Genomic DNA, 72,089 nt, shown 5'->3' on the forward strand with positions numbered 1-72,089 from the left:
CGAGCGGTCAGTGCTGGTTATTGGCAGCTTACCCATTGGGGGATGGGAATTTGGGCGGGAGAGCATTGAAAGACAGTTTGTACCTCTTAAAGGGGAGGAGCCCTTTAACTGTGCTGCATGTGTCAGAGTTCAAACTTGGAACTAATAACAGTCAATACGAGTTCTACAAGTGCCCCTCGGTTTTCAGGCACTGTCATCCTTGTAGTGGAGGTTAGCCCGAGGAAGAAGATCCTATTTCCAGCTGATGGAAGAAGAATGCATTTCTTCCATTTATATAGCGCCTGGAAATACTCAGCAGGTCAGGCAGAATCTGTGGAGAGAGAAACAGAGCTAACATATCAGGTTGATGACCTTTCATCAAAACTGGAAAAAGTTAGAGATGCGACAGGTTTTAAGCAAGTACAAATATTCAATGGCATTACCGGGAGGCCGGGTTTCCCACAGGCCCTGCCAACTTTACCGGCAGGGCCTAATTTGAATGCGAGGCCTCAGTTTCCTGCCCAGAGCCAGCCAGATTGAGAGGTTGGCTGGCTACGGGCGGGTAGGCCTCAGTTGCGAGGGGTCGGTCCAGGGGAGGGCTTGCGCGAGCTGGGTCAGGGATCGGTGGTGTGGGGGGTGCTCAGGAATCAGCAGGAGGGGGTCGGTAATCGGGAGGGGGGAGAGAGGATTGGCGGGGATCAGGGACTGGCAGGCGATGGGGGATGGTCAGGGATCGCGGGGGGGTCGGCCAGGGATCAGGGGGTGAATGATCGTGGTCAGACTCATCATCATCGTTGGGGGCGGGGGGGGGGTGGGGGAGGGGCGGGGGAGGCCTGGGAATGTGATCGGAGGCTTCATGGTGGGGTCTCCGATCACGGGGGGTGGGTTAGGTAGAGACCCTGGATCCAGGAGGTAGGTATAAAACAACTTACCTCCTGGATGCAGCAGTCCCCACCTCTGATTAACTGCCCGGTTTCATGAATTGTGTGAAATCCATCCCCAGGCAGTTAAATTCAAAATGGAGGGGAAAATAGAGGCTTCCAGCCTCATTACAATATTTAAATAGAGGTAGCGCCCCCCTGGGAGTGGGTTGGTCGCCAGCACCCCCGTCCCCCTGCAGGCAAAACCAGAAGTGGGCAGGTTGGAGGCGGGATCAGGTCGGGAATCTCATTTTTAACTATTTAACTGCCCTATGCTCCAAACCCACCCTTTTTTTTAAATGGGAACATTTTGGCCAATGGCTTCAGTCTTCCCAATAGTTAATTGGAGAAAATTTCTGCTCATCCAGTACTGGGTGTCGGACAAGCAGTCTGACAATTTAACTACAGTGGAGGGGTCAAGAGAAGAGGTAGTGAGGTAGAGCTGGGTGTCGTCAGCGTACATGTGGAAACTGATGCTGTGTTTTTGGATGATGTCGCTGAGGGGCAGCATGTAGATGAGAAATAGGAGGGGCCCAAGGAGTTACCAGAAGTAACGATGTGGGAGCGGGAAGAGAAGCCATTACAGGTGATTCTCTGGCTATGATTAGATAGATAAGAATGGAACCAGACAAGTGCAGTCCCACCCAGCTGGACGGTGGTGGAGAGGAGTTGGAGGAGGGTGGAGTGGTCAACTGTGTCAAAGGCTGCAGATAAGTCAAGAAGGACGAAGAGGGATAGTTTACCTTTGTCACATTCACAAGGAATGTCATTTGTAACTTTGATGAGGGCCGTTTCAGTACTGTGGCAGGGGCGGAAACCTGATTGGAGGGATTCAAACATGGCAGCATGGTGGCATAGTGGTTAGCACTGTTGCCTCACAGCACCAGAGACCCGGGTTCGAATCCGGCCTCGGGCGACTGTCTGTGTGGAGTTTGTACATTCTCCCCGTGTTTGCATGGGTTTTCTCCGGGTGCTCCGGTTTCCTCCCACAGTCCAAAGATGTGCGGGTTAGGTTGATTGGCTATGACAAATTGACCCTTAGTGTTAGGGGGATTAAATACTTGGGGTTACAGGGATAGGGTGGGATATGTGTTGGTGTTGGTGTAGGGGTTACGGGGATCGGGTGGGCTATGTGTCGGTGCAGGCTAGATGGGCCGAAATGGCCTCTATCTGCACTGTGGGGTTTCTGTGATTCTGTGATTCTGTGATGGAGTTCTGGGAAAGATGGGCACGGATTTGGGAGGCGACAACACGTTCAAGGACTTTCACAGAAGTAGTTTTTATTTAAACATTGGCCTGGAATTTGCAGTAATAACCCCTTTGAAACTGACCGCTGTAAAGTCCGTGCCTCAATAATACACGGACTTCGGGAGAACAGTTTAACAGGTACTTTACTGAACAAGAGGCAGCTTGAAACTGAAACTACAGAAGCCTGCTAGGGCCTTTTATACAGGGGTGGTCACTGCTGGTACTGCAGTCTAAGACCAGTTATTCCCTTAAAGGTACATACACAACAATTCCTCCCCTTTTAGATAAACAGTACATAACATTCATTTAATAACTAAATAATAACTAATTACAATTACAATTTCCTCAGTAATATATACATCAACTGAAATAGGCATTTATAAGTTCAGTCTTTGAGGAGGCTTCCTGATCCGGACTGGATAGCGCCTTTCTCGAGTATCCTGTTCTGACGGTGGAGTCAATTCTGGCTCATTGTCATTGGTTAGTTTGTCAGCTTCCAATACCCCTGCTTCTGGGGTAGACGCAATCTGTACTTTGGGCTCATTACCAGGTGCACATGCTTGTGGTACAGGTTTGACTTGTTCCTGTGACTCTAGAATCTGGTCAGCATGGCGTCTCACGATGCTCTCTCCAACGTCCACTGTGTACATTAGTGGTCCCTGCTGTGTGCATATCGTGCCTGGCTGCCATTTTTCTGTTCGGTAGTCATGGGCCAAGACTGGTTGCCCTATCTTGAAGCTCCTGGTTGGCTTCTCATTTATGTGCTGGAATTGCTTATCCTCAACATCTCGTCTTATGTTTGGTTTGAGCAAATCCAAGCGACATCTTAGTCTCCGGTTGAAAAACAGTATGGCTGGAGTTTGGTTGGTTACTGCATGTGTCGCATTCCGGTAAGCAAACAGGAAGTTATCCACCTTGTGTTGCAGTGGTATGTCGTCATTATACATTGACTTTATTGCCTTTTAAAGGGTCTGAACAAACCTCTCAGCCAATCCATTTGTGGCTGGATGATATGGGGCAGATGTGTAATGTTTCACCCCATTATTCTTCAGGAACCTCCGGAAATCCTCAGACACAAACTGTGGGCCATTGTCGGAACAGATCTGTTCTGGCAACCCATTCCTGGCGAAGATGGTCCTTAGGACTGCAATAGTTTTCTCTGTGGTGGTGGAGGACATTTTAATGACCTCTGGCCATTTCGAATGGGCGTCCACAGTGATTGGAAACATTGAGTCCATAAATGGACCAGCGAAATCAATGTGTACCCGTTGCCATGGAGATGAGGGCCACTCCCATGGATGTAGCGGGGCCTGTGGTGGAGCGTTTTGGACCTTCTGGCATCCTGTGCATCTCTTGGTCATATCCTCAATTTCTTTATCGATTCCCGGCCAACACACAAACGCCCTGGCTAGGCTTTTCATTTTTACCCCTCCCAGATGACCCTCGTGAAGCTCATTGAGTACTCTATCTCTCAACTTGGGTGGAATTACCACTCGGGATCCACACATCAAGGTTCCCCGGCACACTGACAGCTGTTCCCTCCTTGGCGAGAATGCTGGCAACAGTGAGTCGCCATATGCTGGCCATCCCTTCACCGTCAAATCATAGACCCGAGAGAGTGTCGGTTCATTTTGGGTTTCCTTCTCAATACGTGCGTTTGTAACAGGCAAACATTCGACTATGGTCGCATGGAATATCTCCACAGGGTCCACTGCAGGTGCTTCTTCCGCCGTAGGCAACGGTAGGCGCGACAGCCCATCAGCGTTTCCATGTTGTTTCGTACCTTTGTACTCTATGTCGTACTGATGCGCCCCTAGAAAAAGTGACCATCTTTGCAGCCGTTGCGCCGTCATCACCGGAACGCCCTTCTTTGGGTTAAAAATTGAGACCAGGGGTTGATGATCAGTCAGTAGGGTGAATTTCTGCCCATGCAGATAGTGATTGAACTTCTTCACCCCCCACACCAGGCTGAGGGCCTCCCTGTCAATCTGGGCGTAGTTACGCTCGGCTGAGGTTAGCGAGCGCGATGCAAAGGCTATTGGCCTCTCTGAACCGTCATGTAATTTGTGTGACAGCACCGCTCCAATGCCGTAAGGTGACGCATCACATGCCAACCGAATCGGTAGTGTTGGGTTGTAGTGGGCCATTACTTCTTTTGAAGTGATTTGGCATTTACATTCCTGAAAGGCACGCTTACACTCATCACTCCATTTCCATGTTACACCAGTTTGAAGGAGGGCGTTCAGTGGGTGCAGAATTGTAGATAAATTCAGCAAGAACATATGGTAGTAGTTCACCAACCCGAGGAATGACCTCAGTTGCGACACATTTTCTGGTGCTGGAGCCTTGACTACAGCCTCAATCTTGTCCGGCGACTTATGCAACCCTTCCTCATCAATCATGTGGCCACAATACGAGATTTGTCTCCTGAAGAACTCGCATTTGGGACGGTTGGCTCGTAGCCCATATTCCTGCAATCTCGTGAGCACCTGTTCCAGGTTGGCAAGGTGTTAATTTCATTTTCGCCCGTAACCAGGATATCGTCCAAATAACACTGGGTCCCCGGGATCCCTTGCAGGACTTGTTCCATTGCCCTCTGCCACATAGCCGGAGCCGATGCTACCCCAAATACCAGTCGATTGTACTGGTAAAGGCCTTTGTGAGTGTTTATCGTGAGGTATTTCCTAGATGCTTCTTCCACCTCCATTTGTAGATACGCTTGAGCCAGGTCAATCTTTGTAAAACGTTTCTCTCCAGATAGTGATGTGAAAATATCTTCTATCCGCGGAAGCGGATACTGTACTGTGTGCAGGACTGGGTTCACAGTCACCTTGAAGTCCCCACAGATGCGAACCTTCCTTGGCTCCCCAGGCGTGTTGCTCAATGCTTTCTTCATTACAGGAACGATGGGTGTGGCCCACTCGCTCCAGTCCACCTTAGACAGCACCCCCGAACGCTCCAGACTCTCCAGTTCAGCTTCCACAGCTGGGCATATCGCGTATGGCATTGGTCTGGCCTTGAAAAATTTTGTGGTTGTGTTATCCTCAATCTTTATGGTTGCCTTTACTCCTTTTAGAGTCCCGAGTCCTTGTTGGAACACCTCTTCCGCGTCAGATAGAATTTGTGACAGACGTCCAGGTGCAATGTCATCATCTTTTTTGTCAGTCACAGTTAGTGCCAGAATGGAATGCCAATCCAATTGTTATCTTCGGATCCATTCACGTCCCAATAATGGTGGTCATCCATCTCGTAGTATATACATGTATATTTTCTGTGTTTCCTTTCCGTTATATTCAACTGGCACCCTTATTTTTCCTCTGGGGTAGACCTTTTGCCCCGTGTATGTCTTCAATACAATGGACGTGTCCTTTAAGGGTATGTGTGAGAATAGCCGCTCATAGTCTCGTCGATTCATGACAGTTAGGGCTGATCCTGTGTCCAATTCCATCTTCACTGGGGATCCTGCTATCATGAGGGTGACCCAAATGGTTCGGTGATCTTCTTTTGCGATCACGTTGTGTAACTTTAAACAACTTAGTCACCTGCTCCCGGAGTCCTTATCACAGAAATCACAGAAACCCCACAGTGCAGATAGAGGCCATTTCGGCCCATCGAGCCTGCACCAACACACATCCCACCCGATCCCCGTAACCCCTACACCAACACATATCCCACCCTATCCCCGTAACCCCATGTATTTAATCCCCCTAACACTAAGGGTCAATTTATCATAGCCAATCAACCTAACCCGCACATCTTTGGACTGTGGGAGGAAACCGGAGCACCCGGAGGAAACCCACGCAAACACGGGGAGAATGTGCAAACTCCACACAAACAGTCACCCGAGGCCAGATTCGAACCCGAGCCCCTGGCGCTGTGAGGCAACAGTGCTAACCACTATGCTGATCACTCTCCTGATCTTCTGAACTACTATCTGTCAGTTTCTTTACTTTCCTGTACTGTTCCTTAGTAGTTCTTGTCGTGTTGGTCTTCTTTCCCGACCTGCAGACTCTTGCTATATGTCCCATCTTCCCGCATTGGCTGCATATTTTGTCTTTAAACCAGCAGTCCTTCTGCTCATGGGTTGTTCTGCCGCAGCGATAGCAGTTTTCGGCTCCATACGCCATTTTGTTAGCGCTGTATTCTTGTGGTTTCTGTTGTATTTCCGCAGCTCCCCGTGCTGCTGCTTCGTAGGATACTGCCACGCTGAAAGCCTGTTCTATCGTCAGGTCCTTTTTTGAAAGTAGTCGTTTCTGGGTTCCTTCACTCTGGAGCCCGCAGACAAACTTATCCCGTAAGGTGTCTGCCAGTCCTGCTCCGAACTGGCAGTGCTTCGATAACTTGCGTAGTTCCGTAAGATAGTCAGCATTGCTCTCATCTTTGTGCTGGTTTCTTTTATGGAACTTGAATCTTTCTGCTATCAGCAGTAGTGTAGGGCTTAGGTGTTCCTGTAAGATATGAACAATCTCCTCAAAACTTTTCTCCATTGGTTTAGCTGGGGTAATTAAATTCCGCAATTGGCCGTACGTATTCGCACCCATCAGATTTAATAATACCGATGCCCTCTTTCCATCGGCCACCTCATTTGCCTTGCAGTACACTTCGATTCTTTCTACATATGTGGTCTAGTCTTCTACCTCATTGTCGAAAGCAGTGATACTGCCACTTTTCGGCATCTTGGGCGATTTAAAATGGCGCCTCCCGCGCTTTTGCTTCTTCCCCAATGGAATAAAATGGCGCCTCCCGCGCTTTTGCTTCTTCCCCAATGGGATAAAATGGCGCCTCCCGCGCTTTTGCTTCTTCCCCTTACTGCCACGCTGCTCCTAGCGTTCTACGGGGTAATGCGGCGACCCGCAGCTTCGGCGCATCTCGCTTTCCTTCGCCCCCGTTTAGTTTCTCTCCGCTGTCCTGTTCTCGAGCACCGACCATGCCCTGTGCGCTCCACCCTCTCTCTCTTGTTTTCTTTTCCCGGCGACGCTGCGCGGCCCGATTTGTAGAGCCGCTCGATCGAGCTTGAGCCCGCCACAGTCCGGAAGGGTCAGCGCGCTACCTGCTACCAGCACGATTCGCTGGAACCACAGTCTCTCCCGCAATTCTCCAAACACCGATGGATTCTTTGGGCGGTTGCCCTCGGTCGACGCCCATTGCTCAGACTACGACCTTCCAGGACCTTCCTTTCAGGTGAGATCCCCGTGAGATGATGCCACACTGCAGGTGGGTTCGAACTTACTCGTCGCCACTGTAAAGTCCGCGCCTCAATAATACACGGACTTCGGGAGAACAGTTTAACAGGTACTTTACTGAACAAGAGGCAGCTTGAAACTGAAACTACAGAAGCCTGCTAGGGCCTTTTATACAGGGGTGGTCACTGCCGGTACTGCAGTCTAAGACCAGTTATTCCCTTAAAGGTACATACACAACAACCGCAACTTCAGGATGTAGCGCATGTGCATCCTAATTGAGGTGCGATGTAATTGTCCTGTAAACCCGTGTGGGTAAGACCTCCTGTGACATACCCTCCTTCACCCTCATCGCTCTCCACTTTTGATTGCTGCTCTTCCTCCTCCTAGTCTTTCAGCCACAATGTGCAGTCCAAGCAGCAAACCTATGTTGTCAGCGGAAGTTGGTGCAAAATCCTCAAGGCAAAAGTTCTCTCCCAGCTCCAAAAAAATAATTTGCCACAGATGTTGAGTCAGCTGTAGCAGAAATAGGCACAAAAGCCAACTTGCAGTTTAAAACAATTAACCAAGCACTTACCGAACTGCAGCTGAGGATCCCTTTAAATAACGCTGGTGGAACACAACTCCTGACTGTTCATGCCCATGATTTGTGAGTAGCTGTTAGAATGATGAATCCAGCACCTAGGAATTGACAAAAGAGTCATTAAACAGGCATAGGATCCTCGTTTACATATATTTATTAGGCATCTACCGATTTCAGAGGCTTGATGCCCATTTTACTAGCACTAAACAGGCGGCTGAGTTTAAAGCCCCCCCTCCCCCCCTCGCCCCCACACCTCCCTGATGTTCCTTTTCTTAATCTCTTGAGTCAACTATAATGATTAATGAGCAGGTGACACAGAAAAGCCATTTTTAAAAAGGTGAAGCTGTCCGTTTTTAACAATGAACCATATAACTTGTTGGTAATGTACTTTGTTTTAAGTTTCCCGCACAGTACTTAGCCCTTTTTGGAAATAATCCAGAGTTGCATTTTATTGCTTTTGGTCATGTGCTTCATTCAAAGTAATAGGACAATGAACTGCAATACTTCAAGAGGCTGTCAGCACATTTCAAAAAGTCAAGGACACTGCCCCCAGCTTTATCAGTGCATTTGGGAATCCACAAAAAAATTCACCCTCCCTCTTTTCAGTCAGGGAGAATGCAATCTAAACTGCCTTGTTAGGTAAACACAATATAATTACTGCCACCATCTTAAAATATTAATGTGCTGGATGTCTCTTAAACCTTTCTAAGCACAAAGCCTATTACTGCACTTAAAAGGAAGGCAATTTAATAAATTGTTGCTGTATAAAAAGCAACTCAGCTGGCACAGCCAAATCCCCCGAGGGTTGTCTAGAGCCCTAATCTTCAGTGGCAGTAGACCCAGCTAAAGAGAAGTGATGATTCTAGCGCTGAGTGGAAGTGCATTTGTTCTAACTACTGTGAAATGAGCTGCTGTAGGACCATTAGGATTCCCAACACTGTTGAATCTGAGAAGATCATCTGCAGTCTGACACAACAAAAAAAATCTTGATCTTAAAGAGACAGCGTACTTTCTTGTCAGGCTGTCTAGGTGGGGAGGCAGAGCTGTCAGAAATTCAAACCTACGCGACACCTTGTCATACTTCCTGCAGCCCTTTCCCAATATTATTATGTAGCTTTTTTTTTTAAAAAGTACAGATATGAACCAAGTCATTTTTTTGGATCCATGAGAAGATGTCAAGCAATTGTTGCAGCACATTTCTCATTTGCTTTGAAAAATAACACATTTGAAATACTGTATCTGAACACCATGGCAAGAGTTGAAGAATTTTGCATAGCTTTGATTATAAGAATCCTGTTTGTGTTAAAGCTGAAACTAGTTTTAACTCAACTCTAGCCGAATAAGTAGGAATAGTGCTACAATGTACCTCCAGTACCATAACAAACATGCTTAATAGTTAAAATAAAGGAATAGATATTAAGAATATTGAGTTAGGGCTTCTAAAATGCAGATGTTCAACTCATTGTAATCTTGGTAAATCATCTTAACATTGATCACATGCATTTACTGCACTACGTTGGTTGTGATATAAACTCTATACATCAGGATAGGCGCACCAATGTCTATGTTCTCGCTCAGGCCAACATCCCCAGCATCTAAGCTTTGACCACGCTCGATCAGCTCCGATGGACGGGTCATATCGTCCGAATGCCCGATACGAGACTCCCAAAACAAGCGCTCTATTCGGAGCTCCGACACGGCAAGAGAGCCCCAGGTGGGCAGAGGAAACACTTCAAGGACACCCTCAAAGCCTCCTTGAAAACGTGCAACATCCCCACCGACACCTGGGAATCCCTGACCCAAGACCACACAAAGTGGAGGAGAAGCATCTGGGAAGGCGCCAAACACCTCGAGTTTCTTCGCCGGGAGCAAGCGGAAGCCAAGCGCAAGTAGCGGAAGGAGCGCACGTCAACCCAAGCACCCCACCCACCCGCCCCTTCAACCACCATCTGCCCCACCTGTGACAGAGACTGTAGGTTCCGCATTGGACTCATCAGTCACCTGAGAACTCATTTTTAATGTGGAAGCAAGTTGTTCTGGACTGATGGACATTATGTGACATTCTGGACATTTTTACATGCAATAGCACCCTCTGGTGGTGGTTATTGTGTTAACAGTTTGTAAGCTGGAAAGGTCATCTGTTCCTTTCTTCCTGTGTGAGGTCATTTGACCTCTGTTCCTTTCTTCCTGTGTGTGGTCATTTGACCTTTGTTCCTTTCTTCCTGTGTGAGGTCATTTGACCTTCTTACCTTTCTTCCTGTTGACCCCAGGAAGCAGTTTTGCCAGGAAGAACCTGACTTGAGTAATGGCGAATTTGCTATGAGAGGTTCCATTTACAATCCAGTGTAATCTGACTTCATATGTTAGGCCAAGCGCAATATCTCTTCACAAATTTGTTCAAGTAAAAGCTTCAAAACAGCAACCGCTTCAGGAAGAATTATTTTGAATGAGTGTTTAACTTGCTGGATAGCTAGATAGGAGCACGTCTAGCGCGGCCAGTACAGTGAAAAGATATAAGTGAAAAGATAGCAATACGGCTAGCTGTGAAGAGCGGAGCAGGAGGAACCCAGAGTAAGCCTTAACCTCGTAGAGCACATCTACCTCACATCAACATGTCAGAAGATAATAACGAAAATGCTTTGCAGCAAGTAGAAGACCTTAAACAGGCAGACGAAACTGTAGAACGTGACAATCGGTCTATAAGCACCGGTTACTACAGGTCGCAAGTTGGCTCACAGTCATCGGGTGGTTCTAGAGTAAGCATAGCCCTCGCCAAAGCACGGGCTAAGCTAGTAGCAGCTCAAGCCAGAGCTGCGCATACGGACAGTGAAATAGAAATAAAAGTAAGACAGGCCCGTCTCCAAGCTGAACCCCAAGCAGAACAGGCCCGGCTCCAAGCAGAACAGGCCCGACTCCAAGCTGAATTCCAAGCGGAACAGGCCCATCACCAAGTGGAACGCCAGGCTGAACAGGCCCGTCTCCAAGCCACATTAGAGGCTCTGCAGCAACAAAAAGAGATAGATGCTGCATTAGCCGAGACACAAGTATTCGAGGCAATTTTGGAGGGAGCTGATCCCGAGACAGCTTACAAACCTTTAATTCCCGTTCCGTGGCAGAGTCCACGACAGCGCACCATAGATTACGTGAGCGACCATGCCGACATGCAGTTTACAGGAGAAAGGGATGGAGGCCCGCACATCTCTACAGACGCAAACACTTCGTATAACATGCCACAAGTTGCCAACCAAGGTCAAAGCAGACGGCGTGCCTCAAGCCGCAGAGTCTCCGCCAGCAGAACGGAAGACACGGTGCAAAGGAATAGGACGCCGAATAGAGAAAGTCAAAGGCAAATCCCCTCTCGGTCCCTTGAGACCCCCAACAGAGCCCCCAGCCAAGGCAACCCTGGCACAGGTCCCAGCACCTACGACCTCACCAAATATCTTGCACGCACCTGGCTGGTGACTTCGGGGTTAATCAAGTTTGATGACAGGCCAAAGAATTATCGGGCTTGGAAGTCCTGCTTCCACGATGCCACATCGGGCTTAGACCTGTCGGCAGGAGAAGAGCGCGGCCTCCTTATCAAAGAAGCCAAAGCCAGGAACGACCCCAGCTTCAACTTCTTCTCCTCCCACCCAGCACTTGCCAGAAGAGACAAGTTCAACAGACATGGAAAGGCACCAATATCTGTCCACAGAATGCAAGTGTCCTCAACTGAGCACACAAAGATTCAGAAGAAACCTGAGGATATGAGCAAACAATGCCCTATCCACAACAAGCCCCATCCTTTAAAGAAGTGCAGAGGCTTCAGGGAGATGTCCCTGGAAGATCGGAAACAATATCTTAAAGAGAACTCTATATGTTTCAGGTGCTGCTCGTCCACGAGCCATCTCGCCAAGAACTGCAAGGTAGATGCAAAATGCACTGAATGTGAAAGTGATCGGCACGTTTCGGCACTACACCCAGGCCCAGCTCCTTGGAAGTCAGAGACGCCTCCTCCCGCATCAGAGCATGGTGGGGAGAGAGAGGGAGCTGCTGGTACGGAGATTACATCCAGGTGCACCGAGGCGTGTGGAGAAGGAGTGAGCGCAAGAGCATGCTCCAAGATATGCCTCGTTAATGTGTACCCTGCAGGATGTCGCCAGGAATCTGAAAAGATGTATGCCATACTAGATGAACAAAGTAATCGTTCTCTAGCAAGATCCGAGTTCTTCAATATCTTCAAGGTCAAAGGAAGTCCGTCGCCTTACACGCTGAAGACGTGTGCTGGACTTTCAGAAACAGCCGGCAGGAGGGCCTGCGGTTACGTTGTTGAGTCAGTCGACGGGAAGATTAGTCTCCCCCTTCCTACACTCATCGAATGTAATCAAGTCCCCGACAACCGTTCTGAGAGTCCCACTCCGAATGCAGCTCGTCATCACCGTCATCTGAGACGCATTGCAGATAAGATCCCACCTCTTGACCCAAATGCAAGCATACTTCTGTTGTTGGGAAGAGACATCCTGAGGGTACATAAGATAAGGGAGCAGATCAACGGTCCACATGACGCCCCTTTCGCCCAAAGGCTAGACCTCGGCTGGGTCGTTGTTGGAGATGTGTGCCTCAAGGGCGCTCACAAGCCATCTCAGGTGAGCACACTCAAGACTTACATCTTGGAGAATGGTCGTCCAAGCTACCTTACCCCATGCGGTAGACAGATCCGCATGGTGTTTGACTCCAGTGCACCATATCAGGGCGTCTCTCTCAACGACGTACTCCTCACAGGGCCTGATCTTAACAACAGCCTCTTGGGAGTGCTCATGAGATTCAGGAAAGAGCCTGTTGTCATCACTGCCGATATCCAGCACATGTTTCATTGCTTCGTGGTGAGAGAAGACAACAGAGACTTCCTCCGCTTCCTGTGGTATCGGGACAATGACCCTAATAGAGACATGGTGGACTACAGAATGCGTGTCCATGTCTTTGGGAATAGCCCATCCCCTGCTGTCGCCATATACGGACTAAGGAGGGCTGCCAAGGAAGAAGACGACGACTTTGGCAGTGATGTGAGAGGGTTCATCGAACGAGAGTTCTACGTCGACGATGCACTGAAGTCATTCCCGACCGAAGCAGAGGCCATCAGTACCCTCGGACGAGCCCAGGAACTACTTGCACTATCCAACCTCAGGCTGCATAAGATAGCCTCTAACAGACCAGCAGTGATGGAGGCATTCCCCCCTGAAGATCGTGCTAAGGACGTCAAGGACCTAGACCTCTTCAATGATGACCTCCCCCTACAGCGTAGCCTAGGGGTGTCGTGGAACATAGCAACAGACACGTTCACGTTCCAAGTCCTAGACGCCAAGAAACCCTTCACACGTAGAGGAGTGCTCTCTACAGTCAACAGTCTATACGACCCTCTCGGCTTCTTAGCCCCTGTCACCATACAAGGCAGGCTGCTCCTCAGGGAACTCTCCACACGCGCTGAAGAGTGGGATTCACCTCTCCCTGAAGAGATGGAAACAGAGTGGGACAGATGGAGAGACTCACTCCAAGACTTACAGGAGATCCGAATACCTCGCTGCTATTCGTCTTTCTCTCCCTTAAATGCCCAATTCAAAGAGCTTTGTGTCTTTGCAGACGCATCCGCTAAGGCCATTGCAAGTGTGGCTTATCTGAAGGTCACCACTCAAGAAGGACAAAGCAAAATTGGCTTCGTCTTTGATAGAGGCAAGTTGGCGCCCCAGCCAGACCTCACCATACCCAGATTGGAACCGTGCATAGCAGAACGCAACCTACCCCCTCACAGCAGTCTACGGAAGCTGCATCCTATCATTGACACCAACGGACCGTCTCCAAGGTGGTTCTTCTTTTGTCGCCAGAGGACTCCAGTGACAAGTAGAGTTCGGACTATGTGGAGTCGTTAATGACCCCAGACGGGGAGTGTTCTGGACCGATGGACATTATGTGACATTCTGGACATTTTTACATGCAATAGCACCCTCTGGTGGCGGTTATTGTGTTAATAGTTTGTAAGCTGGAAAGGTCATCTGTTCCTTTCTTCCTGTGTGAGGTCATTTGACCTTTGTTCCTTTCTTCCTGCGTGAGGTCATTTGACCTTCTTACCTTTCTTCCTGTTGACCCCAGGAAGCAATTTTGCCAGGAAGAACCTGACTTGAGTAAAGGAGAATTTGCTATGAGAGGTTCCATTTACAATCCAGTGTAATCTGACTTCATATGTTAGGCCAAGCGCAATATCTTTTCACAAATTTGTTGAAGTAAAAGCTTCAAAACAGCAACCGCTTCAGGAAGAATTATTTTGAATGAGTGTTTAACTTGCTGGATAGCTAGATAGGAGCACGTCTAGCGCGGCCAGTACACAAGTCATCCTCGGTTCCGAGGGACTGCCTAAGAAGAGATACATCAAGGGGGTGAAATTGGTCTTGGGCAGCAGTGCAAAATGGACGATAGCGAAAGGGCTGCCCGTTTTACACACACATGATTTTCTTTTCCATTGAAGTCAGTGGAACAGGAATTGGGGCAGGATGTAAAAGAGACTGCTGAGTCACAATTGCCCGTTTTGCGGTACCACCCAAGCCCAATTTCACTCCTTGAGCTGTACAGTTACATTCTGGTAGAGTACAGTAAGCTAAGGCAAAGAGTCTAAGGTAAATAGGCACTTTAATGTTGATACTGTATCTTCAGCAGCAGGAAGTGGGGCACTCCTATCATTGACAGCACACTTTTAGGAGTGCCAGGGTCTATGACCATGTCATGGTCTTAAACTTTTAATATTTGACTAAATAGGTGCACTACATACCTGCAATGATGTATGGGAACTGACATTTCTATTAGATCTCCACTGAGGACTCAAAGCACACAGGCAGTAAAAAGGCAAAGCAGCACGCTGAGGTCATAGCTCTCTGCAAGAGCATTGCTTTCATCAAAGTAAGTACAAACATAAAAATATTCAATGGCATTACCATCACCAAATCCCCCATCATCAACATCCTGGGGTCACCATTGACCAGAAACTTAACTGGATCAGCCACATAAATAGTGTGGCAACAAGAGCAGGTCAGAGGCTGGGTATTCTGCGGCGAGTGTCTCACCTCCTGACTCCCCAAAGCCTTTCCACCATCTACAAGGCACAAGTCAGGACAGTGATGGAATACTCTCCACTTGCCTGGATGAATGCAGCTCCAAAAACACTCAAGAAGCTCAACAGCGTCCAAGACAAAGCAGCCCGCTTGATTGACACACCATCCACCACCTTAAACATTTGCTCCCTCCACCACCAACGCACCGTGGCTGCAGTGTGTACCATCTACAAGGTGCACTGCAGCAACTCGCCAAGGCTTCTTCGACAGCACCTCCCAAACCCGCGACCCCTACCACCTAGAAGGACAAGGGCAGCAGGCGCATGGGAACACCACCACCTCCAAGTTCCCCTCCAAGTCACACATCATCCTGACTTGGAAATATATCGCCGTTCCTTCATTGTCGTTGGGTCAAAATCCTGGAGCTCCCTCCCTAACAGCACTGTGGGTGTGCCTTCACCGCACGGACTGCAGCGGCTCAAGGCAGCGGCTCACCACCACCTTCTCAAGGGCAATTAGGGATGGGCAATAAATGCTAGCCTTGCCAGAGACACCCACACCCCAGGAACTAATAAAAAAAAAGTATGTTGGGTGATGTCTGTTATTAAATCCGTGTGTTAATGGAGACACGGAATGCAGGAGTTGGTTTAACAAGTCTTTACTGAATGGAGACACTCTGGAAACTGAAACTACAGAAGGCTGCTAGCGCCTTTTATACAGGGGTGGTCACTGCCGGTACTGCAGTCTGAGACCAGTTATTCCCTTAAAGGGACATTCACAACAATTCCTCCCCTTTTAGATAAACAGTACATAACATTCATTTAACAACTAAATGATAACTAATTACAATTACAATTACGGTTGCTAGATACATTGGTTGAGGTTAAGCAATTATAAGTTCAGTCTTTGAGGAGGCTTCCTGATTCTGTCTGGATAACGCCTCTTTGGGGCATCAGGTTCTTCTGGCAAGGTTGAGTCGGGATCAATGTCGTTGTTTGGTTCATCTGCTTCCAATATCACCGATTCTGCGGTAGATGCAATTGGTACGTCGGTTTCATCACCAGGTGTATCAGATCATGGTGTGGAGTTGACGTTTTCCCGTGACTCTAGAATCTGGTCAGCATGGCGTCTTACAATGCTCTCTCCAATGTCCACGGTATACATGAGAGGTCCTTGCCGTGTACAAATCGTTCCTGGCTGCCATTTCTCTGTGCCGTAGTCCAGGGCCAAAACTGGTTGACCTATCTTAAAACTCCTGGTCGGTCTTTCATTCATATTCTGAAACTGCCTGTTCTCCACATCTCTTCTGATGTTCGGCTTAACCAAATCCAAGCGGCATCGTAGTCTTCGATTGAAGAACATCATGGCAGGAGTTTGGTTGGTAACCGCATGTGTCGCATTCCGGTAGGCAAACAAGAAGTTGTCCACCTTGTGTTGTAGGGGTATATCTTCATTACACATTGCCTTGATAGCCTTCTTGAATGTTTGGACAAACCTCTCGGCCAATCCATTAGTGGCTGGATGATATGGGGCAGATGTGTAATGCTTAACACTATTGTTCTTTAAGAACCTCCGGAACTCATCAGACACAAACTGTGGTCCATTGTCAGAGCAAATCTGTTCCGGCAGCCCATTCCTGGCGAATATGGTTCGTAAGACTGTAATAGTTTTTTCTGTGGTGGTTGAGGACATTTTTATTACCTCTGGTCACTTTGAATGTGCATCCACCGCAATTAAAAACATCAAGTCCATGAAGGGACCAGCAAAATCAACGTGCACCCTTTGCCATGGAGATGAGGGCCACTCCCATGGATGTAGAGGGGCTTGTCGTGGGGCATTTTGGACCTTCTGGCATCCTGTACAGCTCTTGGTCATCTCTTCGATTTCTCTATCGATTCCCGGCCACCACACAAACGCTCTAGCTAAGTTCTTCATTTTTACCCCTCCCAAATGGCCCTCATGAAGCACATTGAGCACTCTATCCTTCAATTTGGGTGGAATTACTACTCTGGATCCACACATCAAGGTTCCTCTGCACACTGACAGCTGTTCTCTTCTCGGCGAGAATGCTGGCAGCAGTGGTTCGCCATGTGCTGGCCATCCCTTCACCGTTAAATCATAGACCCGGGATAGTGTCGGGTCATTTCGTGTTTCCTTTTCTATGTTTGCATTCGTCACAGGGAGACATTCGACTATGGTCGAGTGGAATATCTCCACTGGATCCACTGCAAGTTCTTCTTCCACCATCGGCAATGGTAGGCGCGACAATCCATCAGCATTCCCATGCTGTTTAGTTCCTTTGTACTCGATGTCATATTGGTGTGTCCCTAGTAAAAGGGACCACCTCTGTAGCCGTTGTGCTGTCATTATCGGTACGCCCTTCTGAGGGTTGAAAATGGAGACAAGAGGTTGATGATCAGTTATTAGAGTAAATTTTTGACCGTGCAGGTAGTGATTGAACTTCTTCACCCCCCACACCAGGCTGAGGGCCTCTCTGTCAATCTGGGCGTAGTTACGCTCAGCTGAAGTTAACGAGCGTGACGCAAAAGCTATCGGCCTCTCTAAACCATCAAGGAATTTATGTGACAGTACCGCCCCAATGCCGTAGGGAGACGCATCACACGCCAGTCTTATCGGTAGTGATGGGTTGTAGTGAGCCAATACTTCTCTTGAAGTGATTAAGTCCTTACTCTTCTGAAAGGCCCGCTTACAGTCATTGCTCCATTTCCATGCTACTCCCGTTCGTAGTAGGGCGTTCAGTGGGTGCAGAATTGTGGACAAATTTGGTAAAAACTTATGGTAGTAATTCACCAATCCGAGAAATGACCTCAGTTGCGACACATTTTCAGGCACTGGGGCCTTAACAACCGCTTCAACTTTGTCAGGGGACTTATGTAACCCCTCTTCATCAATCACGTGGCCACAATACGATATCTGTTTCTTAAAAAACTCACACTTGGGGCGGTTGGCTCGTAGCCCAAGTTCAGGTCGTCCACTGAGCACCTGTTCTAGGTTGTTAAGGTGTTCACTGTCATCTTCACCTGTCACTAGGATGTCGTCTAAGTAACACTGAGTCCCCGGAATCCCTTGCAGGACTTGTTCCATCGCTCTTTGCCATATCGCCGGAGCTGATGCTACTCCGAATACCAGTCGATTATACTGGTAAAGACCTTTGTGAGTGTTTATCGTGAGATACTTCCTAGAGGATTCTTCAACCTCCATCTGCAAATATGCTTGCGCTAGGTCAATTTTTGTAAAACGCTTCCCTTCGGATAGTGAGGCAAAGATATCTTCTATCTTCTATCCTTGGATATTGTACTGTGTGAAGGACTGGGTTCACTGTCACCTTGACGTCCCCACAGATGCGAACCTTCCTTGGCTCCTCAGACTTATTGTTTAACATTTTCTTCGTGACAGGAACGATGGGTGTCGCCCACTCGCTCCAGTCTACCTTAGATAACACGCCTGCATTCTCCAGATTCTCCAGTTCTGCCTCGACGGCTGGGCGAATTGCATATGGTACCGGTCTTGCTTTGAAAAACTTGGGAATTGCATTCTCCTCTATTTTTATCGAGGCGGTTACGCCTTTAAGAGTTCCCAGTTCTTGTTGAAATACCTCTTTGGCGTCAGCTAAGAATGTTGACAATCGTCCAGGAGTGACGTCGTCTGTGAGGGTGCCAGTCAGTTCCTTTTTGTAACCTCTAGATGGCGCCTTCACTTGTGTTGTTCCTTTGTTAATTGTCCTAGTCTCTGGTGTTAATTGTTCCTAACCCTGTGTTAGTTTTTAAACAGCCTGTTAGCTGTTTATGGGTGGCACCTGGTTTTCTTGGTATATAAGTTCTGTTGTTATTTCACTCTTTGCTCAGTCCTCACTAGGGTGGACCAGGGAGTTAGTCTTGACAATGGTTCTTGTCTTGACTAGGTGCTCTGTGTGACTAGCCTTTGCTCTATGGCAGCTTGCCTTCACAAGCTGGCTGCCATAGTTCTCTCGAGCTATGTATCTAAGTCTGTGTTCTAGTTCTCTCGAGCTATGTACCTAAGTTTGTGTTCTAGTTCTCTCGAGTTATGTATCTAAGTCTGTGCCATAGTTCTCTCGAGTTATGTATCTAAGTCTGTGTTATAGTTCTCTCGAGTTATGTATCTAAGTCTGTGTTCTTGTTTCGGGATTTAAGATGTTCTTAAGTCTGTTGTTCTGTTAAGTTGCTTGTCTTGGTAAGGTGCTGTTTGGACAAGCGTGTTGCTATGTGGGAGCCGTTGGGATCTTGTCTTGAGCTTTGCATTGATAAGCTGATTACCCTTGGGGTAGCTTGTCTGGAGTTGTGCCTCGGCAAGCCGTTGGCCCCTTGTGGTAGCTTGTCGCAAGCTCAGTATAGACAAGTGGGCTTCCTCATGGAAGCTGTCCTGAGTTCCTACCTTGACTAGCTGTCTTGTAACTTGTCTCTAGTTCTTATGTATATTGCTGTGTTCCTTGTGTTAATCTAGTTATGTGTAAATCTAGTAAAGTTCAAACAAAGTACTGTATATTTGCCTCTTGTCTGGTTTCTGCACTTGGGTCCAGAACCTACCTCGCCCGGAGAGCACGGCCTCGTATTTATACGGCCCCGTGGCTCCCCAACCCTGACAGTCGTCATCCTTTTTACCAGCCACCGTCAGTGCCTGAATGGAGTGCCAGTCTAAACTTATCTTTCTGATCCATTCACGTCCCAATAACGGTGGTCCACCATCTTGCAGAATGTAGAGATACAATTTCCGCATTTTCTTGCCGTTGTACTCGACAGGCACCCTTATTTTTCCTCTGGGGTATACTTTTTGCCCCGTATACGTCCTCAAGACAATGGATGTCTCTCTCAAGGGTATGTGTGAGAATAGCCGCTCGTAGTCTCGTCGATTCATGATGGTTAGAGCTGATCCTGTATCCAATTCCATTTTGACTTGAAACCCTGCTATCGTGAGGATGACACACATGGTTCGGCGATCCTCTTTTGCGATTATGTTGTGAAGTTTGAGACAGCTTAGTCTCTTGTTCCCGGATTCACTATCGCTCATCTGGTCTTTGGAACTACTGTCCGTCATCTTTTGTACTTTCCTGTACGGTTCCTTAGTAGCCTTTTTATTGTCGTTGGTCTTCTTCTCAGACCTGCAAACTCGTGCAATGTGTCCCATCTTTCCGCATTGCCTGCATATTTTGTCCTTGGACCAGCAGTCCTTCTGGTCATGATTTGTTCTGCCACAGCGATAGCATTTTGCAAATCCCCGTGTCATTTCGTGGGTGCCGTATTCCTGTGGCTTTTGTTGTATTTCCGCAGCTCCCCTTGCTGCTGCTTCGTACGATACTGCCACACTGAAAGCCTTATCTAGCGTCAGCTCTTTCTCTGAGAGTAACCTCTTCTGGGTTCCTTCACTCAGGAGTCCACAGACAAATTTGTCCCGTAAGGTATCTGCCAGTCCTGCTCCAAACTGGCAGTGCTTTGATAGCTTGCGTAGTTCCGTAAGGTAATCAGCATTGCTCTCATTTTTGTGCTGATTTCTCCTGTGGAATTTAAATCTTTCTGCTATCAGCAGCGGTGTAGGATTTAGGTGTTCCTGTAGGATAGCAACAATTTCATTAAAACTCTTCGCCTTCAGTTTGGCTGAAGTAATCAGGTCCCGCAATAGGCCGTATGTTCTTGTGCCCATTAAATTTAGCAATACCGATGCCTTTTTCTCCTCGGCTATTTTGTTTGCCTCGCAATATACCTCGACTCTTTCCACATACGTGGTCCAGTCTTCTATTGCATTATCGAAGGCAGTGATATCGCCAGTCTTTGGCATCTTGAAAATCTAAGATGGCGCCTCCCGCGCTTTGCCTTCATCCCCGATTTAACAAAATGGCGCCTCCTGCGCTTTTCCTTCTTCCCCACCGAGTTAAGATGGTGCCTCCCGCGCTTTCCCGCCGCTGCCGCTGCTGTCAACGCCGCTCTCCACGGTATTTTTATTTTTAACCGTTCCCGTCGTGGAGCGGACCCTCTGGGACACTTCCCTCCCTCTTCTTAGGTCCGAACGCTGCCTGGCTGCGAAGTACCGGCTGCGCCCCGTGTGCTCCACCCTCTCTCTCTCTCTGCTTCCCGACTCGCTGCCCGGCCCCGTTGCAGAGCCACCCGATCGAGCTCTAGCCCGCCGCAGCCCAGGAAGGATCAGTGCACTACCTGCCACCAGCCCGATTGGCTGGGAAACCACAGACTGGAGACCAAGCCTGGCTCTCGACAGTCTCTCCTGCACTTTTCAAGTCGATGATTTGGAGGGCGGTTGCCCACGGTCGACGCCTGTTTCTCGAGTTTCTTTGGATGATATATATATATTTTTTTTCTTTCTTCTGGCTTCGACCTTCAATAACGTCGTCTGAGGTGCTGCCGAGTTGCAGGTAAGTTTGTTTCTTACTCGTCGCCAGTATTAAATCAGTGTGTTAATGGAGACACGGAATGCAGGAGTTGGTTTAACAAGTCTTTACTGAATGGAGACACTCTGGAAACTGAAACTACAGAAGGCTGCTAGCGCCTTTTATACAGGGGTGGTCACTGCTGGTACTGCAGTCTGAGACCAGTTATTCCCTTAAAGGGACATACACAACATCTGTGACTACCTATATTGCGATGTTATGGGAGTGTCAACCTAACAAGGTCCTCAGCCCTAAAATGGAAGAGATTAATTTAGGGATAATTTGTGAGGTTTCCTAATATTTGATATGTGAAGTGAAAGGAATCTGTGTAAATGAATGTGTGAAAGAAATCCGTTAAAGGCTTGAATATATTACGATTTTCTGAAATCTCACAGGAGTCTAAAGACACTAAGTCCAGTTGCAGTCTGCCTGTGTGATTTGCCATTTGTGAGCCCTTGTCATGGAACACTTAACTGAGACAGTCACTGCAGTGTTTTTTATCTCCATCAGGCCAAAGCTACAATCAAACATTCAGACAGATAAAGCCATCATTAAAATGATGCAATGTCATTCGCTTGCACAACAAGACATTGACTTTATGTGGATCTAACCCCCGCTCTTTTAGATTAGATTTGTCAGCCACTATACTGTATGTCCCTTGGCAGTAATAAATGAAAGAATGTATTTGATTATCAAAACAATGTAACCAAGCTACAGCAGAATGGGGCTTAAAGCAGAAAAAAACAAAATATTACTACACCCCAAACCGATACCAGCAAAGACAAAAAGAATTATTGACAATTTTTTTTTTGACTACATGTTTAATTCTATTAACAGCAACTACATGTTTAATTCTATTAACAGCAACTGATTATACTTAATTATTTTACCTAGCACAAAATAACTCCCCTGTTTCAAAGAATAGAGAAATGTGTTCCATTTTTGCAATACATTGTTGCATCTATTATAACTGTTATTGTAGCTATTACAGAGTTATTTTCAGAAAACAGTGCATGGAATAATTTGGGATTTACCCTACAGAGGTACCAGTGGTAATCTTCTAGCTAGAACTAACTGTAAGCGAACAGGATATGTAAATAACTGCTTCAATCAATAACAGAGTGCAACATATTATGTCAGCTGGAAAAAAAGCCATTTTTTCATGCTCATTTCTGGGAACCCTGCACTGTTTGCACCCAACATGCTCCCTGGGTAGTTAGATTGCGTGACACCTTATTCAGCAGGATATTAACTTGTGGATATGGGATCACAAGAAGCAATTTTACATTCTTTTCGTTGAAATATTCTTTTATAATATGGATCAGTTCCAGTTGCAAGTTCATGTCATGATGACTCCAAACTGATGGCTGCTATGTTTATATGACAGGAAGATGGCATTACCTTGCACAGAGAACCCAATGAAGCTGGAATAACTATCTCAAGAATAGTACTGTAATAATAGGTGGCTGAGTTTGTTGTGGCAGCTGTGACTCAGTGGTAGGAATCTAGCCTCTGAGTCAGAAGGTTGGGGGCTCAAGTCCCACTCCAGAAACTCGAGCACAAAAATTTAGGCTGAGGGAGTGCTGCACTGTTGGAGGTGCCAACTTTCGGATGAGATGTTAAATTGAGGCCCCATCTGCTCTCTCAAGTGGACGTAAAAGATCCCATGGCACTATTTCGAAGAAGAGCAGCGGAGTTATCCCTGGTATCCTGGACAATATTTTCCCTTAATCAACATCACTAAAACAGATTATCTGGTCATTATCGCATTGCTGTTTGTGGGTGCTGACTGTGTGCAAATTGGCTGCCACGTTTCCTACATTACAAATGACTACACTGCAAAAAGTACTTAATTGGCTGTAAAGTGCATGGTATTCACTGCACGTCAATTACAAGAGAAATGCAGAGAACAGCACCAATCGCTGTGCATGGCCTTCTTTGATCTCATAAAGGCCTTCGACACTGTCAACCGTGAGGGATTATGGAGTGTCCTCCTCAAATTCGGCAGCGCCCTCAAAAGTTTGTCACCATCCTCCGCCTGCTTCACGACGACATGCAAGCCATGATCCTGACCAACGGTTCCACCACAGACCCAATTCACATACGAACCGGGGTCAAGCAAGGCTGTGTCATCGCACCAATGCTCTTCTCGATCTTCCTTGCTGCAATGCTCCATCTCACCCTCAGTAAGCTCCCCACTGGAGTGGAGCTAATTTACAGAACAAATAGGAAACTGTTCAACCTCCGTCGCCTCCAGTCCAGATCAAAGGTCGTCCCATCCTCTGTCGTCAAATTACAGTATGCAGACGACGCTTGCATCTGCGCTCACTCGGAGGCCAAACTCCAAACCATCGTCAACACCTTCACCGAAGCGTATGAGAGCATAGGCCTTACACTAAACATCTGTAAGGCAAAGGTCCTCTACCAACCTGCCCCCGCCACACAGTACTGCCCCTGACTATCAAAATCCATGACAAGGCCTTGGACAATGTGGAACACATTCCATACCTCGGGAGCCTACTGTCAACAAGGGCAGACGTCGACGACGAAGTCCAACACTGCCTTCAGTGCGCCAGTGCAGCCTTCGGTCGCCTGAGGCAGAGAGTGTTTGAAGACCAGGACCTCAAACCCGGCAGTAAGCTTATGGTCTACAGAGCAGCATAGAAACATAGAAGATAGGAGCATGAGTAGGCCATTCGGCTCCTCGAGCCTGCTCCACCATTCAATGACATCATGGCTGATTATCCAAATTAAGTACCCTGTTCCTGCCTTCTCTCCATATCCCTTGATCCCTTTAGCCTTAAGAAATATATCCAACTCCTTCTTGAATATATTTAATGAATTGGCCACTACTGCCTTCTTTGGCAGAGAATTCCACAGGTTCACTACTCTCTGGGTGAAGAAATTCCTCCTCATCTCTGTTCTAAATGGCTTACCCCTTATCCTTAGACTGTGACCCCTGGTTCTGGACTCCCCGGCCATTGGGAACATCCTTCCAGCATCTAGTCTGTCTAGTCCTGTTAGAATTTTATATGTTTCGATGAGATTCCCTCTCATTCTTCTAAACCCCAGCGAGTATAAGCCCAATCGACCCAATCTCTCCTCATACGTCATTCTTGCCATCCCAGGTATCAGCCTGGTGAATCTTCGCTGCACCCCTTCCATGGCAAGAACATCCTTCCTCAGATAAGGTGACCAAAACTGCACACAATACTCAAGGTGTGGTCTCACCAAGGCCCTGTACAACTGCAGCAAGACATCCTTGTTCCTGTACTCAAACCCTCTCGCTACGAAGGCCAACATACCATTTGCTTTCTTAACTGCCTGCTGCACCTGCATGCTTACCTTCAGCGACTGGTGCACAAGGACACCCAGGTCTCGTTGCACTTCCCTTTCTCCCAATCTATTGCCATTTAGATAATAATCTGCCTTCCTGTTTTTGACACCAAAGTGGATAACTTCGCATTTATCCACGTTATATTGCATCTGCCATGCTTCTGCCCAATCACCCAACCTGTCCAAATCATACTGGAGTTTCTCGGCATCAGCAGTGATACCCACCCTCCTGTATGCCTCAGAGACATGGCCCATGTACAGCAGGCACCTCAAAGTGCTGGAGAGGTATCACCAATGCTGCCTCTGCAAGATCCTGCAAATCCATTGACAGGATAGGCACACCAACGTCAGTGTTCTTGCTCAGGCCAACATCCCCAGCATCGAAGCTTTGACCACGCTCCATCACCTCCGATGGACGGGTCACATTGTCCGCATGCCCGATATGAGACTCCCAAAACAAGCGCTCTACTCGGAACTCCGACACAGCAAGAGAGCCCCAGGTGGGCAGAGGAAACACTTCAAGGACACCCTCAAAGCCTCCTTGAAAAAGTGTAACATCCCCACCGACACCTGAGAATCCCTGGCCCAAGACCGCACAAAGTGAAGGAGAAGCATGCGGGAAGGTGCCGAACACCTTGAGTCTCTTCGCCGGGAACAAGCGGAAGCCAAGCGCAGGCACAGCAAGGAGCGCACGTCAACCCAAGCACCCCACCCACCCGCCCCTTCAACCACCGTCTGCCCCACCTGTGACAGAGACTGTAGGTCCCGCATTGGACTCATCAGTCACCTGAGAACTCATTTTTAATGTGGAAACAAATCATCCTTGGTTCCGAGGGACTGCCTAAGAAGAAGACGACAAATGACTACACTTCAAAAAGTACTTAATTGGCTGTAAAGTGCTTTGGAAATTCCTGAGGTTGTGAAAGGCGCTATATAAATGCAAGGCTTCCTTTCTTAAGCTGTACATGACATTTATAGTAGTTCTTATCATAGCTGTGATACCTACTATCGTGATATTAATTCTTGCACATTGTAGAGGTAACATGTGATGTAACTAGTCAACTTTTGCTGAACAGGCTGTCATGTACACATGCAGATATACACACATACACGCACATGCGCGCACATGGATACATTAAGATTAGGTGGCAACTGGTGTTGAAACCAACCCAAGCTGATGGGATCAAAGACCATTATACTCAGAGAAATCATAATGGGAAATGGAGCATTCAACACTGATACAGTTGTGGGGGGTGGGGTGGAGAAGCTGTTCTGAGGTTGGAGTCAAGGAGACTTGTTGGGGCAGAGCAAAGGAAGCTTTACTTTGAATCATACTCCTTGACATAAGAAAACTACTAGGCACTTGGTCTAAGCATTAAACAAAGCTTTAATCAACTGTTTTACAACATGGAGGTCTAGTTGTGTCCTTCACTAGTTCCTGTTAAGAATGTCCTGTGCAAGCTGGGCCCGTGCCCGAGTATTTATACTCTCCCTGGACAGCGCCACCCGTAGGCCACTCAGTATTATTTCATAAGTCTTTCTTTCATGATTGACTGATTCATGTCACCCCTTACATTAAAATATGGAAATATTTGTGATTGGATAAACCTGTTTAAATAAATGACAAAACCTATTAAATCTTAGCTTTCAACAATGGAGAAAAATTGTGCACGCATGTTCATGCACTCACCCACGCAACACACTCACGCATGCACACTCACACACAACACTCACAAGCAACACGCACATTCACACTCAACACACTCACACATGCACAACACACAGGTACAGCACACACACATGCACAACACATGCACACTCACACACTCATGCAAACATAAACATCACTTTACAAGACTAATCTTGAATTCTATGAAACAAAAATAATTCCACGAGGAATTAGAGAGCAAATACATGGCGGTGATGGGTTTAATTCACTATTTTTCTAAAATCAAAGGTAATGGAATGGTGCCACAAGTGAATTACTGGCAGAAGTATTGATTTAAAAAAAAATAAACTGTCATATTTATTTCCATTCTTGAAAGCTATAATGCAATAGGTTTTGTCATTCATTTAAACAGGGTTATCCAATTGCAGACATTTCCATATTTTACTGTAAGGATTATGATCAAAGACAACATCAAATTGCAAATGCACCCTGAACTGAGATGATGTCTTCTTTTAGATTAAAATGCTTGATTTTGGATGGTATCAGAAAGGAGTAATTTGAGACAGTTCTTCTGCATTCAGTTCATCTGACTAGTCGATACAAAACACATTGAGGCAATCTCTTGACATTCATTATAAGAGATCATTGTTACATGATGAAAATCTCATTACATTTGATTTATTGCTGCTTCGTAAAGCAGTATTAGCATAATATATATTTAGCCTCTGTTTAAAATTAAATAGTATCTTTTTGTTTCTGTGGAATTTAAAATCAGCATGTAGATAAAAGCAAGAAAGTTCAAAAGGTATTCTGTTTCCAGGCAACACTTATGATGAAAACCATCACAAAATATATGCTGATTCCATGATAAGCAGTCCACAGTAAGTAGGGTACATAAAATCCATCCATTCTAAATGTCTAAGATGAGTTAACAGTTGCATGTTCCATGATAATCTTCAAAAGCACAACCTTCAGGGTATAAGGAATACTGTACTCACAGGGCAGCTTTAAATGAACATTGAGAAATGCACTTCTTGAATACAGAAGTTCATATCATACATAATTTATTTATTTTAAATGAGCTATTACACATAGCTGTGAATTGTAAAATGTATGTTACTGTGTATTAAAATGAAATTCATTCTTCTTTGTGTGATGGGGTTAGTTTGTTCTATTCATCTCTGCCTGACAGCTAGCAATAAAATGTGGCCATGTCATACTCTTTCAGTAACTTGCTTTGAAAGATGCATAGCCTTGTTCTTATCAAGAAAAGTAGAGATGATTCATGTAAAAAAATGAAAGAATAATGGCTGTTTTGTGTTCGGGAAGTTTATCTGGGGAGATTCTCTTCCTGGAACTGGCTACTATTTCATTCCTCAGTTTCAACAGCAGCAGAAATATGAATCCTGTAAGTTGTTGTGTGACATTCAGCAGCGTTAGATATTGTGTCTGTTTTGCCCACATTTCAAGGTCATTGAGCATTAGATTCCTGAGTGAATAAGAGTGAAATCTCATTCAGTGATAAAGTCAACATTTGTTTAAGGCGATTGACCCCAAAAAAGCAAAGCCTGCAAAGGAAGAAAAAAACTATTGTGCAGAAACTTAAATGTGTTTCTAAAATAAGTGCAATTCATTATTTTGCTAAAGGAGGGAAATTTATGGGACACAGACGACCGAATATGCTTAGCTGAAGAGCAAATTTGGTTTTAAATTTGGTGTGTGTTTGGAGAGAAAAGGATCAACAGTGCATTGAATGGAAAATTGAAGCTTGTGCCCCTGTTTAATGCTCTGAGCTAAAGGAAGTGCTATGGGAAAAGGCACAACTATGAAACACAATTGAACTAACTTAAAAAATGAAGCTGAGCAAACAAATGATCAAGGTAAGAGCACTTTTTTTCAAACAGAAAGCTGTGCTATCCAATGTGTGTGTATCTGTCTGACTTGAGTTACTTAGGTGTCATTTACCCTACAGTGTGATTTACACTGTTAAGTTAAATTTTATCCTTGCAGGCAGTGAGAATTTCTTTTAAAAATCTACCATCCATTGTCCAGATTTCATGGCAGCCATTTTGTTTGGTCATCACTAATCAACAGTGGACAACAGTTCAACTTTCCAGTGAGCTTACTTTGTTTTATTTATTTTTAACATTTTTAAAAATAGTATGCAATACATCACCAGAGTCCTATACATAATCATGGCTGTGTGGGTCAAACACTCTGATTATATTTTTCAATTTCAACTTTTTTGGGCTTCAAATATGTGATATACTTATGTCAGGTTTTAGAAGAACAACATCAAGCCTATTTCTGTGCATTGCTTTCCTGTGTCAATAAACTATTCTGTGGTTCTGCTTTCCTGTAGGAATAGTATGATAAGTAAAATAAAGACCTGACCTTATGAGTGTTAAGTCTGTGTGTCCCAGTTAAGCTTATTATAAATCACTGGACACAGGCCACAAGAATAACTTTAACAGGTCTTTACTATTCGGAGGTCAGGGCTGAACTGCCCAGCAAATCCCTACACAACACTTATATACCGGTGTGGTCACCACCGGTATTACAGTATACAGCAGCCAAGAGAAAGTAGTACATCTCTTAAGGTAGTTCTCTTAAGGTGGAACAGGTTACATACACCACAATCCTCCCTTTTTAGCTTAACAGTTATATCCCCATTTAACATAACATAATAACATATATATATACAACTTCATGCAAAACAGTTCAAAGATTCAGTCTCTGAGGAGGCCTCCTGATTCGAGTTGGATAACGCCTTTCAGGGGTCTCTGATTCTCGTTGCTGGGGTGACTCATCTAGTTGGTCTCTTATGGATTGGACATCATCATCAGGTACATTCACTTCTGAGGTAGATGCTTCAGGTTCACTAACTTCTTCCACGGTTGTCTCTGCCGTAACCATAGGTTCGACCCTTGTTCTCGATTCTACCAGTTGGTCAGCATGACGCCGTATTACATTTTCACCAATATCTACCGTGTACATCAGGGGTCCTTGTCTGGCCCGAATTGTTCCAGATTGCCATTTCTCGTTTTTATAGTCCCGGGCTAACACTGGTTGTCCTATTTCAAAACTTCGAGTGGTCTTGTTATTTATATGCTGGAACTGTTTGTTTTCAACTTCCCTCCGCACATTTGGTTTTAACAAGTCCAACCTGGACCGCAACCTCCTGTTATAGAACATCATGGCAGGACTTTGGTTTGTCACTGCATGAGTGGCGTTTCAATATGCCAGTAGGAATTTGTCCACCTTGTGTTGTAGTGGGACCTGATCTTCGCTCATGGCCTTTATTGCTTTTTTGAACGTTTGTACAAATCTCTCGGCCAACCCGTTTGTAGCCGGATGATATGGGGCAGTGGTATGATGTTTCACCCCATTTTTCTTCATGAATTTCTGGAATTCTTCTGACGCGAACTGCGGTCCGTTGTCTGAACATATTTGTTCTGGCAATCCATTTCTTGCGAATATCGTTCTTAGCACCGCAATCGTCTTTTCCGAGGTAGTGGTAGTCATCTTAATCACCTCTGGCCATTTAGAATGTGCGTCCACTGCAATTAAAAACATGGAGTCCATGAATGGACCAGCAAAGTCAATATGTACACGTTGCCATGGGGTTGAAGGCCATTCCCATGGATGCAGCGGTGCAATCGAAGGTGCATTTTGCACTTTTTGGCACCCTGAGCAGCTTTTCGTCAGATCCTCTATCTGTTGGTCGATACCCGGCCACCACACATAAGCCCTAGCAAGGCTTTTCATCTTGACTCCCCCCAGATGACCTTCATGCAGTTCCTTTAGAACTCTCTCTCTTAACTTAGGAGGAATAATCACCCTTGTTCCATACATCAATGTTCCTTGACAGACGGACAGCTGGTCTCGTCTTGCTGAGAATGCCGGTAACAGTGGATCACCATGTGCTGGCCATCCCTTCACTGTCACTTCGTAGACCCGGGACAGTGTCGGGTCGTTCCTGGTTTCTCTTTCAATACTTGCATTGGTGACTGGTAAACATTCGATGATGGTCGAGTGAAATAACTCGACAGGGTCAACCGTCGGTGCCTCCTCCTCTGTAGGTAGTGGCAGGCGCGACAGCCCATCAGCATTACCATGCTGCTTTGTACCTTTGAATTCGATCTGATATTGATGTGCCCCTAGGAAAAGGGACCATCTCTGGAGTCTCTGTGCTGTCATCACTGAAACACCCTTCTTAGGGTTAAAAATGGATACCAACGGCTGGTGGTCTGTCAGAAGCATAAACTTTTGGCCCTGCAGGTAATGATTAAACTTCTTTACTCCCCACACAAGGCTGAGAGCCTCCCTATCTATCTGAGCATAGTTGCGCTCAGCGGAGGTCAATGATCTGGATGCGAACGCGACTGGCCTCTCCAGGCCATTTGGCAACTTGTGTGAGAGTACTGCCCCAATACCATATGGAGAAGCATCACAAGCCAAACGAATAGGCAGCGTTGGGTTGAAGTGAGCCAACACTGCCTCTGAGGTGATCAATGCCTTGCTTTTGCGAAAGGCCCTCTTACAGTCCTCGCTCCACTTCCATGGTATTCCCTTCTGCAAAAGAGCGTTCAGCGGGTGCAGCACCGTGGATAAATTTGGCAGAAACTTATGGTAATAGTTAATCAACCCTAGGAACGACCTCAACTGGGATACATTATCCGGAGCGGGAGCCTTCACAACAGCTTCGATCTTGTCAGGAGACTTATGAAGCCCCTCCTGGTCAATGACATGACCACAGTACGAGATCCGCTTCTGAAAGAACTCACATTTCTGGCGATTAACTCGAAGTCCATATTCTTTCAATCTGGTGAGCACCAGTTCCAAATTTGCAAGGTGTTCCTCGTCATCATCTCCTGTAATCAGAATATCGTCCAGGTAACATTGTGTGCCTGGAATTCCCTGTAATACCTGCTCCATGGCCCTCTGCCAAATTGCTGGAGCCGATGCCACTCCAAAAACCAGTCTATTATACAGGTACAAGCCTCTATGCGTGTTGATCGTGAGATACTGGCGTGACTCTTCCTGAACTTCCATCTGTAAGTACGCCTGCGCCAGGTCTATCTTGGTGAAGTGTTTCCCGCCAGACAACGAAGCGAAGATATCCTCAATCCGCGGAAGCGGATACTGCACCGTGTGAAGCACCGGATTAACAGTGATCTTGAAATCTCCACAGATGTGAACCTTCCCCGGTTCCCCCGGCTTGTTGCTCGATGAACGCTTCATGACGGGAACAATGGGCGTGGCCCACTCACTCCAGTCTACCTTAGACAGTACTCCTGAACGTTCTAGCCCTTCCAGCTCAGCTTCCACAGCAGGTCGTATCGAATAAGGTACCGGTCTGGCTTTGAAAAATTTCGGGTTTGCATGTTCTTCAACCTTGATGTTTGCCGTAATTCCTCTCAGTGTTCCCAGTCCCTGTTGGAACACTTCTTTAGCATCATCCAATATTCTGGACAATCGTTTAGGTTTGACATCTTTTTTACCGGAATCTACCGTTAGTGCTTTTAAGGAATGCCAGTCCATATTTATTTTCCTAATCCACTCCCGTCCCAGTAGTGGTGGACCTCCCTCAGGTAGCACATATAAGTCCATTCCTCAGCTTTCTTTGCCCTTGTGGACCACCTTTACCTCTATCTTCCCGATGGGGTATACTCTTTGCCCCGTGCATGTTTTCAATACAATCGCCGTATCCCGTAGGGGAATATGTGGGAATAACCTTTTGTAATCTTGCTTATTCATGACCGTCAATGCCGATCCAGTGTCCAATTCCATCTTCACTTGGACTCCTGCTATCTGAAGTGTGACCCAAATTGTTTGGAGGTCTGCTTCCTTACCAACATTGTGTACTCTTAGACTACCCAGTTCATTACTGCTGGAGTCTGAATCTGACTTTTGTTTGATCGAACTGTTATCTGTCACCTTGTGTACCTTTCTGTACTTTTCCTGCGGTGACTTTTTGTTGTTGGTCTTCTTTCCTGACCGGCATACTTTAGCTATGTGACCAAGCCTGCCACATTTTCTGCATTCCTGATTTTTGAACCAGCACTGGTTCTGATCGTGCGTTGTCTTTCCACAATGATAACATTTTACTGTACCCAAGACCATTTGATTGGTGCTGAGTTCCGGTGACCGTAGCTGCATTTCCGCCATGCTTCTCGCTGCGGCTTCGTGCGATGCTGCAATAGTGACAGCTTTATCAAGCGTAAGATCATTCTCCTCAAGCAGTCGCTTTTGTGTTCCTTCTTTTAACAATCCACACACAAATTTATCTCTCAGCGCATCTGCTAGTCCTGTTCCAAACTGACAGTGCTTTGATAGCTTACGCAGTTCAATTAAAAATTCAGCGTTGCTTTCGTCTTTCAGCTGCGTTCTTCTGTAAAATTTAAATCGTTCCACTATCATCAGCGGCGTGGGGTTTAAATGATTTTTCAGGACAGTAACAATATTCGCGAAAGTCTGATCCGCCAGTTTATTTGGTGATAGAAGGTGCTTCAATAGCCCATATGTCTTCGCACCCATTGAGCTTAATAAGGTTAGTACTTTCTCATCATCTGGTACCTTATTTGCTTTACAATAAACTTCCATGCGTTCTACATACGTGGTCCAATCTTCGATATCGCTATCAAAGGTATTAATGTTCCCATGTTTAGGCATCCTTGCAAGTTTTTAAATTTTTCTTTTTCTCAAAATGGCGGCTTCCCGCGCTTGTCTTCTTCCCCCGCCTACTAAAATGGCGGCTTCCTGCGCTTGGCGGTCTTTCCCGCGCTCGTCTTCTTCCCCCGCCGACTACAATGGCGGATTCCCGCGTTTGCCTTCTTCCCCCCGCTGGCTGCAATGGCGATTGCCGTGCTGCTGCCGTTCTCGCCTCCCCAGCGGTTCTCAATTCCCCGATGCTGCTTTGCCTCGCAGCCCCGCTTGCAGCCCGGTCCTTTACACCGGCTGCATTTGAGTTCTCCGCGGCTCTCGTGCCTTAAGCTGCCCCAGTCGCTGCGCCTCTCGGCCTCGATTGCAGCCCGGCCCTTTTTACCGGCCGTGGTCGAGTTCTCAGCCCTTTTTTTTTTTTTCCTCCGTTTTCCCTCCCCCACTCCACAGTCAACGCGGCCGACTTTCTGCTCGTGTCGCTGATCGGCTTACCCACCACCGTGGTAGAAGGGATGATCACTGCCTGTCGCTGATGGAGGGCTTCGTGGTCAGAATTTTTCTTTGTAAACCGGGTTCTCGATGCCTCCCGTGTGATGATGCTCAGCAGGATGATGAGGGCGGATGCCTCTTCTCGACGCCCGTTCTGAGGACGAAGCTGCCTTGGATGTAGAACTGCCGCAGGGTAAGATCGGACTCGTCGCCACTGTTAAGTCTGTGTGTCCCAGTTAAGCTTATTATAAATCACTGGACATAGACCACAAGAATAACTTTAACAGGTCTTTACTATTCGGAGGTCAGGGCTGAACTGCCCAGCAAATCCCTACACAACACTTATATACCGGTGTGGTATTACAGTATGCAGCAGCCAAGAGAAAGTAGTACATCTCTTAAGGTAGTTCTCTTAAGGTGGAACAGGTTACATACACCACAATCAGCATACGCATGAGCATGCATGCACTATCTTGTTCAATTTATTAAATACTAGCTGGGGGGAGCCCGGCTTTGCCAGGGCTGTTTTGGGCCGGGCGGTTTAAATCGAGTGCCAGGCTTTGGGGCCCTGTCTGTGTCCCTTTGTGAAACAATGGCTGGCAGATCCCTGAGATGAAAACGATTAGTCCTGCCCACACACACACTTAATACCTTGAAAGATGAAAGTGAAAGTACTTATAAAACGTTTTTGGTAAATCTTATGTTATTTTTAAAAGAGATACTAACTTTCAAAGTAGTTTGAGCTGGAAGCTGAAGGCATGGCACTGAAACAATGGCTGCCAGATCCCCGAGATGAAAACGATTAGTCCCGCCCACACACACACACACCGATTGGCCAACCATCAGGGGACCATACTGTAGGATTGGTCAATCGTGACGGCACAGGATTGGTCGAACCTTGAAGTCAGTCAATCAATGCTAGCAGATAATGAGTTTAATTTTTAAGGTTTTTTGCATAAGGCGCGAACAATTTTCGTCCGACCGAAAAGTAAATACGCTTACCAGCGTCTCGGAAGCGTAAGCTTTCTTCGGAGGTAACGCGCGTGTAGGTACGCCATATAACTTTCGAGCGCATAGCCGGACAGACGCACACCCGAGGACAGACAGAAGGACAGACAGACAGATCGACCGCTTTATATATATAGATAATTCTTCAACTTTTTCTTAAAGCTATTAATTGAAAACTATGGGGGCGATTTTGCCAATGGGAGCGCGTTGGAGGCGAGACTGCTGCTTGTCGGGTTTTAGTCCCGCCTCCATTGACTTGTGGCTAACCCATGCTATTTTTCCCAGCGGGCTTAGCAGGCCAATTAAGGGGAAGCCGGTTACAGAGAACATCAGTGTATGACGTTTCATCTGTCAAAAATTTTGACAGATGAATTGTCATCATTTGACAGCTCTGTGAAGCTGTCAAACACTGACATTCTCTGTTGTTTGATGAGCCCTTGTATTCAAGACTCATCAAACCTCTTTTGTGAGCAGAAATTAGATGGTTGTTGCATCGGAGAATGCAGCAGCCATCTGTCATCTCTACTGGTGAGATGTGAGACTCTCCACATCCCCAACTGTTGAAGCCTGCAGGAAGAAACAAAAGTAAGTAAACATTTTCTATCACTTTTCACTCACCTCACATGTTACCTCTCCACACTTGTACCCATCACTTATCTTCACAGCGCACTTTTGCACTCCACAGAATCCTGCAGGCCCACTGCTCACCTCGGTGACCCTGGCGGGGTTTCCCGATGTCGGGAAGCCCGCACCTCTGCTGGAAAAATGGGGATAATCCTCTTAACTGCCTGTTAACTACCTGTTAACAGGCAGTTAAGTGGCTGTAATCCCCTTCCCGCCTCCAGGAGACGGGACCTCGCGCGGGTCGGTTACCCACCTCCTGGGAAGATGGCATGGAGGTGGGTTGGGTGCGGTATGGGCACCTGCCCCCAGATTCTGCCATTTTCCCGGCAGTCCCACCTCCAAACCTGCCTCCCCAGGGCTGGCAAGATCACGCCCATTGTCTTCAGGCCACAGGATGTTAATTGGCCAGATGGCAATTATCATCAATAAGAACATAAAAACCATAAGAATTAGGAGCAGAAGTAGGTCATATGGCCCCTTGAGCCTGCTCCGCCATTCAATAAGATCATGACTGATCTTTGACCTCAACTCCACTTTCCCGCCCAATCTCCATATCCTTTGATTCCCCTAGAGTCCAGGGGCTAGAAATTCTCCTGGTTTGCACCTCCCGTTGGCGATAATGGGGTGCTACCGGCTTTGTGACTGGCGAGAGTAACGACGCCCATGAATGTCCCCTGCAGGTTAGCGATGGCGGTAAACCCTAACGCCACAATCTCCTGCACCCCAGAAATCATGACATCATCCGGTACGCAGCACCCCGGTACCGCCCCGGATGCGAACTTGACTTCAGCCCCTTGCAGCATCGCCGGGCGTCAACACCGGCAGCTGCAGGAGGCTTTGTCACCGCGGATGGCCGCTTGAGGAGCGGTAGTTAAAGAGATTGCCGGTGAGGTAGGTGAAAAATGTTTCATCAAGACACTGCACTTTTTTCTATTTTTCAGGTGCCGCGATTGATCAGCCCTGCACTCTGTTAGAGTGCTTGGGACTGATCGGTGCTGATCGGAGATGCCGTTGGCAATCAGGGGACTCGTTTTCTTGTAGCGCCTGCAGCTATGGCCCTTCCCTTTAAGGGAGGGAAGGAGCCTCTGGTCCCAGCAGCGCTGCACTGAACAATGAGCAGCGCTCTACTGCTACCACCCCTCTTGCCTGGTTTAGCACTCCAAGGGAAGTGGTAGTGCTTGATTTAGGCTCCACTTCCTTCCTGGAACGCTAAACCGGAAGTTCGCGTCTGTTAGAATTGGGTAGCACCCAGCGATACTAATGCGCTCCTGCAAAAGTTTAGCAGGGTGATACCCAATTTCTCCCCCCCAAAATCTATCTATTTCAGCCTTGAAGCAGGAGGAAGGATTGGGGGAAGGCGTGGGGGAAGGGAGAAAACATTTCTAAACCTCCAAGTTAGACAGAGTAGAGGGAGCTTTAATTTACATCTAACCATGCTAAATTGGACCTGCGAGTGCTTGATAGTGAAAATGGAAAATGTTCCATTCTCTAGCACTAACATCCCTCATCTTGGTGGCCAAAAAACTGACAAGAGTAACAAAAGAAGTACTTGGGTTTAAAAAGAGCACAATATAGTTTCTGTAAAAATTGTGTTTGGGTTTTACTGCAATAAAATTATAGAAATTTTTTGCCAGTCCACAGAAAAGAATGACAGCTAACCTCTGCAGTGCTGTTATAATCTTTGACAAAATGTATTTAAAATAGTTTAAAACATCAGAACAAAATAGGTACATTTGATTCTTAAGTTGTAAACACTTTGACAACATCACCTGACCAACTGCCATTAATGGACAATTGCACAGTGCAGGTTTTGAACCAGATTTGACTAAAACCAAGCTCCGATTCTGGCAAGACATTCTGAAAGCTCAGTTATTATTTATTGGGCCACACATTCTTCTGCACCAGTGTCTGGTCTAGAGCTGTCTGGTTTTAGTATAATTTGTGAATGAGCTTTCCTCACTTGTATTGTTTTGCTGAAAAGTCTACGGCCTAGAAATTCAGTATAGCCAGTTTTGGGGCGCTAACGTTAGCGCCCGCCCGATGTTAGCGCCCGCCCCAAAGTTGCGCCCCCTTTGCGGAAATTCAGTCGCTTCGCCCTAAGAGGTTGCTGGAGTGCTAAAACAGGCGTTGCACGACTATCTTCAGGCGCTAAGCCGTCAGGCCGGAGCGCAACACCCGAGCTCGGGCGCAGCGCAGGTGCGGGGAGCTGGTGATTGACGGCAGACACTCTGGTGCCAGTGAGCTCTTAAAGGGGAAGGGTGCATGTGTTTTTTTCAAAGGCCGAGTCTGGGGGGGAGAGGAGGAGGAGGAGGAGGAGGAGGAGGAGGAGGGGGGAGGGGGGAGGAGGAGGAGCAGGAGGAGGAGGGAGGAGGGAGGAGGGGGGAGGGGGGAGGGGGGAGGAGGAGGAGGAGGAGGAGGAGGAGGAGAGGTGGTGGTGGTGGTGGTGGCCGGAAACAGAAATACACCATTCACAACAACACACTGGACCCTTCCACACAACACATGCAGAGAGTGCCTTTTACAGTGCAGGAGGAGTGCCCTTTAATTTGCGCTCCCCGGGGCCCGCGTCGGCTGTGTTGCGTTCCATTTTACAAACGCTCTGGACGCCAGCCGCACAATGGGGCGGTCCGACTGAAGTTTGGAATCGGGGTGCGCAAAGGGCGTTGCACGAGGATGTGACGTCATTTTCTGCGCGCGCAGCCGGCCGGGCGCTAAACTTTGCGCCGGCGCTAAGGGTCAACTTAATTTGGGGCGAGGCGCAAACTGCGCTGCACCTGGGCGCTACACGCATAGCGCCCGAAATTCACTTCTCTTAAGGCGCTAACTGCTGGTGCAACCAACTGAATTTCTAGGCCTACATGTTTACTAGTATAATGTTGTGTACATTTGTAACTTGTCTAAACCTACAGAAGACATCTCACTAACTGAAAAAACCTGAGAGTAAAGACATTTCTGCATGTTCTAAGAAACTGGGTAATGTTCAAGAGAATAAAGACACGGTTGAATCAGAGGCTGTGCAGGATTTTCTTTGTTTCATACCAACATAAATGTATCTCAGTAGGAACATAGGACTTCAGAACAAGAGTAGTCCATTTAGCCCCTTGAGCCTGTTCTGCTATTCAGTGAGATCATGGCTGATCTGTGACATAACTCCATATGCACACCTTTGCCATATATCCCTTAATACCTTTGGTTAACAAAAATCTATCAATCTCAGATTTAAAATTAACAATTGATCTAACATCAGTTGCCGTTTGCAGAAGAGAGTTCCAAACTTCTACCACCCTTTGCATGTAGAAGTATTTCCTGGTCTGGCTCTAATTTTTAGACTATGCCCCCATTCCCACTCTCTGTGACCTGTTGCTCAGGCAATTTCTTAACCAGGTCAATAACTTGCCTTCAATTCCATGAGCTTCGACTTTAGCTAACAGTCTCATATGACGGACTTTAGCAAATGCCTTCTGGAAGTCCATATAAATAGCATCCATCGACATTACCCTGTCTATTACTTTAGTCACCACTTCAAAAAATTCAGTCAGGTTCATCAGACATGACCTACCCTTTACAAATCCATGCTGGCTCTCTGATCAGCTGAAAAATGTTGAGTTGTTCAGTCACTCTATCCTTAATTACAGTCTCTAGTAATTTCCCAACAACAAATGCTAGGCTAGTAGAGGGACACTACTTCATCTAAAAGACAAAAAAAATATGTTTTTCTGCTAAAACACAGTTTCCATTAAATTTTATGTACATGCAACATTCATTATTTTCATTTCATTGCAGTTCCTAAAAGTAAGATGGCCCACAATTTGAATCGTCACTATCCCAGCAGTTGCAATGGGATTGTACCCATTGGTCCTGATGCCGCCAGAGTATGCTGGGTCAGTGAGAAGGCACCTCATTCACATGGGGCTGTCAATCGGTGGCTTGTGCCTCTAAGTGAGTCATTGCCACAAGGTTCAACAACAACTTGCGTTTATATAGTGACTTTAACGCAGTAAAACGTCCCAAGGTGCTTCACTGGTGCGTTATGAAACAAAAAGATGTTAGGACAGGTGACCAAAAACTTGGTGATAGAGGTAAGTTTTAAGGAGTGTCTTAAAGGAGGAGAGAGGGGTAGAGAGGCAAAAAGGTTTAGGGAGGGAATTACAGAGCTTAGGGCCTAGGCAGCTGAAGGTACAGCGCCAATGGTGAAGCGATGAAAATTGGGGATGCGCAAGAGACCAGAATTGGAGGAGCGCAGAGATCTCGGTGGATTGTAGGGCTGGATGAGGTTAAAGAGATAGGGAGGGGCATGAAAACAAGGATGAGAATTTTAAAATGGAGGCATTGTGAGGCCAGAAACCAATGTAGGTCAGCGAGCACAGGAGTGATGGGTGAACGGGACTTGGTGCGAGTTAGGATACGGGGTGCGGAGTTTTGGATGAGCTCAAGTTTATGTAAGGTGGAAAATGGGAGACCGGCCAGGAGAGCATTGTAATAGTTGCGTCTAGAGCTAACAAAGGCATGGATGAGGGTTTCAGCAGCAGCAGATGAGCTGAGACGGGTGATACTAGAGGTGGATGTAGGCGGTCTTGGTGATGGAGCAGATATGGGGTCAGAAGCTCATCTCTGGGTCAAATAGGACACAAAGGTTGTGAATGATCCGGTTCAGCCTCAGACAGAGGCCAGGAAGCGGGATGGAGTCAGTGGCTAGGGAATGGAGTTTGTGGCGGGAACCGAAGACAATGGCTTCGGTCTTCCCAATATTTAGATATCCAACACTGGATGTCGCACAAGTAACTTGACAAATCAGAGGCAGTGGAGGGGTGAGAGAGGTGGTGGTTGAGGTAGAACTGGGTGTTGTCAGCGTACATGTGGAACTTGGCATTGTGTTTTCAGATGATGTTGCCGAGGGGCAGCATGTAGATGAGAAATAGGAGAGGGCCAAGGTTAGATCCATAGGAGACTCCAGAGGTAACGGTGCAGGAGCGGGAAGAGAAGCTATTGCAGGTTAGTCTCTGGCTAAAAACAAATATACCTTGATTTTCAGAGATGCAAGCTGCTTCCCTAGTTGGGACCCCCCTACTCATGCCAATGGGTCCCAATAGTGCCCTTCTAGAGACCTTATCTGGCTTGGAGTATTAGCCTCCAAACATAAGCCAGATCCCATTAGGGCTAGTGAAGCGGGAGCTCCCAGCATGGGGTGTTCCTGCCCCTCCACATCAATGGCTTGGTTAAAGTTGGTGGAGGCTCTGCCCTCAAACAGAGCCACTGGAACGCCCAAATCCTAGTGAAATTTCTAGCCATTCTGCTGGACTTCCATTGGAGTTATGGGTGGAGTCGACTGAAATGCCTCAGTAAAGTTGGCCTCACTATATCTTTTCTCTTCTCCTCCTCGCCTGAAGGAAAAAAGCAAGAAAGATTTACATTTGTATAGTGCCTTTCACATCCTGCCCCAAAGAGTTTTACAACCAATTAAGTATTTTTAACATGTAGTCACTGTTGTAATGTAGGGAATGTGGAAGCCAATTTGCACACAGCAAGCTCCAACAAACAGCTATGAAATAAAGGACCAGATCATCTGTTTTAGTTGTTGATTAAGGGATAAATATTGGCCAGGGCACCAGAGAGAGCTCCCCTGCTCTTCTTTGAATAGTACCATGAGATCTTTTATGTCCACCTGAGAGGGCCACTCAGATTAATGTCTTTCCTAAAGACAACACCTCCGACAGTACAGTGAAGCTCTCCCTCAATACCAACAGTCTAGATTATGTGCTCATCTCTGGAGTTGGACTTGAACCCTCAACCTTCTGACTTAGAGGCGCAAATGCTACCCACTGAGCCAAATGTGACACTAGGGGCTGGATTTTCTCAATGGGGAGCTTTTGGAGGCGGGACTTGCACTTGTTGGGTTTTAGTCCTGCCTCCATCGACTTGTGGCCAACCCACGCTATTTTACCTTGTTAAGCCCGCCCAGTGGGCTTAGCAGGCCAATTAAGGGAAAGCCGGTTACAGGTGACATCAGTAAGTGAAGTTTCATCTGTCAAGAGCTTTTGACAGATGAAATGTCAGCATTTGACGGCTCTGTGAAGCTGTCAAACACTGACAATCTGTCCTCTAAGTTGAGCCCTTCCACTCAGGCTCAGTTAGGGATCTCTCCTGACCAGAAAGCAGAAGGCTGCAGCTTTTGACAGTTCAGCGGCCATTCTGCTTTCTGTGCCGGTGAGATGAGGGACTCCCGAGAACTGAAGGGATGAAGCCTGCAGGAAGAAGTAAAGGTAAGTAAAACTTATTAAAACACTTTACACACACTTACCTCTCCACACTTGCACTCATCACTCACCTGCACACCAGACATCTCAACCCCTCCGACCTCTGCAGACCGACGGCCCGCCTCGCTGATCCTGGTGAGGTTCGGAGCTGTCGGGAAGCCCACACTTCAGGGCTGAAAATAGGGATTCTCCTTACCTGTTAACAGGCAGTTAATTGGCACTAATCTCCTTCCCGCCTCGAGGAGACAGGACCCAGTGCGGGTCGGGTATCCGCCTCCTGGGAAAATGGCATGGAGGCGGGTTGGGTACCCGCGCCCAGATTCTGCCATTTTCCTGGCAGTCCCGCCTCCTTACCTGCCTCCTGGCAAAATCGCCCCCTAGAAGTGACTTATTGTGGAGTACAGTTCCAAAGGCACCATCTGACACCTTGCTCAAGTGGTCATTCTTCTTGTGCGAGCTGAAACAATGAGTACCATCAGACTATTTTTTTATCACTGAGAGCATCACAGCCCAACGACCACCCAAAGATTAAACCTAGTATATTTATTCTGTAAAGCTCAATGTAACGCCATTGGAGCAGTGCTTTTTTGCTACATTATTTTTCTCCTCATCCATTTTTGGATCTTTTTATCTCCCTATGAAAAGCTGGGCTGTGTATGTAATAAAACATTCTCTGCTGAAGGGAACACTAATGCATTTGTCAGTGGTGGTAGATCTGCTCCCATTTGAGTGTCAATGTTGCTCTGAAATAAAACAGTCATCCTGCCTTGGTTATCCTTCTCTCTGTCCTTATGGGAAGTTCCTGGTCTCTGATTGTTGCGCTTGCAGCAGCATACCTGAGATCAAGAACTCAGGGTGTGGGATCATGGGTGAAAACCCATCCCCTGCCATACCATGGTGCATTAGGACTCCCACATATTATATCAGCTGATTTTTTTTCCAAACAGTAGAAGAGTGAGGCTAAAGCAAAAATAACTTCTTGCACATCAGCACCAACACACTTCATGAAATCTTGTGAAATTGCAATTATATAATTAACATCAGAGGTGTGAAATGGTGTTCACACTTCTAAAGTAACATGGCATGATTTAAATGTGCACAGTTTTGGGTCAGTATGACAGAATTATATCTTGGATCTAAGGAAAGAATAACTTGACATCACACAGGAATGTTAAAATGGATGACTTACTTCCCAGTTACAGGGGAGTTGCAAAAAAAAATAAGCAATGGGAAACTACATTAATCAGCCAGGATCATGGCAAAGATTGAGGGAAAATTTGAGCAGTGAGGCCTACTACCCCACCCACAAACTGCCACCACTGGCATCACCGCTGGCTATGCCTTCCCAGCCTTTTGTATGCTAATAGTGGCAGGTTGGTAGAGTCCAGGTAACCTGGAGGGTTTCCTTAATATCTGCTCCACTTATCACCACTTCCCGGGCCACCATGTGGAAGGTGGGAGTAGGCCCCAGAAAGTGGTGGTAAGATCCCGAGTGGCCCCAATGGAGGAAAAGGGCCTTAAAGCAGCTACCTCTCCCTCCAGTTGGCCTGAAACAGTTACTTGTCAAAGGCTCCAATCTCACCTGAGGCTTTTAGGGGAACATATGATCCAATTTTTTGGGGACACTTCTACCCCTTTTAAGGCTGCTCACCACCTCTTCTGATGCTACAGTGGCATCCTGACTGCAACATCACCGAGATATATTGTCCTCACATTGGCAGACTCCCTCCTGGCGGTAGGAATCCCACCGGGAGCACACCTTGCATAATGACTGACCCCCAACCTAGGGAAATGGGTGAGGTTGGGGTGGAACCAGAGAGGCAGATGGGGGTCCCACCCCAAAGAGGGGAATCCTCACATAGGTGGCTGAGGAAATTTGTTCAAAATTACTTGTGAAAATGGTGGTCACTGAAGGTGATAGAATGAGTAGTGGGGAGGGGAGGGGAAGTTAGCTGAGATATCTCCTGAAAGGTAAAATTCTAACGGTGGAAGCACAAGTGGTGGATTATGCTTTCTCCCCGTCTCCACAAAAGTGTTATTGCTATAGTCATAGTGGCACGCTGGAAGGTGACAGCGACACATTATTGCTGCACCACAAAAACAGTACAAATCAACCTGAGCATTGCTTTAATCAATTAGAAAATCTTTATTACTAGCGAAAAACACACAAGCAAAATGCAGGTGGTCACAACAAACACTGAAGTAAAATAAACGATACAATGCAGCATAAAATTTCATTGTGAGAAGAGAAACCATTTGCAGCAAATTGATTTTCTTTTCCTTCTGGGTAAATAGCCTTTATGCAGAATTGGAAATGAAATACAGTACAGTATGTGGTATAAATAGTACATGTCATTCCACAACTAAGAGCACAATGATGTTAGTTAAAATCTCTCTGCGTCAGCTCCTGCCAAATCTTAGAAATGGCTTTTTTTTTAACATCTTTTGATGAATATATGCATTAAAATGATTTTTAAAAGAGATGGGCTAACAGTACACTCATCAGAGCAACAAGCTCTGCCAGTAACAAAATTCTTTGCACAATAACAAATTCTAATTTATTCTTGTTACTTAGTGATAAATTTATGCCAGAGAGTGTAGGAGGTAATTACTATCTGCTTCTTTTTGAACAAAATCTTATTGTTTGTTTCGAAAAGAAAGATAATGCCAGCCTCTGTGCTAAAATTTGGAGACTGGTTTTCTGCAGATGCATATGACTTACAGAGACAGATGGTAATGACAGCAAAGTTAAAGTATGCAGGATGCCAGCCAGCAATATTTTATTGGCATCGCACTCATCTTCTACTGTTCTCTCCACACATACATATTATAGGTCTATAATAAGCTTCAACCTAATCTGTGAGTATACCATTAACTGAGCAGTCAGAGTCCTTCCACATTTTCCAGGGCTGAGAATTGGGATTCAGGTAGGGGAGATCCATGTCAGCTATTGTAAGAGTAATTGCTCATTTTTCAGAGTGTTTATGAATGAAGCTCAAAACAAACCTTCTACAATTATCTGCTGAGAGTGGAGAAGGCTTGTCAGCTCTTGTGCTCCGTTAACATCACTAAGCTCAGGACTGACAGTGGCATTGTAAAAAACACAGAGAATAACATCCAATTTGGCTTTGGGAGGCCCAGAACTTGGATCTATAGGTATCATGGATGATATGAGCTTGGAGTGGTCAAGGGGAAGAAGGGGGGGGGGGCAGGGGAGAAACTAGAGAAAAACACGGGTTTAGGGCTAGAGTGGGAGGGAACTGGGGCAAAGTTTGGCTTAGTGGGAATATATGTGTCTCAGGGGCAGTGGCAAACAAATGGCGGCAGCCATACATTACACTTACATTTGCCCACAGAGTTTGTATGGGCTTTGGCATTGGAACTTGCTGTAATTAGAAAGACATATCTGCATGGCGCCCTCTCCTTGGGATCTGGGATCGCTATGAACAGGGCAAACAACAGTGTATCAGAGTGAAGAATGGTTACTGAGGCATGCAAATTCTGAACCAGGAAATGTAAGTTAGACTAGTTAATTCAATGCCAAATCATGTACAGAAAGCAAAATAAAGAGAAGGAAAGAAAGATGGGATTAAGAGAGAGAGATAAAAGAGACAAAGTAAAAGTTAAAATATAATTACTTACTTTTTTTATTTTTTTATTTTCCAACAATAATTAGAATCTGAAGGAATGAAACTCCACGTTTGTAAAAGTTAATTTTCAATGCCAGCGAGGTGGTTTGGCAGTAATTAAGACTTATCACGCTGTTAAAAATGTACTTACACTGCAATGGACAAGCCCTAACTTTTTCTGGCGGGTTTATTGGATATCTCTCATGTAAGTACAGGAACTTCACACCCTTCCACGTGTTTCAATGGCGAGTCTCTCGGCAAGATAGCGATATGGCAAAGCTTGTGGAGAAGCAGTGCAACTCAAACAGCAACTTCCTGATTTCCGTGTTTAACTGCGCATATGCAGTCACTGGAAGTTGTTGTCCAGTTTACACTTTAATAGCGGTAAGTGTTGTGATACGCTTATCAATTACTTCATAAAAGGTGATGAGTCGAAGAAGAGATGATGAGTCGAAAGAAGAGATGAATAAGGCTTTTATTAGCTAAGAAGAGACCATGCTTCTTCGTGAGTGACTGAACAAGTCTGAACGAAACCCACACAGTGGTGGGTGGAGTCAGCTGAGGCATGCCTCCATACACAGCGCCACCCAGAGGTGGCAATATACAATACAGTGGTTTACCACATTCACCCCTTGTTTAATGTGAAGTCCGGCGGGGTGAAGGGTACTACAAGTTAAGTCTATCAGGAGGCCTTGTCTGACGTCCTGATCGTCGTGGTGGCGGCGGTGGTGTTGCAGCATCCGACGTCGGGTCTGGTGTCTGGGTGGTTGGCGAAGATTCCTGGGGCTTTGGCATGCCATCTGCAGGGGTTGGGTTGGGAGGGGTGGTGGGGGATAACAGTGGTAAGGGGGATAACGGTGGTAAGGGGGATAACGGTGGTAATTCAGGGGTACCCGAGGGTGCGAGATCTCGTATGGAGACCGTGTCCTCCCGCCCGTCTGGGTATGTCACCCAGGCATACTGGGGGTTGGCGTGTAGGAGGTGCACCCGCTCGACCAGGGGGTCCGTTTTATGCGTCCTCACGTGCCTCCGCAGTAGGACGGGCCCAGGAGAAGTCAACCATGCCGGTAGCGAGGTTCCCGATGTAGACTTCCGGGGGAAAACGAACATTTTCTCATGAGGGGTCGCATTAGTGGCAGTACAAAGCAGTGACCGAATGGAGTGAAGCGCTGCAGGGAGGACCTCCTGCCAGCGGGAGGTCGGAAGGCCCTTAGATTTTAGTGCTAAGAGGACTGCCTTCCAAACCGTCGCGTTCTCCCTTTCCACCTGGCCGTTCCCCCGGGGGTTGTAACTGGTGGTCCTGCTCGTGGCGATACCTCTTGTTAGCAGGTACTGCCGAAGTTCGTCGCTCATGAACGATGAGCCCCTGTCGCTATGTATATAGCTGGGGAACCCGAACAGAGCGAAGATGTCATTCAGACACTTGATGACCGTGGTACTGGTCATGTCTGGGCAAGGGATGGCAAAGGGGAAACGGGAGTACTCATCAACTATGTTGAGGAAGTACACATTGCGGTCAGCGGAGGGGAGGGGCCCTTTAAAATCGACGCTCAGGCGTTCGAAGGGGCGGGTGGCCTTGATCAGGCTTGCTCTGTCCGGCCTATAGAAGTGCGGTTTGCACTCGGCGCAGATTTGGCAGCTCTTGGTCATGGTCCTGACCTCCTCGATGGAGTAGGGCAGGTTATGGGATTTGATAAAATGGAAAAACCTGGTGACCCCCGGGTGGCAGAGGTCATTGTGGAGGGACTGCAGCCTATCACTCTGCGCGTTGGCGCATGTACCACGTGATAGGGCATCTGGGGGCTCATTGAGTTTCCCTGGCCGATACAAGATATCATAATTGTAGGTGGAGAGTTCGATTCTCCACCTCAAGATCTTGTCGTTCTTGATTTTACCCCTCTGCTTATTATTAATCATAAAAGCTACTGAACGCTGGTCAGTGAGCAGGGTAAATCGTTTCCCGGCCAGGTAATGCCTCCAGTGACGCACCGCTTCTACAATAGCCTGGGCCTCCTTTTCGACGGAGGAGTGTCTCGTCTCGGGGCCCTGGAGGGTCCTTGAGAAAAAGGCCACGGGTCTGCCCGCCTGGTTAAGGGTCGCGGCTAGGGCGAAGTCGGAGGCATCGCTCTCCACTTGGAAGGGGATGGACTCATCCACCGCGTGCATTGCGGCCTTCGCGATATCGTTCTTGATAAGAGTGAAGGCTGCACACGCCTCTGGTGTCAGGGGGAAGGAGGTGGCTTTGATGAGGGGCCTGGCTTTGTCTGCATAGAGGGGCACCCACTGGGCGTAGTAGGAGAAAAACCCCAGGCATCTCTTCAGTGCTTTTTGGCAGTGGGGAAGGGGTAGCTCCATTAGGGGGCGCATTCTGTCGGGGTCGGGCCCGATGACTCCGTTCTCCACCACGCAGCCGAGGATGGCCAGGCGCTTGGTGTGAAACATACATTTTTCCTTATTGTACGTTAGGTTCAGCCGTTGGGCCGTACGGAGGAAATTTGCTAGATTAACGTCGTGGTCCTGCTGGTCGTGGCCGTAGATGGTGACGTTATCCAAATAGGGGAAGGTTGCCCGCAGCGCGTTCTGGTCAACCATTCGGTCCATCTCCCTTTGGAAGACTGAAACCCCGTTGGTGACGCCGAAGGGGACCCTAAGGAAGTGGTAGAGGCGGCCGTTTGCCTCGAAGGCAGTATACTGGCGGTCCTCATGGCGGATGGGCAGCTGGTGGTACGCTGACTTAAGGTCGATGGTGGAGAATACTTTGTATTGCGCAATCTGATTGACCATATCAGATATGCGAGGGAGGGGGTACGCGTCCAGCTGGGTGTACCGGTTTATGGTTTGGCTGTAGTCGATTACCATGCGGCGTTTTGCAGTGGTTTTAACGACTACAACCTGGGCTCGCCAGGGGCTAGTGCTACCTTCGATAATGCCCTCCTTCAAGAGCCGCTCCACCTCAGAGCTGATAAAAGCTCTGTCCCCGGCACTGTACCGCCTGCTTTTGGTAGCGATGGGTTTACAGTCGCGGGTGAGGTTAGCGAACAGGGGAGGGGGGGGGACTTTTAATGTGGAAAGGCTGCAGGTGGTTTGCAGCGGGCGATTTAAAAGTTGTTGGTTGCAGACTGTGAGTGGGGGGAGGGGTCCACCGTATGCTAGTGTGACACTCTTAAGGTGGCACTGAAAATCCAACCCTAGCAGGACGGCAGCGCAAAGACGGGGCAGGACTAGCAGTTTAAATTTTTGATATTCAGTGCCCCCTACTGACAGGGTCACCACACAGTAGCCGCTGATGTCCATTGACTGGGACTTGGACGCCATAGAAATGCGATGGTGCGTTGGCAGAATCGTGAGGGAGTGGCTACGTACCGTGTCGGGGTGGACGAAACTCTCTGTGCTCCCGCTGTCGATCAGGCAACTGGTGGCGCGGCCGTTTACCGCGATATCCATCATGGAGCTGGATAGATGGTGAGGGTGGCCTTGATCCAGCGTCACGGAGGCCAGTATGTGGCTTAGTGAGTCACTATAGTCATCCGCCGAGACGGTGGTCGGTTCCGGTGACGAAATGGCGGTTGAGTGCGTTGGATACGATGGCGGCGGATGCCATGCGGCCGGGGGTACACAAAATGGCGGATAAGATGGCTGCTCCCACGGCCCGCACGCTGCGCTGCTGGCTGGCTTCCCCTTGCAGGCGTTAGCGTAATGGCCTTTCTTCCCGCAGCCCGAGCAGGTAGCTGTCTTAGCTGGGCAGTGCGCTCTGGGATGTTTTAACTGGCCACAGAAATAGCATTTTTGGGCCTGGTTACTGGGCATCGAAGCAGTTCTTACCGGAGGCTGCTGTCTCGGTTGGGTCGCTGCAGCGGTTGGTGCCGGGGGCGGCGGTCCCGTGTCCCACGGTTTCGATTGCCATGTCTCGGCGCCGTTACGGGGGTATGCCTCGAGGTTTCGGTGGGCCTCCTCTAACGAGAGCGCAAGGGCAATGGCCGTCTTCAGGTCGGGTTCCTTGCTTTCTAGCAGTCTCTGCCGGGTGTGGTCTGACTGGAGGCCCCTGACGAAGGCATCACAGGCGAGTCCCTGCGCGTGCTCCACAGCCGTTACCGCTTTACAATCGCAGTCTCTGCAGAGTGCCAGTAGCGCCCGTGCAAATGCCCCTACCGATTCTCCCGGTTGCTGCCTGCGGGATCCCAAGAGGTGTCGGGCGTAAATTGTGTTCACTGGGCGCGTATATTGCCCTTTTAGTAGCTCGAGGGCCGCCACGTACGTATTAGAGTCCCGGATTAGCATATATACTTGATGGCTCACCTGGGCGGTCAAAATTTTCAGTTTGTGATCCTCCTCTGTAACCTGTGAGATTGCGAGGAAGGATTCAAAGCAGCTCAGCCAGTGTTCAAACTTGGCTGATGCACCCACATCTTGAGGGTCGAGGTCCAGGCGTGGTGGTCTGAGGGCTCTCAGCAATGTCTGCTGTATCCGTTGCTGTTGTTGCTCCTCAGGTGTCGCCATTTAACTTTTAGCTAATAAAATTGATACGCTTATCAATTACTTCATAAAAGGTGATGAGTCGAAGAAGAGATGATGAGTCGAAAGAAGAGATGAATAAGGCTTTTATTAGCTAAGAAGAGACCATGCTTCTTCGTGAGTGACTGAACAAGTCTGAACGAAACCCACACAGTGGTGGGTGGAGTCAGCTGAGGCATGCCTCCATACACAGCGCCACCCAGAGGTGGCAATATACAATACAGTGGTTTACCACATGTTGATAACCTCAGCATTAATTTTACTACAAAATCTGGGCCAATAGTGTTTTATGGTCATAAAATTGCACTCGAGAAAAGCATTTGTAGCCAAGTTCGTCACGGGACCTAAAAGAAAACTAGAAAGCTCCTCCAGATAGGACGCCTCTAGTGTAGCTTGACTAACGTCCTCCCAAGTAGCCATTCTTCGTGAAACTAGACAGTTAGGGGGCGATTTTCCCAGCCCAGAGAAGGTGGGTTTGGAGGCGAGACAGTTGGCAAAACGGCAAAAACTGAGGGCGGGTCCAGAACCCGCTTCAGCGCAATTTTGCCGGAGGTGATTTTAATGGGTGCATTACAATCCCGCCTCCATCAGTCGAGAGAGGTAGTTAAGACCCTTAAATAGTAGTTAAGGGCCTCTATAATTCTATTTTGACAGGCCCTCATTACTTTGCCACATTTTCAGCATGTTCCACAACCATCCTAAAGCATGCCAGCTAAACCTGGCGGGTTGACAAGTGGGTGGCCTCCTCACAGCTGCAGCTCCACCATTAAAACGGAGCTTTCATCAGGGATCAATTGCATGTGGAAGAACTATTGTTCAAAATGTCTTTCAGCACTTTTATCAGGCCTATCGAAGTCGGAGGTGCTGCAGCTTTTATCTCTCAACTGTGGGACCTCCTTGGAAGACCCTCTCCCCGCTTGGACTGAGCGCTTCCCCAATGGAGGTATCTGCCAGCAGTATGGGAACCATTTATTTCCTTTCACCATGGAGCTCAGATTCAGATGAGGAGCAGCCACGGCTGCAGCAGAACCAGGCAGCTCAGCAGCAACAGCAGCAGGAGCCCCAACCTCTTGCTCACCCACCTGATGCTGCACAGGGCAGAAGGCACCAGCGCATTGAAGCACGTCGCCGCAGTAGATACCCCCCTCTCAGGGTTTAAAGACAGTGGACAAGCTACCTCAACATCAGTGAGCAGCAGTGCCAAAGGAGGCTGAGACTTTTGCAAGAGGTTGTCGGAGACATCTGCACACTGCTGCACCAACACCTGGAGCCCAGAGGAGCGGGTGGACACCCTTTACTAGTGGCTGTCAAAGTCACCACCGCACTCAACTTTTGTGCCTCAGGCTCCTTCCAGGGATCATCAGCAGATATCAGCGGATCTCCCAGTTGGCCGCCCACAGTTGCATCACGCAGGTTACCGATGACCTTTTCGCAAAGGCCCACAATTACATCTACTTCTCAAGGGATCAAGCAATTCTAACTGTGCGTTAAGTTGGCTTTGCAAATATGGCAGGCTTGCCAATGGTTCAGGGCATCATAGAGTGCACACATGTGGCCCTTAGGGCACCCCATCACAACCCAGCTATCTTTGTCAACCACAAGGGCTTCCACTCCCTCAACGTACAGCTGGTGTGTAACCACAAGAAGGAGATTTTGCATGTTTACGCCAAGTTCTTTGGAAGTTGCCATGACTCTTTCATCCTGTAGAACTTTAGTGTTCCTCCGCTCTTCCATCTGCCAAACCAACTTAACGGATGGCTCCTTGGTGACAAGGGCTACCCCCTGAAGAAATGGCTAATGATGCTGATCAGGAGGCCAGCTAACGAGGATGATCAGGAGGCCAGCTAACGAGGCTGAAGGGTGCTACAATGCCAGCCACATTTCGACCAGGTCCATCATCGAGCAAACCATTGGCTTGTTGAAGATGTGATCCCGATGCCTTGATAGATCAGGTGGAGCCCTACAGTATTCAGCAGCCAGGGTCTCCAGAATGGTCATGGTCTGCTGTGCGCTGCACAACATGGCACAGCGTCGTGGCTTGCAGCTTCCTGATGAGCAAGTGGCTCAGTTCATAGCATCCTCAGATGGGGATGAGGAGGAGGAGGACCGAGCGCTGGCATACCATCCAGCAGCAGCGGCAGCATGCGAGCGCATGGCTGCCCGTGATGCAAGGGATGCACTTATCCTGGCCAGATTTGCATAAGTTGTCCATGTCCTTGGCTCCATCTTAAGACATGATAGACAATGGACATGACTCTCTGGCCTCCTTTCACTCTGGCCACTAACCTGACCAAGCAAGTGTCGCGGAGCCCGCAATGTGGAGCTGCCTAAGGCGAAATAACATAGAAACATAGAAACATAGAAGATAGGAGCAGGAGTAGGCCATTCGGCCCTTCGCGCCTGCTCCGCCATTCAATGAGATCATGGCTGATCATCCAAATTCAGTACCCTGTCCCTGCCTTCTCCCCATATCCCTTGATCCCTTTAGCCTTAAGAAATATATCCAACTCTTTTTTGAATATATTTAATGAACTGGCCTCCACCGCCCTCTGTGGCAGAGAATTCCACAGTTGGAAGGATGTTTATGATGGCCGGGGAGTCCAGAACCAGGGGTCATAGTCTAAGGATAAGGGGTAAGCCATTTAGGACTGAAATGAGAAGGAATTTCTTCACCCAGAGAGTGGTGAACAGATGTCATCATGCCAACAGTTTGCCATCAAATCATTTTTATACTTTCAAACAGAGATGGCATTTCATCAATAAACATAAACATCCACCCAAGTGGCTACCCCATGACAAATGGTGCTTTATTTTTCTCTTATGCATGCTCCTATGTGGTGCTCCCCCTGTGGCTTCAGCAGAAGTGGAGGCCCCTTGCTCACTTTCATGCTGCTCCTGCTTCGACACATTTGCGGGCGTCCTCTGGGTTTCCGCGCCTGTGAGGGTTCGCCAAATGTCTGCTCCTCCTGCGGCAGTGCAGGGGCTGAGACACCCATCTCAGTTGGGTGCAGACTCTGGTGGGGCTCTGACCGAGGGCTACGCAGTGGCATGGAAGTGTGAGCACTTGGAGAGGAGCCCCACTTCCTTGTTGTCTGCCACCAACTTCCCTCTCATGGGTCAGGTCCACCTCAGCGCTTGCAAGTGGCTTGAGAGCACCTTGCTGCACATCAGGGGGGCCATGGGGACCCGTACTGCACCGGCAGTCCTACTCAAAAGGACTATTCCAAACAATCACCATGTTTTCCTGACTCTGGCGACTTATTGCCTCCATGGCCGTAGCCAGCCTTTCCACGGAGGTTGCCATCCTTTCCGTGGTGCTGCGTATATGCGTACATACTCCCCAACGGCACTGCTCAGGTTAGAGTTGGACTCCTCCATCCTCTCCACACTCACAGTGACCCTGGAGACAAGACCTGTCAGGGACTCCTGCACCTGCTCCTGGAGTTCCAGCATCGCTCTCCTTCTGGATGGACCCAGAGGCACAGGGTCCACGTGCAGAGGAGCAGAGCTAGGAGATTCCTGCGACCTCCGACGAGGACTCTCCATTGCTGTCCCTGTCCCCACCACCCACTGATGCTCACCTGTGAGCTGTGATACACACGGTGACAACAGTAATCTATGTCCCGAAGGTCCTACCGAGGTGTGCATATCTGCACTGGTGCTGGGTGCGCTTACATCTGCTGACGCTGCATCCTCAGAGGTTGCAGGTTTTCCCGAGGAGTCTTGCGGCTCAGCCTCTTCCTCCTGGACAGTGGGGTGGGGCTCTGTTGATGGTCCTGTGGGGGAGTAAAGGCATGGGTTAGACATTTGACGAAAGTGTGGCATGCACATGCAATCGTGCAGATGCTCAAGTGGCATTCTAATAATGGACACCAGCAGGCATTTCAGTCACTCAAGCAGTGTAAATGAGAGAGAGGCCAAACTATTCTGTCACCAGCTTGGTCTGCATCGCCCGTCTGTCCGTCCCCCACTTCCACCTCCACCTCTGCACCAGCGATCTCCAGGGCCGTCTCTTCAGCCTGGGTGAGAAGGGTAAGGGATGGTGGACCTCCTCCTGTCTTCGCCCTTTCACTTCTATTGTGGTCTCTCTTTTCCTGCAGTGAGGGAGACAAGTGGAGTTGGAGTGAGAATGATGGAGTGAGTGTAGAGAGTCCAGAGCATAGATGCTTAGAAGGAGACAAAGATGGAGTGAGGTTCCATGTCCAAGGGCCCTCCCTGTGTGTTGTTAGTTGTTGTCATTGTATAACATTGAAAAGGAGTGTGAGGGCAGCATAGTCGAATAGTCAAGTGATTGGGTTCATAGAGTGAGAGGGATGGTGAAGGGTACAAGGGTTGTAAGGGTAAAGTGGGATGTGTAGGAGGAGGTTGACAATGCAGAGTGCTGGTGATGAGAGGAGAAGGGGAGCAGAAGGAGGGTCAAGCTGAAGGCATGCTCCCTTTGCCTGATCTTACAAAGTCATTGAACCTTTTAAGGCACTGGATCCATGTTCTGCTGCACACTGATCTGGAGGTGATGTCTCTTGCCAGCTGTACCCAAACAGCCTTGGGGCAGGATTTTCATTGGGCCGTGGAGGCGGGATTGGAGGCGTGTGGGGGGTTAAAATCCCGAAATCGGGGTCCCGACCCCATCCTGCCCCCAACCTGCCTTCATGCCAGTTTCAAAGGAGGCGGGTACCCGATCCGCACTGGGACCCGCCTCCCTGAGGCAGGAAGGGGATTAGTGCCAATTAACTGCCTGTTAACAGGTAGTTAACAGGCAGTTTTTAGCCTAATCCCTATTTTTAATGTTGATGTGTGGGATTCCCAACGGCTCCAAACCACGCCAAGTTAGAGGAGTTGGACCATTGGGATGAAGGGCTTGGAGGGGTCGAGATGTCCGGCGTTCAGGTGAGTGATGGGTGCATGAGTGCAGCGATAAGTGTGTTTGGTGTGTGTAAAGTGTTTAAAGAAGTTTTACATACCTTTACTTACCTTTACAGCCTTCCTTCCTTCAGGTCTCGGGAGTCCTTCATCTCACCGGCACAGAAAGCAGAATGGCTGCGAGCTGTCAAAAATTGCAGCATTCAGCTTTCTGTTCCGGGGAGATCTCTAAATCATCCTGAGAGGAAGGAATTAACTTAGAATACAGATTGTCAGTGTTTGACAGCTTCAAACAGCTGTCAAACGCTGATATTTCATCTGTCAAAAGGTCTTGACAGATTAAATATCAATCTGTGACGTCACCTGTTGCTGGGTGGCCTTTAATTGGCCTGCTGAGCCCGCTGGGCGGGCTCAACAAGGTCAATCAAGTCAAAATCACGTGGGTTGGCTAGAACTCGATGGAGGCGGGACTACAACACTGAAAGTTGTAGTCCTGTCTCCTACCCAACTCCACAATAAAATCCAGCCCTTGGTTTCTTTGGGAGGCCTCTTTCTCCCAGATGAGGGGAAGAGCACCTCCCTGCTGGCTCTCGCCCCCTCAACCAGCTTTCCCAGTGCCTCATCTGAGAACCTCGGGGAGGCCCTTGCCTTGGAGTTGGCCATTGTTGAAGCAGAAAAAAAGTTTGGAGGTGGTGCACCATCGACCAAAATCCAGTGGAATGAGCCAAGGCAGCAAGTAACCCTTAATTGAAGCTGGATAAGTGACGTTAGCAGAGGCGAGTTTCAGTCCCAAAACACTAATTGGCCCAGGGGAACCCACACCTCTGAAATCAGCTGGCCAATTAGGGGAAAATCGCAATTTTTTCCCACCTCTCAGTGGAGGCGGGTTTGGAACCCACCCAAACCGAAACCCGCCTCCAATGGGAAAATCGCCCCCTTAGTGTCACTAAAAAGAGCCATTTGATCCACTAAATCTGCAGCTTACATTGACAATGTCAATTCTACCTTGTTATGGACTCTACCCCACCCATTTAATCTGCTGAGGGAAAATTATAGAGAAATATTCCCTGATCCCTAAAGGCAATCATGTTTAAAATTCCAGAATATGCATCCGTCCACATTTCAACCCTGTCCTGCTATCCTCCCATAGCCTTAGCAATACACAAATCTCTGTGCTCCATGGAGTATTTGCTCATTTCAGGTTTTGCCTACCTCTCCAATTCATTCCCAAACAAATCTTTAGCAGTTTCTTTTTGAAAGAATAAATCAACTCAACTGCAACCATTTTCATTGCGAGTCTTCCACAGATCCATGAGGGACATCACAGCCCAATCTGATCCTCGCAATTCTTGACACGCTGTAACATGATTCTCATAAATTTGAGATTCTACATCATAAGGCTCTAATTAATCTTACTGTTGTCCTAAGTCTGTTACACGGTCAGCAGCCATTAATAACTATTGGCCTCTTTGTGGCAGGCTTCTTCTGGAGTTGAAAACAGTGTGGATTTTTCTCAAATTACTACATTTTATTTACATTTCCTAATTTAACTTCATTTACTACTACATTCATTTACTTGATTTAGTTTGAATTTCATGTTGTCCTCGTGGCTCTGAAACTGGAGGTGCCACTTGGCGCTAATGAATGGAATTTGAGCCTGTTTCCATTCTTTATTTCTTCATCCCATTGCAATTCATTCCAGTTTATATTTCTATACCCATTTTAAATCAAGCCTTTTCTTGTTACTTCAAACCACCTATCCTCCTTGGTCTATTTATTGTATCCCCGAGTGAGTTTTTAAATAGAGGAATTATTTTTTTTACATGCAGCTTTCTTCTGTATTTTTAACAAAATTGATCCTCAGACTTTTGTATTTTGTTTACAGTATTTAAGCAACCACATTTGTCACGGGTCCACTTCCAATCACTCCAAGACCATTTTATGAGGCTCAACCGATTTTAAACACGTTTTACTCAATTTTGTTTTCATCTGTTTTTAAATCCAGTCTTTTTTTGTGTCAGAAATCATTTATCACATCACTCTGTGCTTTTTAATAGTGATTTTAAGAAAACACATTTGTCATATAGGCAGATCCAACTATTGCAATTTTCAACAAACACATTTGTCACATGGCCTGATCTGTTCCCAGATCCCAACATACTCTACTACCAGGCAGTGTTCCCTGTAAAGTGCGTGGCCAATCACGGCTCCAGGGAACCCGTGCAGCCGGCTTGTCGGCATTTCAATGTAAAAACCGTGCATGCGTGGTATTTTGAATGGCCCACGCAGCCCCTTAAAGGGGCAGCGCAGGGCCCCAAAAAATTACAGGGAACATAGCTAATACCTCTTAATGTCTCATCACTTCTTTTGTTCTCTCCCAGCCCTGCCTTTCGCTCTATTTCATTTCCTTTCCAGTTTTGAAAAAGGGTTAGACCCGAAACGTCGACTCTAATTTCTCTCCACGGATGTTGCCTGGCCTGCTGAGTTTTTCCAGCATTTTCTGTTGTTATTTTGGATTTCCAGCATCTGCAGTATTTTGCTATCAATATAGCTACCAGGGTGCCTGCTTTCTTCCAGTTACAGACAATTCAACCCTTCCAGGAAACTGACAGGCCCCAGCCTGTCTATCCCAGCCCCAGCTTTTCCCCACACTCCTGCTTCTAATGCTTGTGAAAGAGAGAGACATACAGAGAAAAAAGAAAATGGAGATATTGAGCGAGAACAGGCAGCATACAGAAGGGAGGCATACAGAAAGAGGGAGAGTCAGATTAAAAAGGAGAATGAAAGAGTGCATGAAAGCCATATAGACAGAGAAAAGGAGGAAGCCAGAAAGAGTGAAAGACACAAAGTCATAGAAAGCAAGTCAAAAGGAATTGGAGAGTTGGAGATAAACAGGGAAGTTACAGGGAGAGAGACACACGTTTTCTTTTTCTTTTTGTCTGGGGACAGTGCACTGGGAGATCAACTAGTTATATATAATCCAAGGCCTATATATTTAAATAGATTATCACTTGTGAGAGACTGGGGTCAAATTCAACTTTAGCAGGGGCACATCTGATTTTTCATTCTATTGACCGTAATAGAAGTTTATCCCTCCTCCCACCTCTTAAAACACAGCATCTGGAGATTGAGTGGTGCAGTGGGTTCGGAAACTAGCTTTTCATCTCTGGCCCCTGGATACAAGTTCAGGCCACACTGATATGACAAAATTCTCCACTCTCTTTTTATATATTGTTAGAATAAAATTTTGCTGGACAAGATTGCTGGACAAGATTGCTGGACAAGATTTTGCTGGAAAAGACACAAACAACAAATTCGCTGACTGGGACTAACTGAACCACTGCACAGTGAGACATGCCACACTTACGCATGGCTGGAACAAAGTTCATCTCGTGTCCTGACTGGGACTAATTGAATCACTGAGGACTAACAAGGTTCACTGGTATCCTATTATCGAACTAATCACTTGTATCCTATTATCGAGCTAATCACATTTTGCCGGTGACGCGGACGGAACAAGATGGAACAAAGACCTGAAGAGGCAGAATTGGCAACACAAGTGTGTAAACTCCTGATTGGAGGAAAATAACGATATGCGCTAATAAACGAATTGATTGGATGAATGTAAATGATCTAAAACCAACTTCTTGGAATTGTATATAAGCTCGGCACGTACTACAATCAGGGAGAAGGTGTTCTCGCAGACCGCGTGGTTGCAGACGCTTCTCCAAGAGCTCTGTCATTTAATAAAGTTGTCTCTCTTACTCAAAGTCTAGTTTCCGAGGAATCATTTTTCCTACAACAAATTGGCGCTGCGAGCAGGGTGCCACGGAGCTGAACAGTTGCTCGAGTCAGTGACCAGGGTGAGTAGTCAGATTTTTGACCACCCATAAATCAGAGACACTCGACAAGGCGACTGAACAGCGAAGCGGCACCAAAACGAATCTGGGACACAGACTGAGTGGGTAAGAGACACTACTTGATTTGTATGTGTGTATTTGTATTTGTGTAATAGTAACTAAGAAAAACCTCGGACCAGGAGGACACTTGTCTCAGACACCTAGCCTCAGGCCGGTTGTTAAGAGGGCAAATGCCCCACGCGAAGGCCAGGACCATGAAGTAGGTGCCGAGACTCCAAGGTGTTCTAAAGTCGTGATACTAGTCGAGTATGGTTAACATTTTTCTGCATTATATCATGTTGCTAAGTGAACTAGGAGATTATTAGTGTCGGTGTTGTAGGACCCTGATCAGGTAAACAGACACCGGGGAGGGGTAGAAACCCCGTCCAACAAGCAAGCGTTACACGTCCGGGCAGTTTTGAGAGAAAGACAAACCCGGACCTCTGAGAACGCTGGCATAGAGTGCGACAAGAAGCTCGGGTATTCTCGGAAGGAAAGAATAGGGGGGCTCTCTAAGGAACAGATCTCCAGACACGAAGGAACGATCGGTGAAGCAGCGGCGATGTCAGGTGAGGAAGTTAAGAGGGGACCTTCGGGCTCCCTCACATATTCTTATATGACAAACCGACAGTCATTAATTAAGAAGATGCAGAAAGACGGTTGGGATGTGTCACAGACTTTAGAACTCCAGAGAAGCTGGTTGACTAAACAGACAAAGGATAAAACCAAGAAGGCAGGAGTGTTATTAGTACACCAACTAGCAGGACTCATTGAACAAGTAAACGTAATAAAGAAAGTTGCAGGAATATAAGCATAGTAGTTGATGTCCTGTGGCCCCCATAAAAGGTAAAAGGGAGGGGAGAATTTATGTGTCTGCACTAGTAGGGGGCCGATAATGTGAAATGCTGGTGGACACAGGCGCATCAGTTTCCGTCACTAACCTCCCCCTCCCCACGACTAGTAAGTCAATACTCCTGCGAGGACTCAATGGCACTAAAGTGCCAGCTCACTTGAGCACCACGCAGCTGGTGGAAATCGATAATATATACCTCCCCATGAAATTCTATGTGTGTAAAAATAATGAAGGTACAATATTAGGTAATGATATAATGAGGGAGTACAAAGCAATAATTGATTGTGGCAAAGGAAAGTTAACATGGCCAAAGGCGGATGGCCGTAAGGAAAAGATTAGACAACTGGCAAATAACACTGGCACCCTTGGGTTGGCCACCGTAACTACCAGGGACTGGCACGAAGATACGGGAGGATACGGAGCCATTTGTGATTCCGTGATTGGGGTATGGGCTGAAACAAAGTTAGATACAGGAAAAGCTAGTGTCGACCCTATTAAAATTCCCGGACCAGAACACAAGCCACACCACCAGTACCCAATAAAGGCGGAGGCCAGGAAGGCAGTCGTGGACATAGTGAAGGGGCTAGTAGAAAGGGGTATCCTGAGGGAAACCACGAGCACTACTAATTCCCCCACATGGCCAGTAGAGAAACCTGATGGGAGCTATAGGTTGACTATAGACTATACGGCCCTCAACAAGGTCACTCCTAAATTACACCCCATCATTGCCAGTCCCTCAACAATTTTGAATGGGCTATCCCCTGAACAGAAGATATTCACCGTTTTAAACATAGCTAACGGATTCTGGGCACTCCCATTAGATCCAGAATCACAAGAGAAATTTGCATTCACAGTAGGGGATAAACAATATACGTGGACCCAATTGCCACAGGGATTCCATAATAGCCCAGCTATTTTTCACCGCGTCATGAGTGATATCCTAAAACAGATAGAAGTACCTAAAGGAAGCACTATTTTGCAGTACGTCGACGACATACTAATAGCCTCGGAAACGAAGGCAGACCATCTGGCAACCCTATATTTAGTACTAAGGGCCCTAGAGACGGCTGGCCTCAAGGTAAGCCCTAAAAAAGCACAGATAGGAAAAACTCAGGTCCTATACCTGGGACATCTAATCTCCCAAGGATTTAAAGAAATGCCACAGGACAGGAAACACGCTGTCCAGGGCATGCCGAGACCCATAACAGTACGCGGAGTCAGGAAGGTACTGGGGCTCTTTAATTACAGTAGAAATTTTATCCCGGGGTTCGCTAAATTAGCAGAACCTATGCAAAGCTTAGTGAAAGGGGGTAAACCCACGTTGGAACCGATAGATTGGGGACCGGAACAAGAGGAAGCTTATACTCAACTAAAGTCTGAGCTAGTATCAGCCCCAGGTCTAGGACTGCCAGATATGAGTAAGGACTTCCACATACATTGCAACAATGAAGAAGGGTTTTACACAGCAGTAGTTACACAGGATCATGGGGATAAAAGAAGGCCCGTCGCCTACTATTCCACAGTGGAGGGACCGGTAGTCACAGGGCTCTCCTGGTGCATAGCTGCATTGGATTGTGCGGCTTGGGCAGTAAAGGTTAGTGAGCTGATAATAATGACAGGAAACATTATATTGCACACTAAACACACTCTGGTAGAGATGCTGAATACCGGGAAATTAAGATCCGTCACGAACATGAGACGTGCCAAGTGGGAGGCCATCCTCCTCCCTCCGAGTAAAGCAGTAACCATTGTTAGAGACACGGGGGAGAACCCGGCAGAAGGAATACTGGGAACTGGGGAGCCCCACAACTGTGGGGACGTAGATATGAACCTGGAAGAAGATAGGATAAAAGACACCCCTTTAGCGATAGCGGAAGAGACGTTGTACGTAGATGGTTCACGCAAGTATATAGATGGGCTGCCCCGAACGGGGTGGGCGGTGGTTAATGGCGAATTAAAAACCGTAGAGTCAGGACGGATTGATGGAGGCCTATCGGCCCAAGTGGCAGAGCTAGTGGCTCTCACCAGGGCACTAGAGTTGTCAGAGAATAAAATCGTGAACATTTACACAGATAGTAGGTATGCCTTTGGGGTGGTCCACGATTATATGACTGCATGGGGTAGGAGGGGATTCATTACTACGGGAGGCAATCCCATAAAACACCAGCTGAGGATAGAAGCCCTCCTAGAAGCTAGCGACAAACCCCAACAGGTAGCAGTAATTAAGATTAAGGCACATCAGAGGGAACCGGACCGGACTAGCCCGGACTGGTTAAATCACTAGGGGAACCAGGCTGTGGACCAAGCAGCACAAAGGGCGCTAGAACAAGAAAGGATCGAAGAAGTACCAATAGCCGCTGTGAGCAGCTCCGAGGGCGAGATAAGTATTGACGAACTCCATGAGGACACCCCCGACATTGAAAAAGGTACGTGGGAAGAACAAGGCGCAAAGCGGGGAAGCGATAATGTCTGGCGAAAGGATAACAGGGTAATGGCCCCCAAGTCCATTCAAAATACGCTATTAGAACTCCACCATGGGCTTGTATACTCAGGGAGAGAAGCGATGATGGGAAGCCTCAGCAAAGAATGGTGGTGGAAGGGGATGGGAAGAGATATCGCGAGATACTGCCATCGATGTATCACCTGTGCGCAGTATAACCCCGGGCGACCCACAAAGGTCAAAATGGGACATCAACCAAGGCCGCGAGGGCCCTGGGAGCATATACAAATAGACTTCACAGGTCCCCTTCCACCGTCACACGGCAAAACATACTGCCTCGTGGTCATAGACCAATTCACCCGCTGGGTAGAGGCTTTCCCCACATGAAATTGCACCGCTTTGACGGTTGCCAGAGTCTTAGCTGAAGAAGTAATCCCCAGGTGGGGAATACCAATTCAAATGGACTCTGATCAAGGTACCCACTTTACCGGGAGTGTCATAAAAACAGTATGCCAATTAATGGGAATTAAACAAAAATTCCACATCCCATACCACCCTCAAAGTTTGGGCATGGTGGAACGAATGAACCGAACCCTTAAAAATGCATTGGCAAAGGCAATGCAGACGTCGGGGAAAACCTGGACTGAAGTATTGCCCATCATCCTAATGAAGCTGCGAGCCATTGAAAACCGAACGACAGGCCTGACCCCTTATGAATTGATGACAGGAAGGGCGATGCAATTGCCAGAAGGCATCATAACAGGTGGGGCCGATGTAGGCCCTTTAAAAGATAGACTAAAATGATACGTTCTGGAACTTAGCACTCAATTAAAGGAGATGCGAAAGAATGTCCGTGATAATCAGGAGGACAAGGATCGGGCACAAGAGCTCACAATGACGGCTTATGTTCCCTCAGCGGGTAGTAAAGTCATGATGAAAACTCTGCCCAGCAAACCAGGGTTCGCCCCAAAATGGAGTGGGCCATATGAAATCATAATCAGTGGGGATACCTGTGCCTGTCTAGACATAAGGGGTAAAGGAGTATGGAAGCATTGGACACAATTGAAAGTATATAAAGACGACTGACTGGCTACTTTCTGAATCTGTTTTACAGGTGATCTGCATACCCTTTGTCATAAAATTCCTGTAAAGACTGGACTGTAGTGATATATTAATCATGTTTAGAGTATTATGGGTAATGGCGTTATTTTATATTGTCACGGGAAGCGCGGTACCCCATTTACGTAAAGAGAGAGGATTGCATGTAAATACCTTTCTGTATATGTCATATGTCTATGCGAAAAAAAAAATGGGCCAAAGCTCCTGCTGGGTGTGCGCCCATGTGCCCACCCATACGGGGGGAGGAATCCCATTAAGGCCTATCCCCTTTAAGGTAGAGGAGATGGTAGGGTGGTTATTATACTCTAATACCACCTGGAATAAGGAGGATACCATACAAACCCAAAATAGCTTGAATCCAGGTCAGCTGGAACATGAGTGGAAACAGGCAGGGTATAACCCCATGAACTTTAAAGGATGGTCTCATCCCCAGTACGATAATCAAAGGTATCCAGAAGAGCTATTAGTCAGCACAGGGGGAAAACTAAACAATGCAGAGGGGGAAGTCTGCTTGGTAAACTATGACGAGACAGGGTTAGTGGTTGGATGGAGTAAGTGCAAGTATAATTACACTTTAACCAAAACCAGTACTAAACCACCAGGTGCCCTAGAATGGCCCTACGTGGGAATGTTTAATTTATCCGAAGTGCTAAACCAGACTAACAATCTACCCTGGAGGGGAATACCTGGGATCATGTACCAACTTTGGAACAAATTTGAGGCCTATAATAATACCTATTTCATTTGCGGATATAAGGCGTATCCATGGCTTCCACGAACCTGGACTGGGTCATGCTATATAGGATACGCAGTACCATACATCCATCATTTATCCTCCCTAACCCACCACTACAGGTACCAGTCGTTATGGCAACCAGCCAAGCGTGTTAAGAGAGCTATTACGGAAACCGAAAGATTCTGGGCTATAGCATTCCCCTGGTACGGAACAGGAAAAATAGCAAGGGAATCCATAAACATGGCAGCAGTGCTCGAACAAATAGCCAATGATACGGCTGAGTCCCTGAGAGAAATGAGTGCCGAAATAGTGGCGATCCGGACCACCGCCTTACAGAATAGGATAGCCCTCGATTATCTGTTGGCAGCGCAAGGAGGCACCTGTGCCCTGATCGGGACAGACTGCTGTTCATATGTCCCAGATAGCTCCGAGAATATCACGAACCTAGCAAATCATATCCAAGAAGAAATAAAGAAGCTCCATCAACCCACAAGCACAGGGGGATGGCTTGATTGGTTGCTAGGGAAGACCGGGTGGGGAGCGTGGATGATGCAAGGGATAATAATAATAGTTGTAATTTGTATGTTGATGTGTTGTGCGCTGAGCCTTATAAAGTTGTGTTGCCAAACTGCCATGAAAACCGTGATGCCGATCACCTCTATCGAGGAGGAACACACCAACCTGCTACCAAGGGACGAAGAACACCAATACGACACTGTCGAAGGAGCAACCGAACCCCTGGCCATAAGCCACTGGCTGTAAGCACCGACGAAAGGGGGACCGAGGTTGGTCATCTGGGAGCAAATGAATCGTGCTCCAGGACCAAGAGAAGGGACTGTTAGAATAAAATTTTGCTGGACAAGATTTTGCTGGAAAAGACACAAACAACAAATTCGCTGACTGGGACTAATTGAATCACTGCACAGTGAGACATGCCACGCTTACGCATGGCTGGAACAAAGTTCATCTCGTGTCCTGACTGGGACTAATTGAATCACTGAGGACTAACAAGGTTCACTGGTATCCTATTATCGAACTAATCACTTGTATCCTATTATCGAACTAATCACATTCTGCCGGTGACGCGGATGGAACAAGATGGAACGAAGACCTGAAGAGGCAGAATTGGCAACACAAGTGTGTAAACTCCTGACTGGAGGAAAATAACGATATGCGCTAATAAACAAATTGATTGGATGAATGTAAATGATCTAAAACCAACTTCTTGGAATTGTATATAAGCTCGGCACGTACTACAATCGGGGAGAAGGTGCTCTCACAGACCGCGTGGTTGCAGACGCTTCTCCCAGAGCTCTGTCATTTAATAAAGTTGTCTCTCTTACTCAAAGTCTAGTTTCCGAGGAATCATTTTTCCTACAACATATATCTTGGCCAAGAGTTTCCGCTTTGCCTTTCCCTCAGCTCATCCGTTGCTGAAACCCTCATCCATGCCTTTGTTACCTCTAGACTTGACTATTTCAACGCACTCCTGGCTGGCCTCCCACATTCCACCCTACGTAAACTTGAGGTCATCCAAAACTCGGCTACTCGTGTCCTAACTCGCACCAAGTCCCATTTACCCATCACCCCTGTGCTCGCTGACCTACATTGGCTCCCGGTTAAGCAGCACCTCGATTTCAGAATTCTCATCCTTGTTTTCAAATCCCTCCATGGCCTCGCCCTTCCCTATCTCTGTAATCTCTTTCAGCCCCACAACCCCCCCGAGATATCTTCGCTCCTCTAATTCTGCCCTCTTGAGGATCCCTGATTATAATCGCTCAACCTTTGGTGGCCGTGCCTTCTGTTGCCAAGGCCCTAAGCTCTGGAATTTCCTGCCTAAACCTGTCCACCTCTCTACCTCTCTTTCCTGCTTTAAGACACTCCTTAAAACCTACGTCTTTGACCAAGCTTTTGGTCAGCTGCCTTAATTTATCCTTATGTGGATTGGTGTCACATTTTTTTTGTCTTTAGATACTCCGATGAAGCACCTTGGGACGATTTACTACGTTAAAGACGCTATATAAATACAAGTTGTTGTTGTTGTTGTTGTTTGGGCGCAGTCGGCAATCCAGGCACAAACTGGGCTCATAATTGCGCTAGTTTTGCCAAGTAAACTTTTTTGCTCAAGTTTCCGTTCAAACCTATTTGCATATCACCGAATGTAAAATCTCCTGTGAACCAGCGCAATCAGGCAGCGTTTTAGAATGTAATTTAAAAACACGTTTGCATTAAACATATTCCTGGATTATATTTAAGAGTGGTAAACTGGTGCAATTTTATTAATGCAACTTAAAACGGGTTAATAACAAAAAACATTTATTCAGAGTAACTAGTTCACCACCTGTGAGTAACCCGATTTTTAAATAACTGAAAATGACTTTAAAAAACTATACAGAACCATTTATTAGTTACATTGGTGTACAGTTTCTTAGTAATTTGAAAAAATAATATTTAAAAGCTTTTAAAAGGTGCCTATTAGTGTCCTTGTGCCAAAAGAAAGCTTAATTTTAAGAGCCTCGTCAAAGGCCCACAAACGGGTGATTAATTCGATTGGGGGTGTGGTCAGTTTTGTGTGGGCTTCCAGCGCAATGTTTGTTAGCGCAGAAGATTGCGGAAACTCAATTTGCACTGGGCTTAATTTGTGCTTGCAATTCCTCGATCTTTTGCACTGATTTGGCAGATTTGCGATGAAGCGAAAACTCCAGGATCTTGTGCATTACTAATAAAGAAAGAATTTTCCATTTTGCTTCTCCAGATGTTTGTATAGATGAAAAAGTTTAATCCTGTTGCATTTTTTCAGAGTTTGTCTTAACATCAGTAATTGTTATTCAGAGCTATACCGTAAAGGAACTAACTATATGTAAAATTGATCACAGGTTTCATTACGATTTATGTTGGAATTAGGTTTAGGAAGTTGAGAAGCACAAGATTCGGCAACAACAATGATGGAAAAAGACTTTGATTGATGGGGTAGACATTGTATTATTTAATTAGTTGAAAAGGGCAGGATAAAAATATGCAATGTTCAGGTCTAACTACTCACTATCTTTTGATAACATTTAAGAGTAATTGATTTTAGGTCTCATTTACTTAGTAAATGGCTTAATAAAGCCTTATTACTGAGTCAAGAATGCTGAATTTAGGAGATAATTAATTTTTAGTCCAATCATTTTGAGGGTGAATTTCCTTGGAGCTTCTCCCTCTTCACCACTGTACCTTTGCTGGAAGTGCAGCAGACACCCCATTTACACATAAATAAAGTTTCCGCCGCACTTCTTGCAACGTTATGGCAGCAGAGCAGGAGAAGCTCCGAGGAAATTCGTCCCATTGGCACAGATATTTACAGGAAAGCAGGGAGGGTACGGCAGAGGCTGAAAATGGCCAAAGAATCCAGCAAGGCCGGGGACACGAAACTCCTGCTGGATTTAATGGCAGCACATCATTATCATTTATTTTTCCTCTGTTTCACACCCAGCGGCCGATCAGAGCTTGATTGGGGTGGGGGGTGGGGAGAAGAGAGAAGCCATCATGGGGTGGGGGGGAGTCAACGATTGGGGGGTGGGTGGTGCCAGCCAAGATCGGCAGAGAGCAGACTGAAGACTTCCTTGAAGGGCCGGGAGGAGAATTCCTGCTTCTCCTGGCCCACACGGAGTGCTGAAAAAGGCACTTACCTTGTGGAGCTGGCAGCTCCTGCCTCCCTTTTACTGCCGGTTTGTCCAACCCCTGGGAAACCCACACAGCAGCTGTGAATTTTAAATGTGGCTCCCAATTAAATGTGCTTGACTAATCTACTGGAATTTTTTGAGGATGTAACTGGTAGAATAGATAAGGGAGAACCAGTGGATGTGGTGTATTTGGACTTTCAGAAGGCTTTCGATAAGGTCCCGCATAAGAGATTGGCGTGCAAAGTTGAAGCACATGGGATTGGGGATAAGGTACTGACTTGGATAGAGAACTGGTTTGCAGACAGGAAGCAAAGAGTTGGAATAAATGGGTCTTTTTCCGAGTGGCAGGCAGTGACTAGTGGGGTACCGCAGGGATCGGTGCTAGGACCCCAGCTATTCACAATATATATTAATTATCTAGACGAGGGAACTAGATGTAATATCTCCAAGTTTGCAGATGACACAAAGCTAGGTGGGCGTGTGTGCTGTGAGGAGGATGCCGAGAAACTCCAGTATGATTTGGACAGGTTGGGTGATTGGGCAGATGCATGGCAGATGCAGTATAATGTGGATAAATGCGAGGTTATCCACATTGGTGGCAAAAACAGGAAGACAGATTATTATCTCAACAGCAATAGATTGGGAAAAGGGGAAGTGCAACGAGACCTGGATGTCCTTGTGCACCAGTCGCTGAAGGTAAGCATGCAGGTGCAGCAGGCGGTTAAGAAGGCAAATGGTATGTTGGCCTTCATAGCGAGAGGATTCGAGTACAGGAGCAAGGATGTCTTGCTGCAGTTGTACAGGGCCTTGGTGAGACCACACCTTGAGTATTGTGTGCAGTTTTGATCGCCTTATCTGAGGAAGGATGTTCTTGCCATGGAGGGAGTGCAGCGAAGATTCACCAGACTGATACCTGGGATGGCAGGAATGACGTATGAGGAGAGATTGTGTCGATTAGGCTTATATTCGCTAGAGTTTTGAAGAATGAGAGGGGATTTCATTGAAACTTATAAAATTCTAACAGGACTAGACAGACTAGATGCAGGAAGGATGTTCCCGATGGTGAGGGATCCAGACCCAGGGGTCACAGTCTAAGGATAAGGGGTAAGCCATTTAGGACTGAGATGAGGAGGAATTTCTTCACCCAGAGAGTGATGAACCTGTGGAATTCTCTACCACAGAAGGCAGTTGAGGCCAACTTATTAAATATATTCAGGAAGGCGTTAGATATATTTCTTAAGGCTAAAGGGATCAAGGGATATGGGGAGAAAGCAGGGACAGGGTACTGAATTTGGATGATCAGCCATGACCTCATTAAATGGCGGAACAGGCTCGAGGGGCCGAATGGCCTACTCCTGCTCCTATCTTCTATGTTCTAATTGCACTGTGGGAGCCAGATTTAAATATGTTAATGAAGTGTCCCACCTATCCATGGTGGGGACACTCGGATGACATGAAATCCGCTGCTGTAAAAATAGCAATGGGTTGGGGTCAAGTTCCCCATTTTTTTTTTCATTTTAACCACCCTCCCGACTCTCTCCCACCTGTTGTGGGGAGTTAATATTGAGGCCATCATCTTTAAATATTATGTACTCCAATCATACTTCAGCAACAAAGATCTGTTCATCATATTTCCTTTCATCTGGAAGTTAATTACTCCTCACAATGGGGAGCAGATGTCTTGGGTAGAATGCTATTCCCAAATACTTGTGCCTTCTTGGAACCAAAGAAATTGTGGGTGGTTCAATGTAGTCTTAATTAAATATTTATGAAGTGGCATTATTTCTAATTGTTGAAGTTACTCATGCTCTTTGATAACTGAGAGTCACTGAGCCAAGTCTAGTAACAGAAATATCCAACTGCAACTTACATTTGAATAGTATTGCTCGTGTCTCAAAACAAAGAAAGAGAATCCCCCTCCACGTTTCACTCATTGCTTCACACAGAAAGGGAAAAGGGATAAATGGAGGGGGTTGGGCTAAAGAAATAAAAGCGGGAGAAATTTGGCATGTTAGCGCCCCCAGTTAGTGCCTGGCAGGGGCGCTAACGTGGCGCTCAGGCAGTAGCGCTGTGGCGGGGCGAAACCCGCACCATAGCGCCAGCAATAACAGTTAGTGCCTCAGCACCTTTTGCCATGAAGATCATGATGTCAGCAAGCATGCAACGCTCGCTGGGCGCCCGATCTGCAAACTTCAGTAGCGCCCCCCAACTTACCGCCTCGCGCCGACAGCACCAGGGAGTGGAGGAGTGAACCAGCCAGCTGGTGGCTGGCGGGGCGCTATTTAAAGGAATGTGCCCCAGCTGTCAAGGAACTTCCGTTCCAAAGATCAGACATGAGTGCCAGAGAGCGCAGGATGTATCTGCTGCCAAATAAAGGCTGCTTAGTCCCCGGAGTGTTGTGGTCCATCAAAGGACTTTGCATTTCATCGCACAGCAAATCGCCGTTCTGCACTCCCCGAATCATTGGGGGCTGGTTTGCAGACTCCAGCGATCCTCCCCTTTAATGGCTGCAAGGCACCTGCACCAATGCTCACTCTCGATTACACAACATCTCATATTCGTTATCACTTGGAGCCTAACGCCACTCATGCCTGATTTAGTGCTCCCCTGCATTTTTGAGCGCTGAAACTGAATTTAGCGGGCAGCGAGATTGATTAGCGTCTGGCGCTAAACTTCCAACTTCTTGCCCCAACCGGGGCGACACCGAATTTCTAGCCCTTTAAAGTATGTTCGAAGAATAGGATTTTTAGGAGGTTTTTGAAAGCAGAGACGGAGGTGACTAGTCAGAGGGTAGTTGGTAAGGAATTTCGTACCGATATAGTGACTGAAAAATAGAATGGTGTAGTGGAGAGAAAAAGAGATAAAGAGTCCCCAGATGTTAGAGGAGCGGAAGGTGCAAGCAGAGACATAAGGTAGGAGGAGATCATTAAGGTATAGTGAAGCAAGTCCCTGAAGGGATTTTAAAGTGAAGACAAGAATTTTGAAGTCCACTTACTGAGGCACAAGGGAACCAGTGGAATTTAAAACCACAGGTTCCAAATTTCCCTTCAAGACAATTGTCACCATCTGCTGAGAATCAAAAATAAACTATTAATATTGAAACCACATAACATCCCAAGCTAAAAGGGCTCTGCAGTGGCTTAGTCACAAAAATATTTTTCTTTTTGGCAATCCTCACTCAAAAACTACTAATCTGCTTCACATCACCTATCTGTGTAGGGCTTGGAATAAAGTAGTCTCACTTCTAATTATTCTGGAATAGCACAATATGACCTGAGACTGCTTAAAAGTCTTTTGGATGAAAAATAATTGCTTGCAAATCACTTCCTGTGTAAACCAGTAAACATGTGGTGTAAACTATATTTTGTGTGTTTCTTTTACTCAAAGCACCTTTATTTTGACCCTTTTTATCTGTGGCTTATTTTCCGAAACTCTCTTCATACAAGAAGATCCTGTCAATACTGAGCAGCAAAAAACTAAGTGAGTAACTGGGAATTTTACTGTAAAATAATGAGCTACAATTTGCTGTGACAGGGCATCTAATGGCATCTGCTGTTCGTTAGACTTGCCCTTGCACGTTTAGGCTTTTTAATTTTTTGCATGCCACATTGCTGAAAGTGCAAAATGATAATGGCGCAGTGAGGGAAACCGGGCACCTGGGGCCTGAGTGAATAGGGCAAGCAAATGTGTATCTCCTTAACCAATCAGATTGAAGGATTGTGAAGTAAACAGCACAAGGACTGAGCAGGAAGTGTAAATTAGTGAGTAAATTCAATGTCAAATCAGGTGCAAAAAGAGAAATAAATAGAGGAAAAGAAAAATTGCACTAAGAGAGAGAGAAAAAAGGGATAGAAAGGAAAAGTAATTTTTTTTTGAAAATTTTACATTTTAAAAATCTACAATTAAAACATGAAGGAATGAGACTCCACACTTGTAATAGTTAATATTCAGTGCCAATGAGTTTGATTGGCAGTAATTAACACTTTTTTTATCACGTTGTTAAAAGAGTACTTAGACTAAAAGGGAAAGACTTAACTTTCTGTGGCGTGTTTAGTTCGTATCTAACGCGCAAATACAACTTCACGCCATTCAATCCATTTCAATGGTGAGCCAGACAGCGCAATGCCGTTTTCACAAAGCTCACGGTGGAGTGGCGCATCTCAGACAGCACCTTTTAGATTTTTGAGTTTAACCACGCATCTGCCCTTGCCTGAAGTTGTTGTAGCATTTGTGCATAAATAACAGCGAGTGCCATCAGCCTCACCATTATTTTGACAGCAAATTCTGTCCCATTATATTATTCTAATTTACTTTGATATCACTATCATCTGTTGGAATCAAAGTGCATGAAGAAAAGGTGAGCCATTATTTGTATGTTAAATAAAAGTTTGCTTTAGAAATAAAACATTTTGAGAAATGTTTTACCTTTACCTAGCAGTCCCTGTTGTCTCCATTGTTTTATTGTTTTTTTTGAGCTTTGATTCGTTAGCAATGAAGTAACTGTTTATAGCTAAGTCACTGTCTCACCAATGTATACATGCCTTATATTCTACTGGGCCAAATAGTCATTTCAGACAGGAAACACTGTACTCCAGTTGTACTGATGGGATCATTTCAATGGGAATATATGTGTAAGGGGTGGTGTGTGTGGTCAGCTTTGCCTCTGACTCCTGAGTGGTTCGAATCGTTCCCACTCCCTTGGTTCTAGACTTTGGACTTATTTGGGGGTTGTAATGAAATTGCAACAGACACCTGAGTTGGTGAAAAGAACTTGGATTTTATGTGAGACAGGAAAATATACACAACACAATAATCTTATCACTCTAAAAGGGGGAACAGTTCGGAATATATGAGGGAGAATAACAATAGACAGAATACTTCACCCCTCCCAATCCCACTACACTGACTAAGTTGGACTCCAGTGGACATGGG

Source organism: Somniosus microcephalus, chromosome 1 (assembly GCF_052327205.1).
Source record: "Somniosus microcephalus isolate GS21.2 chromosome 1, FLI_Smic_1.0, whole genome shotgun sequence".
NCBI lineage: Eukaryota > Metazoa > Chordata > Chondrichthyes > Squaliformes > Somniosidae > Somniosus > Somniosus microcephalus.